Genomic DNA, 72,089 nt, shown 5'->3' with positions numbered 1-72,089 from the left:
ACATGTTTTATACCCATACTTGCCTGCGCTTTGAGTGTAATTTGCTACAAAATAGTCCCAAAATGCTTACAGATTGCGCTTGATTGTAGGTTTGAGCTATAAAGTGACAAATCGTCAAAGATCGGCTCAAATCGGAGTGAAACCTGCTCAAGTGTCAAAGATTATTAAAGTAAGGACATTCAAAACTTGGTGCGGACCGCACCATCATGTTATGCGGCCGCACAATAGGAGTTCAGAGACTGTGAAACTACAAGTCAAGCTCATGCGGCCATGTCCCACTTCATGTGGCCCGCGTCTCACTCATGCGTCCGCACAATCTTGCTATGCGGTCGCGTCCAAAAAGTTCAGAGAGTGTCATATTCCAGAAGCAAACCACGCAGTTGCGTCCCACTTCATGCGTCCTGTGTCCCTCTCCATGCGGCCGCACTCTATGGTCATACAGTCTGTGTCAAAGAAGTTCAGAGAAGCTGCCAAACTATTCATGCGGCCGCACAACAACTTTGTGCGGTCAGCGCCAGTCTTCATGCAGCCGCATTCCATCTTTGTGTGGTCCACATCACCATCTTCAGAGAGCAAGATTCAGAGTTCAAGCAACTCAGTGCGGCCGCGTGCCAACTTTGTGCGGTCCGTACTAACCTTGCAGGGGCATTTTTGTCCAGTTTTTCTAGCCCACTATAAATAGAATATTTTACCATTTTTAGGAAAAGTTGGGTAAATCTGATAGCTGTTGCACTCGTGAGACTTATGTTTTGGCCTATCTTGGGCATTTTTAAATTAGTTTCATCATAGATTATTGTAGTTGAACATTAGCAATTAATTAATATGGTTATTTCATCTTCCCTTTCTTCATTTTCTTTTTTAATTATGTCTAGCTAAACCCATTAGCTAGGGTTGTGGCTCAACCCTAGTGTGGGTAATTAATGGGTGTAGCTTCTTAATGATAGATTGATATTGGGTGTTTGTTATTTGGGTTAATTTTATGGTTTAATTAAGGATTGTTGGTTGCAAACATTGATTCTAGCTTAGTGGGTCTTGACTCTTCTTGAGAAAGAGAGTCTATGACCCCAAAATTGACCCAACAAGGAATTGGGGTGGACCCATGAGAAATGGTAGTCCCAATTAACGGGTTAAACCTCGAGAGAGTAATCACCCTACTTGAACCCTAGTTGCTTGGTCTAATTGGCCTACCCAATTGGTCTCGAGAGAGTCAATTGGGCAAAATCGCTCTCACTACCGAGAGGTGTGAAAGTGGGTATAATTGTGCAACGGTTATAACATTGATCCCAAATATGTCAATCTATTATTAGTAGTCTCTACCTGTTAGTTAACCACCTAGGTGATGCCACGACCCTAGTGCTTTTCTCTATATTAATCACAACTTAGAACATCTCCTTTTAGCATAAATTAGCTTAAACTGTAGTTGATACAATTAGGAATCAACCCAAAAAATAATAGAAGTACAAATAGGGGCAAACACGCATTCCTAGTCTGAACAAATACGCAACTCCATTCCAAGCTCCCTGTGGAAATTGACACTGATACCACTATTTGGGTAAAAGTCTTAGCGCCCGCTCTTCCTACCGTTGCGTAAGGTTGACTTTGTCGCGATCACTTTTTGGCGCCGTTGCTGGGGAGCTTATAGTGTTGACTATTTGTGTAGCTAGTTTTGTGTTTTGCTTCTCTTTCCTTCTTGTTTACTAATTTTGTTTGTGTCGATCAATCAGGTACAATGGCTCTTAATGCAAATGACCCTCTCGGCAATGTGATAGCGGGGGAGGAGGTAGAGGATCTAGAACAAGATGAGGTCTTACCTCAAGTTCCACGGAGGGGCTGACATGTTAATATAAATGCAAATGAGAACAACAATATTCCAGACCCTCCTCCGGCACCACCAAGAGTGGCTCCCAGAGTTTTACCAAGTCAAGGATACGCTAGTGCTATTGTTCCTCCCCGAATCCGGGCGGGGAACTTTCAAATTGCAAATGTTATGCTGACCATGATCGAGCAGAGAGGTTATTTCACGGGTGCCTCTGATCAAAATGCCTACAAGCACTTGAAGGTGTTCGTGGATACATGTTGGGGTAGCAAGCAGACAAACATGACCGAGGATGCGTTGAGATTGAGGCTTTTCCCGTTTTCTCTTCGGGGTAAAGCATTGGATTGGTTAGAAAGGCTCCCCAATCATTCTATTACAACATGGAATGAATTGGCGGACAAATTTATTGCCAAGTTCTTCTCTCCAAGTCATATGGCAGCTCTTCGGGATGAAATTCTAGCTTTCAAGCAAGAGCCGACGGAACCTTTGCATGAGATATGAAAGATATAAAACAATGGTGAAAAAGTGCCCTAATAACTATATGACCGAGGCTATGATTCAACAAACCTTTTATCGGGGCATCAACACCACAAATCAATGCATCGTGAACCAATTGGCCGGAGGGAACTTTATGAAACTTTCTTACCAAGAGGCATGTGATGTACTAGATGAAATGACCGACACCTCTTCGGCATGGCAAAGCCGAGAAAACATGTCCCAAGGTGACCCCACGGTCATCCATTTGCACAAGTAATTGAACGATCATGGCCAAGCTATCGCCGAGCTTACAATAACTATGAATCAATTGGCAAAGGCGCAATTGCAACAAGTCCAAAACGTGCGCCAAGTCAACGCAATGGAAGATGTTTCTATGTTGAAAAGGAGGAAAAGAGGACAACAACCTCAAGGTAATTGTGAACAATTTGACAACAACAATGATGGTGGTGGTTATTCAAATGATTGCTATGATGATCAAAATGAAGAAGTCCAATATGTCAACAACTATCAAGGGAATAGAGGTAACTCTTCAAATCAACAATGGCGTCTTCAAGGTAATTGGGGCAATCAACAACAAGGAGGTGGTAATTGGAATAACAACAACCAAAACAACAATTGGGGTAATCAAGGCAACCAAGGAAATTGGCATGGTAGTAACAATAATTGGGGCAACAACAACAATCAAGGAGGGAGGAACAATAGCGGGAACCAAGGCAACCGGGGCAAGGTTTTCAAAGGCCCCCCATGTACCAACAACCGAACAATCCACCCCCCTTTCCTTCTCAAGGTCTGAGTTCGTCCGGAAGCGAGATGGGGAGAATTGAAAGCATGTTCAAGCAAATGATGAAAAAGTACCAAGATTCCGAGGCCCAATTAGCTTCGTATAACACATCTATCCGGAACTTGGAAGTGCAATTAGGCCAAATCTCTCAGTCTTTAAATGCTCGCCCAAAGGGTGCTCTACCAAGTGATACGGTAGTAAACCCCAAGGGTGGACACAATAATCATGTGATGGTGGTGACAACGCAAATTGGAAGAGGCGGTGATGTGCATGCCTCAAGAGGAAACCAAGTTATGGTGGATGAAGATGAGTTACGAGATAATGAAATGCCTTTGGTGGTTGAAGATGCAGTTGAACCAAGTGTGAGAGATGATGTGCGGATTGATGTTCATGAGGTTAAGGAGGAAACACAAGAGGCTGTAAACCCGTCTAGGGAACATGTGATTGATATTCTCGAGCCGGTAGTGCCCAAAGCCAAAGCACCCTTACCTCAGCCTCCTCCACCCTATCCTCAACGGTTGGCCAAGCAAAAAGGTGACAACCAATTTAAGAAATTCATTGAGATGATGAAGAGTTTGACTATCAACGTGCCTTTGGTGGAGGCACTCGAGCAAATGCCGGGGTACGCAAAGTTCATAAAAGAGTTGGTTACAAAAAAGAGATCAATGGAGTGTGAGACAATCAAGATGACCCATCAAGTGAGCGCAATTGTGCATTCTACGGCTCCAAAACTTGAGGACCCCGGTGCATTCACTATCCCATGTACCATTGGAAGTGCCGACTTTGCAAAAGCCTTTTGTGACTTGGGGGCAAGTGTCAATTTAATGCCATATTCAATCTTCAAGACCTTGGGAATCGGACAACCTCGTCCAAATTCTATGAGGCTTCAAATGGCAGACCGGTCAATGAAGCGACCATTGGGGATTATTGATGATGTCCTTGTTCATGTTGATAAGTTCATATTGCCGGCCAATTTTGTTATTTTGGATTGTGAGGTGGATTTTTAGGTGCCAATTATCCTTGGAAGACCTTTCCTAGCTACTGGGAAGGATTTGGTAGATGTCGATGCAGGAGAGTTGACCTTCCGAGTTGGTGATGAAAAGGTGGTGTACCATGTGCGCAAATCTATGAGGCAACCAAATAGCACTGAGGTGTGCTCGTTTGTTGACATTATCATGGTGGTGATAGTAGATGACACAAGCGCAATGGTGAATGTTGAGGACTCACTTGAAGTCGTGCTCTTGAACATGGATGTTGATGATGATACCGGGAGAGTTGAATGTGTAAACGCTTTGCATGGTATGGGCTCGTATTTTTATGAGCCTATGAAGTTATCCTTGGATCTTGAGAATCGCAAAACTCCCCCAACCAAGCCATCTATTGAGGAGCTGTCGGTGTTGGAGTTGAAACCACTTCCTCCTCACCTCATGTATGAATACTTGGGCCCTAATTTCACTTTGCCTGTTATTCTTTCATCTTGCTTGACTAACGTGTAGATTGACGCCACTTTGGCAGTTCTACAAAAGCGCAAGAGGGCGATCGGATGGACATTGGCAGATATTCGGGGTATAAGCCCCGCCTTTTGCATGCATAAGATCATATTGGAGGAGGATGTGAGGCCCTCACTTGAACACCAAAGGAGACTCAACGAAGCTATGCAAGAAGTGGTTAAGAAGGAAGTTATCAAGTGGCTTGACGCTGGTGTGGTGTATCCTATTTCTGACAGCTCATGAATTTCTCCGGTGCAATACGTACCAAAGAAGGGCGAGATGACTGTGGTAACCAATGCTAACAATGAGTTGATTCCTACTCGGACGGTGACGAGATGGAGAGTTTGTATGTACTATAGAAAGCTTAGCAAGGTGACTCAAAAGGATCATTTCCCGTTGCTGTTCCTCGACCAAATGCTTGATCGTCTTGCGGGTCGGTTGTTCTATTGCTTTTTAGATGGGTATTCGGGGTACAATCAGATTCTCATCGCCTTGGAAGATCAGGTAAAGACGACCTTTACTTGTCCCTACGGCACATTCGCATTTTCGAGGATGCCGTTTGGATTGTGTAATGCCCCAACGACCTTTCAACAATGTATGATGGCAATTTTCACCGACATGGTGGAAGATATATTGGAGGTCTTTATGGATGATTTTAGCGTGGTGGGGGACTCCTTTGAAGAATGCTTGACAAATTTGGATCGTGTGTTGGCCCGATGTAAAGATACAAACCTAGTTCTCAATTGGGAAAATGTCATTTTATGGTAGAAGAGGGTATTGTATTGGGTCATAAGATTTCGAAGAGAGGTATTAAAGTTGACAAAGCCAAGATTGAAGTCATTTAAAGGTTACCTCCCCCTACTTCTGTCAAAGGGGTGAGGAGCTTTTTGGGGCACGCGGGTTTCTACCGATGGTTCATCAAAGATTTCTCTAAGGTAGTTAACCCGTTGTGCATGTTGTTAGAGAAGGAGGCCAAGTTTGGCTTTGATGAGAAATGCATGGAGGTGTTCGAGCTATAAAACACAAGTTGACAACTACCCCTATCATTACCGCACCCAATTGGAGCTTGCCATTTGAGCTCATGTGCGACGCTAGTGATATTGCGGTAGGGGTGGTCTTGGGCCAAAGGATCAACAAGATGTTCCATCTGGTGTACTACTCAAGCAAGACGATGAATGAAGCTCAAAGAAACTATACAGTCACCGAGAAGGAGTTGCTAGCTATTGTGTTTGCCATGGAAAAGTTCCGACCATACCTTATGGGGGCCAAAGTGATTATCCATACTGATCATGCCGCCCTTAGGTATTTGATGACCAAGAAAGATTCAAAAGCAAGGTTGATGAGATGGGTTCTACTTCTTCAATAGCTTGATCTAGAAATTTTGGACCGGAAAGGAAGTGAAAATCAAGTGGTGGACCACTTGTCCCGCTTGGAGGAAGAGGGGAGGCCTTTTGACGGCCTTGAGATCAATGATACGTTCCCGGATGAACAACTCCTTACGGTATCTATGCATGATATGTCGTGGTTTGCCGATGTGGCAAATTATCTTGTTACCGGTATAATCCTGTATTAGCTCCCTTCTAACCAAAGGAAGAAGCTTAAGCGGGATAGTTTGGATTATATTTGGGATGAGCCATATTTGTTCAAGATTTGCACCGATGGTGTGATTCGCTGATGTGTCCCGGAAAAAGAAAATTGAGTATTTTAGAGGCTTGTCATTCCTCTCCCTATGGTGGCCATCATGGCGGGATGAGAACGGTTTCTAAGGTGCTTAGTTGTGGTTTCTATTGGCCCTCCTTGTTTAAAGATGTTGGTGATTTTGTCAAGAGATGTGATGAATGCCAACGAGCCGGTGGGATTTCTAAAAAAGATGAGATGCCTCTCAACACAATTCTAGAGGTGGACATTTTTGATGTGTGGGGTATCGACTTTATGGGGTCGTTCATGAGTTCTTGTGGGAACACCTATATCTTGGTAGCGGTTGATTATGTGTTGAAATGGGTCGAAGACGTCGCTTTGCCCAACAATGAAGCTCGAAGTGTGGTGGCGTTCTTGAAAAAGAGTATCTTCACAAGGTTTGGCACTCCACGTGCTATCATTAGTGATTGTGGTTCTAATTTTTGCAACCGAGCTTTTGATTCGTTGCTTGCCAACTATGGTGTAAATCACAAGATGAGCACTCTTTATCATCCTCAAGCGAGTGGCCAAGTTGAGGTTTCCAACCGAGAGATCAAGAGTATTTTGTCCAAAACTGTCAATGCTAATAGGACCGATTGGTCGAAGAAACTAGATGATGCTCTTTGGGCCTATCGGACAGCTTACAAGACCACGATTGGTATGTCTCCGTATCGGTTGGTGTTTGGGAAAGCTTGTCATCTTCCGGTGGAATTGGAGCATAAGGCTATGTGGGCCTTGAGAAAATTAAAATTAGAATGGGATGTCGCTGCGAATCTCCGGGTTGAGCAACTCAATGAGCAAGACGAGTTTAGATTTCATGCCTACTCCAGTGCGTCCTTGTACAAGGACAAGATTAAGTACCTTCACGATAAGTATGCCCGTGGGAAGGAATTCAAAGTTGGTGACATGGTTCTTCTTTTCAACTCCCGGTTGAGGTTATTCCCGTTAAAGCTTAAGCCTAAGTGGAGTGGTCCATTTGAAGTTGTTGGTGTAACCCCATTTGGAGCTATTGACCTCAAAAACAAAAATGGTGAAGTTTTCCGGGTCAATAGGCATCGTGTTAAGCATTACTTGGGAAAGTTTGATGACACCCCCATGGTGGCACTCATTCATTTGAAGTGATTTTGATGGAAACATGCGTTGTGCCGCGACGTTAAATCAGGCGCTTCTTGGGAGGCAACCCATGTCTTTTTCTTTCTTTGTTCATTTCTGTTGTAGATTAGGATTTTTGAGCTAATGGTTTGTGAGATGTTGCAGGAATTGTGATTGAACTAGTGCAAAACAACTGTGCAAAAAGTGCAGTCTCTGAACAGTGACCGTGCGGCCGCAATCCCACTTTGTGTGATCCGCACCGGCCAAAGAAAATATTGCCAAGTTTCTGAAGATGGCTAGTGCGGCCACGTCCCTGCTTGTACGGTCCGCACCGGTGAAGGCCAATAATGATCAGACTCTGAACTGCGTTCATGCGGCCGTGTCCCACTATGAGCGGCCCGCATAGTTCTCATGCGGCCGCAGCCCGTCTCATGCGGTCCGCGTGCCTTCGTTTCCGCACCAGGTAAATGGTAAAGTCCCAGTGCAGCCCGCGATCGTGTTCACGCGGCCTCACTAGATGGTAAGTAATGGGCCCCACTGTGTTTCCTATAAATAGACCATTAGGATCTTCATTAGAACTTTTCGCCAAAATTAACCCCTGAGCCCTAAAAGTTACTGTTCACATTCAGAGACCCCTCTTAGTGTTAATATCCATAGCATTTCTTCGCTTTCTTGGTAACATATCTCTCACATTAGTCTTTACTTAGTATTAAATTAAACTTTATACATGTTTCCCTAGTCATAACTTCTTCGTTTTTGTTTTTTGTTTTTCGTCGTTTCAAGATTAGAATAGTTTTATATTGTTCTTGTTGTTCTTTGAAATGATGGGCATGTTATAAATGAGTAGGGACAAAGTAGGATGCTAAAACGTGAAAGACTTAAGTTTTTTGTAAAACCCTAATTGCCCCTGTGAGTAAAGCCCAGTGCGGCCACACCCCCTAATTATGTGGTTCGCGTGCCTTTTACGTGGCCGTATCATTCTGCTATGCGGTCCGCGTAAACCTTGAGCCTAAAGGTTGATTATCCCAGCGTGACCGCATGCCCAATTTGTGTGGTTCGCGCTATGCCCCACGCGGCCGCATCCCATGTTTGCGCGGTCCGCATGGGTGAGGTTCAGAGGGCACCAATTTTTAATAGTATGGCCAATGTGGCCACATGACCAGTTTGTACGGACCGCGTTGGCCCCCACGCGGCCGCACCCCCGATTCATATGGTCTGCATAGTTCCTAATCAGAGAGGGTTCATTTCCTAACTTGGTCAGTGCAGTCCGCATGCCTTGTTTGTGCGGTCCGCATGCCTTGTTTGTGTGATCCGAACTGCTATCATCTGTTCTCTATCTGTGTTTCTGTTCTGTACTGAAACTCTGCAATTGCCTGAACTAACAATGTTAGAATTATTTGTGTGCAGAAAATGGTTAAACAACGAGGGCGTAGAGCTAAACAACCCGGACGAGGAGCTGACCCCTCCCGGGGAGGTAAAGCAACATTGAAGAAACTCACTCCCCAACCAAAGCTAAAAACAAGAAAGCAGGTGATGAGTGATGAAGAGCAGTCAGGGAGTGAGTACCTCCCCTCCCAGGATGTCTCAACTGATTCGGGGAAAGCCCCCGCAGGCCCAGCTAAAGTTCCAACTGTTATACAACCTAAGTCGTCTGAGGGCTCAGAAACAGGCAGTGCCAAATACTCCACCTCCGCCACAACTTCAAAATCCGGGAAGGGTGCAGAAGATAAAAACAAGAGTGATGAGGAGGTCTCGGACAGTGGGGTACTTAGAGTTGGGGGAATTGAAAGAACTAGAAACCCAGTTGTATGGCAGGACAGATTTGTCAGCGAGGTGGCCTTTCATAAATTCCGGGAAGTGTGGCCTAAGAAGAAGGTGATTCCAGAAAGAAGAGTAGTCACCCGGGATTTGTTACCCTACCTTCCCCGAGTCCATGAACAATTTCTTACTAGAGTGGGGTGGGATTTCTTTAAAGATGAGCTGGTCGATGCAAATGAACATATAGTGAAGGAATTCTACAGTAATGTGGCCCACACAAAAGAAGGGTCAACTGCAACCAAAGTGCGGGATAAGAAGATAGTGTTCTCGGGAGAGGCGTTGAACGAATATTTGGGTTTCAATGAGGAGGATGACTCTTTGTACAGAGAGAAGTTAGCATTGAAAGAGGAAGCTCGTCATTGGGTTGCACAGTTCTTAGCGCAGCCGGGTACTGTTCCGAAGTGGATTCAGGTGGGGAAGAAGATACTGCGAAAGGACCTCAATTTTGAGGCGAGAGGATGGTTAACTTTTGTAAACAACAGGTTGGACCCTTCGTCCCATGACCAGACCATTCCAATCGCCCGAGAGGTTCTCCTTGCATCCATCATGGAAAGTTTCCCCATCAATGTGGGGAATGTTATGTACAGTGTGATCACATCCATTGGCATTGATACGGACAGAAACTACCCCTACCCGAACACCCTAACAATGTACTTTGAAGATGCAAAGGTGAAAAAATACCCCTTCGATGTTGGAGTCCGGCCGGTGTCCCCGTTCTCATGGTTTAATATTCAGGGTCCGGACAACCCAAAAGGGGATAAGAAGGGAAAATCATCCACCTCTGCCCCGACTGGCCAGTCTGAGGAGCCAGTTGCGGTAGAGGCCTCTATTGAGCCACCTACTCCTGCTGCCACTACTGTTCCGGACATCCCATCCTCCTCTGCAGGTCCCAGTTCTTCAACTGGCCCAGTGGTTCCCACATCCAAATCCAACCCCCTCACGGCCCAGCAGTTAGCAAAGACATTGGCCAGTTTTGAACAACTGGATGTCAGTCTCGACATCCAAGTTGTCCACTTTGGCTACCACAGTTGCGGCCCAATCTGTTCCAGCCACCGTTGAGATTCCTCAGTCCATTGAGGAGACATTGAAGACACTCCTGGCCAACCAGGAGAAGATTTTGGCTACTCAGGATGCCTTGACAAAGGCAGTTGATGCACAGGGCAAAGCTCTAAAGGAGCTTGCCAAAGAACACAAGAAGATGAGAAAATCTCGGGCATCTAAGGAAGAGGTGAAGGAGCTTTGAGCTGAGGTTGACAAGCTAAAGGAAGACCAGCTACCTATAGACTTGTTCTTTGATGAGTCAGCACCTCCACCAACAGTAGTTGTACCGGAGCCACAGCAGGAGGAGGAGTCTAGGCACCCAAGGAAGAAGAGGAAGCTTCCTAGTACTGAGGGTGTTATGATAGAGGTAGCACAGGTTCAGGAGGATACTTTCAGTGCTCCACCAGATGTTCAGCCGGTCCATGACTCGGCCCCTGTCCCAGCAGCAGAGCAGTAGCAGGCTGGGAACCAGTCTGAGATTCCCGCCAGTACAGAGGACCAGGGGACCACTGATCAACCCATGACGACGGATCAGGCTTGAGGAGCCACTCTATATCCTTTCTCTGTTTATATTCTTATTTTGGTAGTTGGCATTGGGGACAATACCAGCTTTTATTCATGGGGGTGCGCCCTACTATTTTGTATTTTGATGGTTGATACATTTGAGATGACTGTACATATTTATTTGACTCTTAGCTTATGTTGCTAGTTGATAGTTGGCATGTACATAACTTTTCATTCTAGTTACTTTTCTACTTTATGTACATATTCATTCCCCCCTGTTGTATATTCTACTCCCCTATTGTACATATTCATTCGGTTTTTCTATTTTCTTTAAAAAAATTTGTTTTTAGTTTCATAGCAGGCTCGTAACCTTTTTGTTTTGTGTTGGCGTTTGCAATAAGCCCTTGGTTTTCTTAATGCCACGGTTCTTTCCAAGGGTAGAGTGTTGTGCGAACCGGGTGGCTGTTCCCAATGAGAGATAGCGTGACAACCTTCTTAAGGGTTTGAGTCCATTTTTTATTTTTATTTTTTTTGATTTTCAAGTTTTGCAGTCAAAGGTACCTCAAGCAAAGCTTCACTTGGGCCTAACACATTTGCCTTTGATCCCATGGTCAAAGACATAATGTTGTGCTTAGGATAGTGAAAGTCGTGGCCTTGAGACTCTTGTGTTGACCAAACAGTCATCATGTGGTCGTATTGGACCACTGTGCGCTTGAATCATAACTAAGGTCGTTGTGGGCCCTCGACTCGATATCTTTAGCAATCCTTGACAGTGTGTGGTGAGAATTCGATTTGTGAGTCCAAGTCCCGAGCCGATGGTCTAGAACTTGCCCCGAATGTTTGTTGAGGCGAAATCTTAGGTGAAATTTGGCTTGAGAAGTGATTGTAGGCTCTTCTTGATCCAAAATTCTAAGATTGAACAATTCCATGACCTACCAATGAAATGATCCCTAGTTAACCCTTTTGAGCCTTGAACCTTCTTCTTTCAAGAACCAAAGCTACAAGCCTATACCCATTCTTAATGATACCCTCTCTTGGCACCCAAATCTTCCCTTGAGTAGATGGCAAATATCTAAGTTTGGGGGGAGACAAGAAAGGAAACAATGTGGTAAAAGGTACAAAAGCAAAAAGAAACGAAAGGTAAAAAAAACAAAAAGAAAGACCTAATTGAATAACGTCAAAAAGGGGATTCAAAGAAAACAAAAGTGAAAATGGGTGTGGAAAAAGTAGAAAAAGGATAAATGTGTTGAATTGCCTAAGAAAGAGTGACAATGTGTCTCTCTAACCCCTTGAAAAATAAGTGAATACTCAAATGAGTCAAGAAAGTGTGCCAAAATGAATCAAAAGAAGTGCTTAAGGGAAGATTGAACCCACTTGAACAAAAATATGTCCTACCCTTACCCAAAAGCCTTCACAATGACTCCACAAAAACCCTACATGATTTTGAGTTGAAGGGAATCTACATTAGTGGATACTTTCATAAGGGGCAAGCATATGGTACTTAGAGTCGGACTTGTGGCCTCTTCCTTGAGAGAGATGAGTGAAAATCCATCAACCTCGATTTGTGTGTCAATACTTTAAAAGGTGAGGTTCACTTAGTGAGAGTTGAGGATGTGTGAGTTTGGGTTCCACAATGGCCAAAGTAATTGAGAAAAGTTCTTTGATGAAATGTGTCAACTCTTGATGCTCTTGTGTCACACTTGATCCACAAGTTTTCAAAGTTTAAATGTGTTAATGATGCATTCGCATTGAGGGCAATTGTTAGTCCAAATTGATGCTTGTTGAGGTTACTTTAGGATAAGATGAAATTGCTTGGATGTTGCCTTTGAGGGGTGGGTCTTGTTTTGTTTTCTTGAGGACAAGCAAAGGTTTAAGTTTTGGGGAGATGATAAGTAGGATTTTAACATGTTTTATATCCATACTTGCCTGCGTGTTGATTGCGCTTGATTGCAGGTTGGCCCTCGACAAAATTGTCCCAAAATGCTTACAGATTGCGCTTGATTACAGGTTTGAGCTATAAAGTGACAAATCGTCAAAGATCGGCTCAAATCGGAGTGAAACCTGCTCAAGTGTCAAAGATCATTAAAGTAAGGACATTCAGAACTTGGTGCGGACCGCACCATCATGTCATGAGGCCGCACCATAGGAGTTCAGAGACTGTGAAACTACAAGTCAAGCTCATGAGGCCGCATCCCACTTCATGCGGCCCGCATCTCACTCATGCGTCCGCACAATCTTGCTATGCGATCGCGTCCAAAAAGTTCAGAGAGTGTCATATTCCAGAAGAAAACCACGCGGTCGCGTCCCACTTCATACGGCCCGCGTCCCTCTCCATGCGGCCACACACTATGGTCACGCGGTCCGCATCCAAGAAGTTCAGAGAAACTGCCAAACTATTCATGCGGCCACACAACAACTTTGTGCGGTCCGCGCCAGTCTTCATGCAGCCGCTTTCCATCTTTGTGTGGTCCGCATCACCATCTTCAGAGAGAAAGATTCAGAGGTCAAGCAACCCAGTGCGTCCGCATGCCAACTTTGTGCGGTCCGCACTAACCCCGCAGGGGCATTTTTGTCCAGTTTTTTCAGCCCACTATAAATAGAACATTTTACCATTTTTAGGAAAAGTTGGGTACATCTGATAGCTGCTGCACTCGTGAGACTTATGTTTTGGCCTATCTTGGGCATTTTTAGCTTAGTTTCATCATAGATTATTGTAGTTTAACATTAGCAATTAATTAATATGGTTGTTTCATCTTCCATTTCTTCATTTTCTTTTTTAATTATGTCTAGCTAAACCCATTAGTTAGGGTTGTGGCTCAACCCTAGTGTGGGTAATTAATGGGTGTAGCTTCTTAATGATAGATTGATATTGGGTGTTTGTTATTGGGGTTAATTTTATGGTTTAAGTAAGGATTGTTGGTTGCAAACATTGATTCTAGCTTAGTGGGTCTTGACTCTTCTTGAGAAAGAGAGTCTATGACCCCAAAATTGACCTAACAAGGAATTGGGGTGGACCCATGAGAAATGGTAGTCCCAATTAACGGGTTAAACCTCGAGAGAGTAATCACCCTACTTGAACCCAAGTTGCTTGGTCTAATTGGCCTACCCAATTGGTCTCGAGAGAGTCAATTGGGCAAATTCGCTCTCCCTACCGAGAGGTGTGAGAGTGGGTACAATTGTGCAACGGTTATAATATTGATCCCAAATATGTCAATCTATTATTAGTAGTCTCTACCCATTAGTTAACCACCTAGGTGATGCCACGACCCTAGTGCCTTTCTCTATATTAATCACAACTTAGAACATCTCCCTTTAGCATAAATTAGCTTAAATTGTAGTTTATACAATTAGGAATCAACCCAAAAAAAATGATAGAAGTACAATTAGGAGCAAACACGCATTCCTAGTCTGAACAAATACGCAACTCCATTCCAAGCTCCATGTGGAAATTGACCCCGATACCACTATTCGGGTAAAAGTCTTAGCGCCCGCTCTTCCTACCGTTGTGTAAGGTTGAGTTTGCCGCGATCACTGGCCCGGCCTCGTTCTATTTGGTAGAACTTGTACAGAAAAAGCGAGCCACACGAACGTGTGCACCATTTTCGGAGGGGTGGCGTAAGAAGACAGATATATACACTTCAAATAATATCAAAGCGGTAAATAGATATAAATTAATACAAAAGGTTCACAAAATACAACAATATTAACAATAAATAAAGCCAAATAAAATCATATTAAAATGCTCTAATTCTTGAACTCTGAACCAGAGATCCTGGATTTTTGTCCCTAGCAGAGTCGCCAGAGCTGTCACACCTCTTTTTTCCTACCCTCGGAAAGTGTATATAAGGGAATTTTTTCCAATTTAAGTGACAATCGAAATGGGATTATTTATTAAATTCAAAGTCTCCACTTGGGATAATTTATGGTGTCCCAAGTCACCGATTTAAAATCCCGAATCGAGAAAGCTGACTCTATTTACGGTCTGCGAACACAAAAATCCGGGTAAGAAATTATGTTAACCCGGGAGAAGGTGTTAGGCATTTCCGAGGTCCGTGGTTCTAGCACGGTCGCTTTGATCATACTTGGCTTATTGAATTGACTAATTACTTACTTTTGGAACCTATGTGCATTTGCCTTTTTTAATTAAGAAATTATCTTGAAAATAGGTCACGCTTACGTGTACCCATTTGATTGGCGCGTCAAAAATTATGTCACACAAACGTGTCCACAATTAGCAACCTTTATTATTATTAAGAAAGTTTAGTCGAAGTTGCGCGATACGCATACTCCGATTTTGTTTTCAGAATTATAATCATGTCACGTGAACGTGTCCACAATCACAATGATATATTAAATGTGCCTAAAGCAACTACGAGTGTCATTTTTAGTATCTAGGTTATAATACTTAATAAGATGGCCATAGGTGATTTAAACGTGGATGGCACACCTCCCACTAATTTCCTTTAAAGGAATTGTACCTATCTAAAACGGTCTAAAGATGTTCAGATTTTGGTTTAAGTTCAACCTAATCATACTCAATACAAGCATGCATGGGATAATGCTTAAACAATTAACTATTTGAGCAAGTTCCAGGCTTGTAATAAGCCCAGAAACGAAACATGAAACTAGGCTTGGGATGAGGCCAGAAATGAAAGTGAAGTAGCAAAAGGCACAGAGATTTAATTGGACCAATTACAAAGGCCTAGCTCTTTAGGACAAAGCTCCATTTTTTACAACTTGTTTTTATTATGCCTGCATCAAACTTCATTAAATTAACTTCTGAGATTAAATAATGTACTGAAACAAAACAAAACAGAAACGCAATAGATAAGCTAAGGCTGAAATTCCCCAGCTTGAAACATGATTGGGCTATTTCGGCTTGAGCCGATATTAAGCCTCGTTCGAATCTTAACAGTCCTCTTAACAAATTTCAGCCCAAATTACTAGCAAATTTTTAAAAAATTAAATGATTTACCCTAAGACCAATTCTCATCATGTTATCAATACAAAACTTTGAACTTCCCTTATTCAAATACTATAATAGCATGCACACAAATTCATTCTACCACTGTCCCACTATAATAAAATTCCTAACTCTAAACAAAAGCAAGCATGATTCAGAGTGCATGGCTTATTAAATGGACTTATTCATATATCCTCCCAACTCTAAACGTGCATTCATATCAATAACATTAATGGTAAACATGCTGAAGGTGTTCAATCACTTAAGCTCATATGATAGCTTACAAATAGTTGTTTTAATACAGTCCCATATACTACACTTGTAGGTATTGCTGAAGTTGCCTAGCAAAATATAAAGAACTACTAAAACTAACTCTAGCTTTCAACACTCAAATACCATGACTGACAGCAGTGAACATCAAATTTAAGGGTAAACTAACTCAAATAAGTGGGAGGAAACTTATATATAAAGGAAAAACAAGGAAACACATCAAACAAAATAGATCTGGAGCTTTTCATTTTCCAGCCACCATGTTATAACCACATTTTGCTTTTGTGAGAGTACATGGATACAACAAAAGGGAAGGTAATTTCTGATATCAGCTAGAGTGAATCGATAAGGAAGATCAGCAGCAGTGAACAGCAATGAGAATCGAAACCAAGCAGCTTCAATGACCAACTATTTTCAGCTTGGAAAACCAGCAATTTTTCATAAGAAAACCTTTAAGTTCTAAAAGAAAACTCAGAAGGCAATTCGAGCCAACTTGATAGATGTAGAAAAACTTTTTTGTATTTTCAGGGTATCAATCTCTTCCCTAAAAAATGGAGGAAAAGAATGTTTATATAGGTTCGTCTAGGGCAGCCCTAACCTGGTTTGTTAATTCCCCTTCTACCCCTTTAAATTTATTATTTCACCTCTTAGACCCTGAAAACAGTTGAGCTGTCCCTATTTCTTGGCATACAAGCCTTGTCTTATCCTTTAGAAACTTCTATGCTAACAGAAATTATTCCTTAAGCCTCAAAATACCCAAAATAACCCCTGACATCCCTATTTTTACCCTCCTAGCACTATACCAATACGGGCCATCTGACCCCCAAACTTGGGCCCAAATGGTGGGTTTCTACTGCCCAGGTCTGGCTCACCAGAATCCCAATAGGTGCCCCCAAACATGTAATAGTACGACAAGGAATGAACCTCAGAAATAAAGTCATATGGCTACAAACTAATGATTAAAGAAACCAAAAGAAACTCTAATTAACAGTAATCATCAAACATGAACTAACTGGTTAACCCCAAAAAAAATAATGAACCTAGAAACATTGATTGAAATTAATTAATGTTATGACTGGTTAATTAATCGAAAGAGAGAAAAGCAAGAAAAAAAAAACCTAAAAAATAGCAATATGGACAAATTTATAACACTTTTTTTCTTTTTCTTTTAAATTCTAAACATGAATCAAAATACCAAAATGAAACAGACAAGGATGAGGCTATACCTATTGAGAAATAAAAGGGCAAAATCTGATACAAGTCTCTACTCGGGCTTCGATATAGCTCAAAATTGACCCGAAATTATTGTTCTTGCCAAGAACAAACATTTGGGGTGAGCTTCGACCTATACGAACAGAAGAAATCGCGGAGAAACGAACATGCAAGAACAAGTGCTCCCTCTTTTACTTTCAGATTTGAAATTCGACTGGTTCGAGGAAGATTCAGGGGAAATGGTTCATAGATTTGGAAAAGAAGGGGAAAGGTGGTTGTAGGGTGAAGATTTGGGTGGGTTTGAGAGCCCGCCACCGTCGTGAAATGATTTCCTGTAGGCGGCGGCGAGGGTTTAGGTTGTTAAGTTTGAGAGGAGCTTAGGGCGGCTAGGGTTAGGAGGTTAGAGACGGGGTGAAGAAATGGGGGTTGGAGGGGTCGTTAGGACATATATATGGTGGAGGATTGGCCAGTTCTCGATCGTCAGATTATAGGGAATGAATGGCTGAGATTAAATGCCTAAAAACGGCATCGTTTTGGTTAATTGGGGTGCTAGACCGGGTTAACGGGGTTGGGTTGGGGTAGATTGGTGGGATTTTGGGTCAATTTTGAACCCTGGCCCAATTCCAAAACCAAATTAAACCCTCTTCCAATTCTTTTCTCTTTTTGTTTTCTTTTTCTTTCTTTAATTAATTAAAAAAACTAAATTAAATTCCTGAATTAATTTAAATTGTAAAATTGATCTAATTATCTAACTATAATATTTATAAAAATTAGTTGCTCCATAATTAAAAAACAAAAATTACTAATCTAAAATTAAAAAGCTAAAAATGTAAAAATGAACCATTTATTTATTTTCATTTTAGTAGAAAACTTAATTAACTAATTAATCCTAAAAACATGGGAACAAACTCTAAATGCAATGCATGCCATTTTGTTTTGTATTTTTTCATGATTTCAATGAAAATAAACATGCATAGAAAATGCAAACAATTAGCAAAAATTCATACAAAATCCCATAAAATTGCAAATAATTGGAAAAAAATTATTTCTTTAATTTGTAGGAGTATTTTACATAGGGAAAAAATCACGTACTCAAAGCTGCCCCTTTTTTCTCGAAAACACGAAGAGTTTTCGGGCAAAGATAAAGTGAGCGGATACGAGCAATTTTTGCCCGTTTAAATACTCCGTGGGAAGAATTTTTAAAAGATTTGACTGAACATTACTTTCAAGATTGCCTACATATCCTTGGCTATAAAGGAATCAGGTTAGTGTAGTTTGGGAAGTTTTGGTAGTAGGGACTACCTGGAAGCTGTGATTTCACTGTTGCTGCTATTGTTACTACTTGCTGAGCTCTTTATTACACCAAAGCAAAATAAAAAGAAGCTAGGCTAAACTATGATCTATGAATTACAAGAATCCTATCTACCATCTTCAAACTTGGTCTAGCTGTTTCTACCGTTCTGTTGTTCATCTTGAACTATTAACCTGTACTCTCGATGTGAATTTCTATTGTTGTTAACGCGAATTGAATTCTAAAATGGGTTCTCTTGTTCTCCAGGTGAGTATTTGATTGCCAAAACCTGACCTGTGTTCCCTTGTTCTCCAGGTGGGCGCCTGATTACTAACACTTAAATTGTATTCTCTTGTTCTCCAGGTGGGCGCCTGATTACCAAAACTTGAATTGTATTCCGTTACTCTCCAGGTGGGCGTGCCAAAACTTTAAATCTATTCCCTTGTTCTCCAAGTGGGTGCCTGATTGCCAAAAACGTTAATTGTATTCCCTTGTTCTCCAGGTGGGCGCCTGATTGCCAAAAACTTTAATTATATTCCCTTGTTCTCCAGGTGGGCGCCTGATTGCCAAAAACTTGAATTGTATTCCCTTGTTCTCCAGGTGGGCGCCGATTGCCCAAAACTCGAACTGTATTCCATTGTTCTCCAAGTGGGCGCCTGATTGCCAAAACCTTAAACTGTATTCCCTTGTTCTCTAGGTGGGCGCTTGATTACCAAAAACTCAAACTGTATTCCTTTGTTCCCCAAGTGGGCGCCTGATTACAACAAAACAGATAAAATAGAGAAACTTTTCTGCCCCAGTTTGGTATCTGGGCATATCTGTGAGTGTTAATCGAATCATGTTACCCAAAATTTCTAAAAAGTAAGGTCCTGAAAATTTCAAATTGAATCTCATCTTAAGAATGAAAGATTTAATGCCAACTTATATTTCCTACAGGTAGAGATTATGCTAAATCTTGTTATCTATGAAGGTCTTGGAATTCAACAAAGTCCCATTATCCAGGAGGGTCTTGAGAACTTTTAAAATTAAATCCCACTATCCAGGAGGGCCCTGAAAATTTTAAACTAAATCCCATTATCCAGGAAGGTCCTGAAAACTTATGGTTGAACCTGTCCGGTATATGCTTTCCTCACGGAGGGTTCCTCCGGAACAAACAAAATTTCTTGTCCCTATTTCAATCAAAGAAAATTTTATCAGTTTTGAAAATATGGTGGTTAGTTTGCGACATACTTGCAAAAGGTGGCCTTTTCACTGCCATGCTTTGTTCTGACTGGTTTCCTTGAAATGGCCAAGAATTATTTGCCTTTCTGACTAAATTTCAACCACAGGACCCTGAATGACCCAAGTGCTCTGCACTCAACCCGCTGTTTTACATTTCTGTCATTCCTACCTGAACCTCTGTATCTACCATAAAATTCCCAAACCACTCGACCAATGGAACTTTCACTAAAGCCTTATTTTCCATTTTGCATCATGTTATTTATGGTATGCTTTGGCCGTGCTTTGCTTTTTGCAATTTGGAAGTTGGTAGTAAGCTTTGAAATCCTTTATTGCTTACTTAAACAAGTCTAACATTGGAAAAGTCTTAGAAAAATAAACCCAAAAGAAATGAAATGTAATGACTTCGAGGGTAAAGAAATAAAGAAGAAAACTTGAAACAGGATGACTGTTTGAGGGAGAGAAAAGGAAAAGAGACTTATCTGAGCGAGGCCAGTTGGCGCCAATGATCCTGACATGCATTTCGGATTAATCAGCCTAACCTGTTCGACCAACCACCTCTCAGTTGTCATACTTTATGCCCCGAGATCTCCATAACCCAATCTCTTCGCCAAGTCACTGACCTTGTTCGGCTTGCGGTGCCCTGACGGATTTTCACCGACAAACCTCTCTCATTTGTTCATCTCTCAACTCACTGTCGCCTTACGGTGCCCGTGAAAGTTTTTACCAATAAAACTCTCTCATTTTGATTTCTCTCATCTTTTTGCCTCCCTAGGGTGACCGTGAGGGTTTTCACCAATAGGACTCTCTCATTTATTGATTTTCCCTTGTGTAGCATGGAGTGTTTCCCCTGATGCAAATCATACCTCTATCTCGCTTGACTTGGCACTCTAAAATATTGGTCGGAAGGTCTTTCTTTGGACCGTAATGTGGGCTTTTGGATGGGGTTAGAAAGAAAGGATAAAGTCTCAAAACAACTTGAATGGGTTCGCAATTACAACTTTTGGAATCAGATCTTTTACAGAACCACAACTTCTGCCCCAGTTTCTTTGCTTGGGGCTTTTGAATTTTTTTTTATAGGACCGAACCGTGAGGCTGCCTACGTATCCTTAAAAGGAATCAGGTCTAACATAGTTCATGTCATAAGAATTGCTTTGTTGTTGTTACTTTTCTCTTTTCTTTTTCTTTTTCTTTCTCTCTTTTTTCTTTTCTTTTCTTCTTTTTTTTCTTTTTCTTTTTTTTCTTTTCCATTCTTTTCTTTCTCTTTTTCTCTTCCCTTTTCCTCTTTTATTCTTTATTTACCTTTTGTGTCCGTGTTTTTGAACTTTTCTACTGATTTCAAAATAGGGGTATGAAAGAAAATAAATAAGGCTCAAAGGGGTAACAAAGGATAAAGTATTTAGATAGCAGAATAAAATGCCTTCGTCATTCCAATCTTCGAAACATGCCAAGTACAAACAACAATTAGACAAACCAGAGATATCATACATAATATCTTTTGACTGCATCAGAATTGATAGCCATATCTACATATTTGCCTTCTATATCTGTTAAATATAAAGCACCATTGGACAACACTCTTGTTACAATGAACGGCCCCTGCCAATTTAGGGCAAACTTGCCTTTCGCATCAGCCTGATGTGGAAGGATGCGTTTTAATACTTGCTGACCCACTTCAAATTTTGGGGACGCACCTTCTTATTGTATGCTTTTTTCCATTCTCTTTTGATACAACTGGCCATGATACATTGTTGCAAATCTTTTCTCGTCAATCAGACTCAATTGCTCCAAATGGGTTTTGACCCACTCATCATCATCAATTTCGGCTTCAGTAACGATCCGAAAGGATGGAATTTCAACTTTTGCGGGTATCACTGCTTCAGTGCCATATACCAACAAATAAGGAGTTGCACCTACTGAAGTGCGAACAGTAGTACGATAACCCAACAAAGCAAATGGCAACATTTCATGCCATTGCTGGAACCTTGCACCATTTTCCGAAGTATCTTCTTTACGTTCTTGTTGGCTGCCTCAACAACTCTATTTGCCTTGGGGCGATACGGAGTGGAATTTCAATGCATGATCTTAAACTGTTGACATACTTCTTTAATCAAATGACTGTTAAGATTAGCACCATTATCTGTGATAATCACCTTTGGGATTCCGAACCGACAAATGATATTTGAATGAACGGAATCGACCACTACCTTCTTGGTCACAGATTTAAAAGTCTTAGCTTCAACCCACTTAGTGAAATAATCGATGGCCACCAGAATGAACCTGTGCATGTTTGATGTCGCGGGCTCAATTGGTCTAATGACATCCATGCCCCAAGCAATAAAGGGCCATGATGCGGACATTGTATGCAACTCAGATGGCGAAGAATGAATCAAGTCTTCGTGTACCTGGCATTAATGACACTTGCGCACAAAGATAATACAATCTCGTTCCATGGTGAGCCAATAATACCCTACTCGAAGAATTTTCTTTGCCAGAACATACCCACTCATATGTGGCCCGCAAACCCCGGAATGCACTTCTGTCATGAGAGTCATGGCTTGTTTAGCATCTATGCACCTCAATAGCCCAAGATCAGGAGTTCTTTTGTACAAAATTCCCCCGCTCAAGAAAAATCCACTAGACAAACGCCGAATTGTTCTCCTTTGATGACCCGTGTCTTGTGCCGGATATACCCCCATCCTGATGTATTCCTTGATATCATGAAACCATGGTTCACCATTAAGTTCTTCCTCAACCACATTACAATAGGCATGTTGATCACGAACTTGAATGTGCAGAGAGTCAACATAAGCTTTGTCGGGATAGTGCAACATTGACGCCAAGGTAGCCAAAGCATCGAAAACCTCATTATGGATCCTTAGGATATTCCTGAATTCTATTGATCGAAAATATTGACAAAGATCATGCAAACATTGTCGATACGGTATGAGCTTCAAATACTGTGTCTCTCATTCTCCATAAATCTGGTGTACCAAAAGATCCGATCTCCCACGACCAAAACTTCATGAACTCCCATATTTACAGCTAACCTCAATCCCAAAATGCATGCCTCGTACTTAGCCATGTTGTTGGTACAATAGACACAAAGTTGAGTCGTGACAGGGTAGTGATGCCATGTTTCAGAAATAAGCACGACCCCTATTTCGACACATTTCATGTTAGGGCTCCATCAAAAAAAGTTTCCAACCTGGTTTTTCAACATGATCCACAACGTTAGTATGCATGACCTCTTCATCGGGAAAATACGTTCTTAACGATTCATACTCTTCATCTACCGGATTCTCGGCCAAATGATCGTCCAATGCTTGGGCTTTCATCGCAGCCCGAGTCACATAGATGATGTCAAGTATTCCTGTGGGCATAGGCTTCTGAAAGATATACTTTAGAGGATCCAAGCGAGAAATGAGGTAAGTAGTGTATGACGACAGATAATACTTCAACTTTTGTGCCACCCAAGTCAGGGCACAACATGTCCTTTCAAGGGGAGTATACTTAACCTCATATGATGTGAACTTCTTGTTGAGATAATAGATGGCTTTCTCCTTTCTGCCGGTGATATCATGTTGACCCAGTACGCAACCGAACGGATTGTCAAGGACAGTCAAATAAAGAATTAAAGGCCTCCCGAGTTCCGGCGGGACCAACACAGGTAGGTTTGACAAGTACCCCTTGATCTTATCAAATGCCTTCTGGAACGCATCAGTCCATTTGACCACAACATCCTTCTTCAGCAACTTAAAGATGGGCACACAAGTTGTCGTCAGTTGAGCAATAAACCTGCTGATGTAGTTCAATCGCCCGAGCAAACTCATCACCTTAGTCTTGTTCCTTGGAGGTGGCAATTCTTGGATATCTTTGATCTATGATGGGTCCAAATCAATTCCTCGATGACTAACTATGAATCCCAACAGTTTTCCAGATGGAACACCAAATGCACACTTGGCAGGGTTGAGCTTAAGATTGTACCTGCGGAGCCTTTGGAAAAACTTCCTCAAATCTCCGACATGGTCGTCCTGTTGCTTTGACTTTACAATCACATCATCCACATAAACCTCAATCTCCTTGTGTATCATGTCATGGAACACAGTAGTCATTGCCCTCATGTAAGTTGCCCCAGCATTTTTCAAACTAAATGGCATTACCCGGTAGCAATAAGTTCCCTGTGGTGTGATGAACGCTGTCTTTTCTGCATCCTCCTCATCCATCAAGATCTGGTGGTACCCCGCATAGCAATCCACAAAAGAACTGATCTCATGCTTGGCATAGTTGTCAATCAAAATGTGGATAATTGGAAATGGAAAATTACCCTTTGGACTTGCTTTGTTGAGATCGTGGTAATCAACGCACACCCTGGTCTTGCCATCCTTCTTTAGCACTGGCACAACATTAGCTAACCAGATGGGGTATCGTGTGACTCGAATGACCTTTGCGTTCAACCTCTTTGTGATTTCTTCCTTGATCTTCACACTCATGTCAGTTTTGAACTTCCTTAACTTCTGTTTGACGGGACGGAATGCCGGGTCAATGGGCAATTGGTGAACCACCAAGTCAGTACTCAGACCCGGCATGTCATCGTATGACCATGCAAAAATATTTTTAATATTCAAATAGTGCTTTGATTATTTCTTCCCTGCTTTGTGGTTCCAAGTGTACACTTATCTTGGTTTCCTTGATATTATCCGGATTCCCTAAATTGATTGCGTCAGTTTCATTCAAATTAGACTTGGGTTTCTTTTCAAAGTGACTTAGATCTTTACTAATTTCTTCAAATGCTTCATCTTTATCATATTCTATTTCATCATCACACTCTATTTCTTAGATTATTATATCAGAGTTTGATTGGCTTTTAAGACTTGGCTGAAGATTTCTCATGCATGTCATGTCATTGAAACCAGCATAAAAAGAACTGTACAAAGAAAGAAAAGAAAATGACACCATCAGGAGTAATGGAAAAGGGAAATTGCATTTCATTAAAAATAAAAGATAGAAGGGTTTGTACATCAAAATAGATGGAAAATAATATCTGAATTACAACCCTGGAATAATCCAAATAAACTGAAAGGAAAACAAAGTAAACTACTAAAACTTCTTTCGGGTAGGGAGAGGAGTGGCATCCTAATTGTTAATCTTCACTTTTGGCCCAACAAACTGCACATCCGCTTTACTAGAACCTTCCCCAGTTTCTACCATGTCCACTTCATCAAATAGACTCTGGAACCTTTTAACCAATCCCTCATCAAAATCAACCATATGCCTTGGAATTGTTGTCACTGGATGCTTCACAAATCCTATCATGATGAAAGACCTGGAGAGATGTAGGGTTGGCTTAGGGAGCGACCATGCCTTCTTTTTCAGCTTTCGAACCTTCTTCATATCATCCCTTGTAGGCTTGAACCCCAAACCAAATGTACCCAGATTTTCACGCAAGGACAGTGGCTGCACGATACCTTGCAGAGATGTACCCAGACCCTTGCCCGGCATAAAACCATTTTTCCACATCTCGATTGCTACCATGACTATTGCAGAAGATAAATTTGGACCCGGGATGTATTCCCCATCCGGAACCTTTTCAACTGACACCGCTTAGGATACTTGATAGACCCACGGCCCCTTATCCTCTTCAGCTTCAATAAACGAGATGGAGGTATCATTGAAAGCACATAAATTCTCATCGCCGTGTATTATGATTTCTTGTCTATCCCATTCGAACTTTACCATCTAATGTAAAGAAAATGGAACCGCCTTGGCAACATGTATCCAAGGCCCACCCAACAGCAAATTGTAAGAAACATCCACATCTAGTACCTAGAACTCCATGGTGAATTTGACTGGTCCTATTGTCAACTCGAGCATGATGTCGCCAACAGAGTCTCCCCCCCCTCCTCCGTCAAAACCTCAGACGCATATGCTCTTCTTGTGAATCCTCTCATCATCAACTTTTAACTTGTTCAGAGTAGAGAGAGGGCAGATGTTTGCACTGGAATCATTGTCAACTATCACCCTTGTGACCACAGACTCTTCACATTTCACCGTAAGATAGAGGGCACGGTTGTGTTCCGTACCATCCAAAGGCAAATCATCATCCCATAATCTCATGTTAGACTCAAATATCTTATTGGCAATCTTCTCCAAATGGTTCACCGTGATTTTATCGGGAACATGAGCTTCGTTCAGAATCTTTATCAGAGCCCAGCAGTGCTCATCTCAATGAATCAACAATGATAATAGGGAAATCTGAGTAGGAGTCTTTCTCGACTGTTCTACAATGGAGTAATCTTATACCATCTTTTTTCTCAAAAACTCCTCCGCCTCTTCTTCAGTGATCGGTTTTTTCACTAGAACTGGATTGTCCTTGAGTGTTTTAGCTTTCCTTAACTCTTCCGGGGCAAAGCATCTCCTTGTGAGTTATTCCCTGGGCCTCGTTAACTTCCTCTTTCACTTCCTTCTCCTTATAGGTCACTATCACTCGCTCATAGTTCCATGGGATAGTCTTGGTGTTAGCTACCGGCAGCTGGGTCACAGGTTTGATAATGATAGGGTCCGTGCGAGCACCGTCCACAATTATGACTGGTTTACTTGCGACCCCCAGCACAATCACAATTGGCTTTTCTTGCTTTGCTATAACATCACTTGGGGACCTCTGTTCAACTACCACAATTGGCTTATCATTTGGCATGCTCAACTTGTCTGTCGAACCCTCAGCTATCAAAGAGGTTGCTTTTGTGACAACCGGGTCCTTGACCGACTTACTTTCACTAGATTAGATCATCATGATAGATTGTGAAGTCTTTTTGGGCTTCCCATCTTTGTGCACTATCTCAATCATGTGTGTTTCAGCATGGGCTGGCAATGGGTTCTGATTGATGTTGTGTGCTTCTGGGCTCTGGACCACAATCTGGTTCGTATCAATGATCTCTTGGATGGCGTTCCTCAAATGCCAACACTTTTCTGTGTCGTTCCCTGGAGTATCACAACAGTACGCACATCTAAGAGAATAATCTAGGTTCTTTGGAGGGGGGTTTGGTAGTTTTGACTCAATTGACCTCAAAACATCCAACTGCCTCACCTTTGAAATAAGCTGGTATAAGATTCCCCGAGTGGGGTGAAAGTTTTCTTCTGTTGCAACCTTTCATTCCTGAATTCTGGCTTGGATCGAAAATTTGGACCAATGGGGTTTCGGTATGTTCGTGGTGGTAGGTAAGGGTTTTGTGGGGCTGGTGCGCGCCATTGCAGATGAGGAGGGGGTTGAGCATATGACTAAGCATGATGGACATGATATTAGGGTGGCCTGACTGGATATTAAGGCTCTGGTGGTGGGAAGTAGTGCTGGGGTGGACTATATGGAGTTGGGGTATAGGCTTGAAGCTGGGGTCGAGGTTGGGTGTAGTGGGTAGGAGAATCCCCTGATCCGAGCCATGATCCTGAAATGACCATAACAACATCCTCTTTCTTCTTTTTCCTAAGCAAGCCTCCGGTGCCATTCTGGATTGCCTGCGTAGTTGCTTTGATGGCGGAGTAACTCATGATCTTGCTTGATTTGAGCCCTTCCTCTACTATTCCTCCCATTTTTACTACATCATTGAAAGACTTACCTATGGCCGAGATGAGATGACCAAAGTAAGTAGGCTCCAAGGCCTGAAGAAAGTATTCTACCATTCCGTTCTCCTCCATTGGAGGGTTAACCCTTGCTGCATGTTCTCTCCAGCGAAATCTGTATTCCCTGAAACTTCTACTAGGCTTCTTCTCAATCTTAGTTAAAGACAAACGATATGGAACAATCTCTATGTTGTATTGGAAATGACGAGCAAATGCTTGGGCCAAATCATCCCAGGTATACTATCTGTTGTGATCCTGACAAGTGTACCACTCCAATGCCGCGCCACTTAGACTCTAGCTAAAGTATGCCATTAACAGCTCATCTTTCCCACTAGCTCCTCTCATTTTACTGCAAAAATCCCCTTAAGTGGGCCACGGGATCTCCGTGCTCGTCATACAAGTCAAACTTGGGCGTTTTGAACCTAACAGGTAGTTGTACATCAGGGAACAAACACAGATATTTGTAGGCTACACTTACTTGACCTCCCAACCTTTACATGTTTCTGAGCAATTTTTTCAGGCTTCTCACCTTCCTAAACATCCCCTCCTATTCCGGGTTTTTAGGTGGTTTCTCAGTCTCCACAGGGAGGTCGAAATGAGGAGTGTATGAGTAATGATCTTGGGCTTTGAAAGTAGGCTCTGGGGGATAGTATTGATTATCTTGGGCCTGGAATAATGGCTCACTAGAAGATCAATGGAGTGTAAATGGTGGAAGTGCTACGAAAATAGGGGTAGCTAGTGGAGGGGGGTATGGGGTTATTTTGGCTGGTGGAGCTTGTATGGTTTGGGAAGTGGTGCCATGATAGTGGTGGTAAGGGGTGAAGTTTGGTGCATGTTGCGGGGATAAATTTGTAGTGGGAGGTTCTTGGGATTCAGCTAGCGGTGGGATAAAAGTAGGGTTGACGGCGTATGATGTTGGGGGATGCCCTTTCATCCATGCTTGGTACATCTCTGCCATTTGGTGCTTCAACTTATGTAACTCCTATTTCAGACCAACCTCAGACTCCTCCACCTCTCTCGGTTGATCAATAATACTTGCGTCCAGTTCTTGGTCAGCCATGATCAACTTGTTTTTAGATCTGGTGTTGTACGGATGGGTTGGCAGAATGCCAAACAAACTAACCACCTTCCTGTTCTCAATAACAACAACAACTTGTTAGTGTTTAGGATTTAACAGATAGGCAACCTCATATTTGGGATGCAATGCACCTAAACAGTTAAAGCTTCTATCGTGTATTTGAGCGACTGCATGTTTCATCCCGGCTTTTAACTCTCTTTTTCTTTTCACTCCAACTTCTCTTTGATCACTATTTTCCTTTCCCACTTATTTTTTATTACTCCCCTTTTATTTTGCACTCGTTTTTCTCTCTTGATTTGCCATTAGTTCTTTCCCCTCAATTTCTTTTTATTTTCCCTCCTTTTTTCCCTTTTCATTTTATGGTTATGATTGAATCCTATGGGGATTGGTTACGTATCATGACGCCGCGTGAATCAGATCATTACATAGTTTAGAAGATAAATGCTAAATAAAAGAAAGACACATTTTGATTTTTTTCCAAATTTTTATAAAATAAATCATTGTAGGTTTTTCCTATTACAACGACTTCACCCTACAGAATTAAACATTTTCTAAAACTTAAAACAAGACTCGAAATGGACTAACAGACTCTAAAAGAAATTACAACATAGACTTGAAAGATAAAATCAAGAATACATAAGTGTTTCCACTGTTGCTCCAGTTGGCCTTGCTGCGCTCCTATGCGCCAAATCTTCTTGGAGACGAAATAGGTCATCCATGATCTGTCGGACAAATATCATAACTGAAGCGAAGAACATGGACTGGATCACGTCTTCGTACTCGTTGCACTTCATCACAATGTAGTCCGCAATCCTCCTAACCTCTCCCTGATGATACCCTTCTCTTGTAGCAACCGTCCAATCTGCTGAGATCTGGCATCCAAAACTTGTTCGGCTGTATGATTTTGCTCTTGAAGTTGCTGCATGTCTTTTTCTAATTGCAACATTAGGGCATAGCAGTGCTCCCTTTCTACTTTGAAGTCTCTTGGCTGCTTGGTCATTTCGTTTTCAAGGACATTGACCTTTTTCTTTAGACCCACCATCCCTTTGTCATACTTTTCCTTCTATTGCCGAACGAAACTTGCTTGTCCCTCCTCATTCTTAGATAACTTTGCTCGGGCCTTTGCTAATTCAGCTTCAGTCTTTTGCAAATCGTCCTCATAGTCACGTACTTTTTGCGTAAAACTGTAGATGAGCTTTTCATCTTTTCTGCTTCTGCCCGGGTTCTCAACTACTATTCTCATATTTTGAACTTGGGCTCAGAGAGCTTCATTTTCTTGGGCCAACCTTCTTCTTTCACCTTCAGCCTCTTGTTCCTGGAGATCATTATTAAATTCCATTTTTCTCAGCTTCTCTTCCAAGGTGTGAATAGCGGCTTGATATTTTTTCTCCTTTTCTCCCAGGCCAACCTTTCTTGGATTTTATCATCAAAATCTTGAACATGAGGTCTCTTGGTAGGCCTCTCGGGCTCAGGCTCGGGCTCAGGCTCGAGCTCATTGTTTGCACAAGACCTTTTCTCAAATCATGCAGCGTAATCTGGATCCACTTCCCCCTTCGCAACATCTGGTACCTGGGTGCCATTTTTCAGATACCAGCAACCATTCCAATCCTTCTGAACTAAGGTATCGGGCAATGCCGCTTATAGATGTAGCTAAATGACCTAGGTGTTTAGATATTCATCTTCGGGAACCACCTGATACCTTCTTAACTGCCTTAAGACCCTCTGCGGTGCATATTAGTGGACACTCCTTAAACCCATCAACATTAGGTAACCCTTGGTAGCCGTCATGTGTATGGCTTCTGTTATCAGGAGCCCTCCTATAGTCCATTTGACCTGACTTGGTTTTAGAGCTTTCAAGTGGGAGACCCAACCTTCAAACCCATCTGGAGCATTGTAGTCTTTCACCCTTTCCTCATAGCTCTTGATGATGTTATCTGTGCTCGAACCATAGCTCATGAATTTGGGGTTATGGCGGAGATGCTCGATCAACCACATTTGTAGAAGAATATTGCAACCTTCAAAAAATTAAGCCCCGGCCTTGCACAATGTCAATGCTCGATAAATGTCTACCAGCACTAACGGAGCAAGTGTATGATCTTTCTTAGTAGTGAGGATTTGTGCAATTCCGGCCATACGGATATCCACTGTCCCTTCCACATTTGGAAAGACCATAATCCCCAAAAACGCCACAATGAAAGCAAACCGACGATGAATTTGCCAGAGGCCCTTATCTTGTTTGTTGTTCAAACCCTTTTCATGTGTTTCGAACCCATCTGAATGCCCGAAACTGAAGTACAAGAAGTGGAAAGAACAACACCCTTTTGTTTACATGGGCCTTCTTCATTTGTTTACTGATATTCAGGAGGTCAAAGAACTTGTGCACAGAAGGAGCCCTTAGGAATATAAGTTGTTGTTTCCTCAAGTCCCGGCCAAACTCAATATACCCGGCCATTTCCTCCAGAGTAGGGGTGATCTCAAAATCCGAGAAACGAAAAACATTATGGACGGTGTCTCAAAAAGTTACCAAAGCCTTGATTAGATCTTCCCGTGGTTCAATTTCTAGAATGTTTATAAGGGCACCCAACTGCTCTTTGGTAAGCCTGTTCTATGACGCAGAATGTGTATATACGCAGCTGCAGCTGAGCCTGTTCTATGACCAACTCTGACAGATTCTGGATAATGTTTATTTGTACTTGTGGAAGGTTAAGGTTAGGTTTAACTCTGGTGGAATTTTTGTAACATAGGTTTTTCAATTTCTAAAAGAAAAATCAACGACCATGACCCCCTCCCCTCTATGCTACTTTTAGCAAAAGTGGTCGTTTTTGCAAACGTGGCCCCTTCACAATTCCAAATAAATTTGAGGCCGGGGACAAGTACTTTATGGAAAAATGACACTTTACCGATAGACTTATCCGTTCTTTACGAAAACAGCCCTTCGACAACTGAAGATACTCTAAGGCTATCCTGACAAGAACAGCTTAAGACATAACAGAAGCTGGATCGGCTTATTCTTTTGACCAAAACCCTAAACTACATTTATTTGACCATTTACTCTTTTTTCTCTTTTTTTTTTTGAAAAATAAGGCCGAACCTTACATAGGTTGCCTACGTATCCCACATCCGGTGAGAATCAGACCTGCGTAGTTCGGTTAGTTTTGACACATTTGAAAGGGACACAGTATTGACTTATTTTGAAATGACTTTTTTCCTTTTCCTCTTTTTTTTTTGAAAATTTTCAGCAGATTTTCAGGACATCTCCAAATACCGTGGATTTTTCAAAACCGGGCTTTATTTCTTCCCTACATCACTCTTGGAATTTCTCTTGATTTATTTTTTCTAGCAGGTCAACATGCAGGCCAAACAAATAAATGTTCACATAGCACATAGGATGCATCAGGATGGTCTGTTATTTTGGGTACATCTGTCCTAGACGGACCCAACCCCTGTGTTGAGTCTCCAAAGTCAAATGCACGTGATGAAAACAAACGTTCCTACTAGGGATCCGGCATGAGGTTGTGTTATTCTAAGTTTAAACCTGGGGTTGTGTTCTTTACCTGGCTTACCCGAGCGGATAACTCGAGCGGAAGAGGGGGCAACGTACCGGCAGCACGAAAGTCTACCCGGCCTTGTTGCTGGCCCAACCTCGTTTTATTTGGTATAACTTCTATAGAAAAAGCGGGCCACACAAACGTGTGCACCATTTTTAGAAGACTCAGAGGGGTGGCGTAAGAAGACAAATATATACAATTCAAATAATATCAAAGCGGTAAATAGACATCAATTAACACAAAAGGTTCACAAAATACAGCAATATTAACAATAAATAAATCCAAATAAAATCATATTAAAAAGCTCGAATTCTTGAACCCTGAACCAGAGATCCTAAGTTCTTGTCCCCAGCAGAGTCGTCAGAGCTGTCACACCTCCTTTTTCCTACCCCCAGAAGGGGTATATAAGGGAGTTTTTTCCAATTTAAGTGACAATCGAAACGGGATTATTTATTAAATTTAAAGTTGTCATTTGGGATAATTTATGGTGTCCCAAGTCACCGGTTTAAAATCCTGAATCGAGAAAGCTGACTCTATTTACGGCCTGTGAACACAAAAATCCGGGTAAGAAATTTTGTTAACCCGGAAGAAGGTGTTAGGCATTCCCAAGTTCCGTGTTTCTAGCACGGTTGCTTTGATCATACTTGGCTTATTGAATTGTCTAATTACTTACTTTCGGAACTTATGTGCATTTGTCTTTTTTAATTAAGAAATTATCTTGAAAATAGGTCACGTGTACGTGTACTCATTTGTTTGACGCATCAAAAATCATGTCACGCGAATGTGTCCATAATTAGAAATGCTTTATTATTATTAAGAAAGTTTAGTCGAAGTTGCGCGAATGCATACTCCGATTTTGTTTTCAGAATTGTAATCATGTCACGCGAACATGTCCACAATCACAATGATATATTAAACGTGCATAAAGCAACTACGAGTGTCATTTTTAGTATCTAGGTTATAATACTTAATAAGAGGGCCATAGGTGATTTAATCGTGGATGACACACCTACCACTAATTTTTTTTAAAGGAATTGTACCTATCTAAAATGGTCTAAAGATGTTCAGATTTTGGTTTACGTTCAACCTAATCCTACTCAATACAAGCATGTATGGGATAATGCTGAAACAATTAATTATTTGAGCAAGTTCCAGGCTTGTAATAAGCCCAGAAACGATACATGAAACAAGGCTTGGGATGAGGCCAGAAATGAGAGTGAAGTAGCAAAAGGCACAGAGATTTAATTGGGCCAATTACAAAGGCCCAGCTCTTTAGGACAAAGCTCCTTGTTTTCATTATGCCTGCAGCAAACTTCATTAAATTAACTCCTGAGATTAAACAATGTACTGAACCAAAACAAAACGGAAACGCAATAGCTAAGCTAAGGCTGAAATGCCCCAGCTTGAAACATGATTGGGCTATTTTGGCTTGAGCCCAGATCAAGCCTCGTTCGAATCTTAACATTTCTCTTAACAAATTTCAGCCCAAATCACTTGCAAATTTTTAACAAATTAAATGGTTTACCCTAAGACCAATTCTCATCATGTTATCAATACAAAACTTTGAACTTCCCTTATTCAAAAACTATAAAGGCATGCACACAAATTCATCCTACCACTATCCCACTATAATAAAATTCCTAACTCTAAACAAAAGCAAGCATGATTCAGAGCGTATGGCTTATTAAATGGACTTATTCATATATCCTCCCAACTCTAAATGTGTATTCATATCAATAATATTAATGGTAAACATGCTGAAGGTGTTCAATCACTTAAGCTCATATGACAGCTTACAAATAGCGGTTTTAATACAGTCCCACATACTACACTTGTAGGTATAGCTGAAGTTGCCTAGCAAAATGTAAAGAACTACTAAAACTAACTCTAGCTTTCAACACTCAAATACCATGACTGACAGTAGTGAACATCAAATTTAAGGGTAAACTAACTCAAATAAGTGGGAGGAAAATTACAAACAAAGGAAAAATAAGGAAACACATTAAACAAAATAGATCTGGAGCTTTTCATATTCCAGCCATCATGTTATAACAACATTTTGCTTTTGTGAGAGTACCTGGATACAACAAAAGGGAAAGGAAATTCCTGATATTAGCTAGAGTGAATCAATAAGGAAGATCAGCAGCAGTGAACAACAATGAGAATCAGAACCAAATAGCTTCAATGACCAACTATTTTCAGCTTAGAAAACCAGCAATTTTTAATCAGAAAACCTTTAAGTTCTAAAAGAAAACTCAGAAGGCAATTCGAGCCAACTTGATAGATGCAGAAAACCTTTTTTGTATTTTCAGGGTAACAATCTCTACCTAAAAAATGGAGAAAAAGGGTCTTTATACAGGTGCTTCTAGGCAGCCCTAACCTGGTTTGTTAATTCCCCTTTTACCCCTTTAAATTTGTTATTTCACCTCTTAGATCCTGAAAAACAGCTGAGATGTCCCTATTTTTTGGCATACAAGCCTTGTCTTATCCTTTAGAAACTTCTATGCTAACAGAAAATATTCCTTAAGCCTCAAAATGCCCAAAATTACCCCTAACACCCCTATATTTACCCTCCTAGACTAAACAAATATGGGTCATCTGACCCCCAGACTTGGGCCCAAAGGAGTGGGCTTTTACTGCCCAAGTCTGGCTCACCAGAAGCCCAATAGGCGCCCCCAAACATGTAATAGTACGACAAGGAATGAACCTCAGAAACAAAGTCATTATGGCTACAAACTAATGGTTAAACAAACCAAAAGAAACTCTAATTAACAGTAATCATCAAACATGAACTAACTGGTTAACCCCAAAAAAATAATGAACCTAGAAACATTGATTGAAATTAATTAATGCTATTACTGGTTAATTAATCGAAACAGAGAAAAGAAAGGAAAAAAAACCTAATAAAATAGCAATATGGACAAATTGATAACACTTTTTTCTTTTTCTTTTAAATTCTAAACATGAATCAAAATACCAAAATGAAACAGACAAGGATGAGGCTATGCCTATTTAGAAATCAAAGGGCAAAATCTGATACGGATCTCTGCTCGGGTTTTGATGTAGCTCAAATTTGACCCTAAATGATTGTTCTTGTCAAGAACAAACATTTGGGGTGAGTTTCGGACTATACGAACGGAAGAAATCGTGGAGGAACGAACATGCAAGAACAAGTGCTCCCTCTTTTACTTTCAGATTTGAAATTTGACTGGTTCGAGGAAGATTCAGGGGAAATAGTTCATAGATTTGGAAAAGAAGGAGAAGGTGGTTGTAGGGTGAAGATTTGGGTGGGTTTGAGAGCGGGCCGCCGCCGTGAAATGATTTCCGGTGGGCGTCGGCTAGGGTTTAGGCTGTTTAGTTTGAGAGGAGCTTAGGGCGGCTAGGGTTAGGAGGTTAGAGATGGGGTGAGGAAATTGGGGGTCTCTGGGGTTAGGGGGTCGTTAGGATATATATATGGTGGGGGATTGGCCAGTTCTCGACCGTTGGATCATAGGGAATGAACGGATGAGATTAAATGCCTCAAAATGGCATCGTTTTGGTTAATTGGGGTGCTGGACCGGATTAACGGGGTTGGGCTAGGGCGGATCGGTGGGATTTTGGGTCAATTTGAACCCTGGCCCAATTCCAAACCAAATTAAACCCTCTTCCAATTCTTTTCTCTTTTTGGTTTCTTTTTCTTTCTCTAATTAATTAAAAAATTAAATTAAATTCCTGAATTAATTTAAATTTTAAAATTGATCTAATTATCTAACTATAATATTTATAAAAATTAGTTGCTCCTAAATTAAAAAACAAAAATTAATAATATAAAATTAAAAAGCTAAAAATGTAAAAATGAAACATTTTTTTATTTTCATTTTGGTAGAAAACTTAATTAACTAATCTATATCCATATTAATATAAAAGTAGGAACCTCAAAAGTTAAAAGTTGAGTTACTGAACTATCCTTTTAAATAACCTAAATAATTAAAATTAATATTAAATACTAATATTTAAATAAAGAAAAGAAAATCTAATTTAAAGTGCCTCTTGTAAAAGTTGTGTCCTTTTATAGAGTAACTACAAGTATTGCACCCCTTCTGAATTAATAATACAGCAAATTTATTTAAAGGGATATAATCCTTCAAATAATTAGTCACTAATGTAACTACCATTTTCTATTTTCTTTTGGTTTGGTTTCAAGCGATAATGTTCAATTACCAAACCACCCTATTTTAAATACCCTATTTATTAAAAAAAAAAATTGAATAGATGTAATTTGATTTTGAACCATCTCTACTATTGGCTAAGTTTTTAAAGTAAAAAAAAAAACGAATTTTTACCAAATAATTACAACATCTTATTTAAATTATGATCAAAAGGAGACTTGAGAAGACAAGACTTTGACACTGAAGCTCCAAACAAAATGAATCATCAGCAAGGTTCTAGGTAATTACTCTTTCTTTTATTCTTGAAGAGAAATATATATAAATTTAAGATCATCTAACAAGATCTGTAAATGGTGCAAGACTCTAAGGTGTTATCCTCATGTTTACTTTTCATTAGTTTTAAAATTATACTGAGTGTAAGTACTTGCTTTTTTAATAAATATGTTTAGTATTACTGAACGATATACATGAATAATTATGAAAAGAAATAACCTAAATAAGATATTGTTGCACAAACGTTAATATATTATATGATAAAAATATGTAAAGATTTTTTTTCATGCTACAATTAATATTTTCTTTTACATTTTTTGATTGTCAAATGAAAAATTATCCATGTTAAAAAAACACTATAACAAAAGAATAAGATATTAAAAGAAGTAATATAATTATCAATTGAAACAGAGAAAGAAACACATATATTGATGATTAATTCTTATTAGAATTATTGGTTTATTCATCTTTATTATGTAATCAAAATAAACAGTGTCTATGAAAACGGCAAAGAGTCTTGCTATCGGGCTATGTTTTTTAAAGTAACAAACTAACTTTTAACCAATCAAATACAACATCGTATTTAAATTATGATTCAGAAGTGAATTTGAGAAGACAAAATTTTGGAAATATAAACTCCCTAAACAAATTGGATTACAAGCAAGGTCTAGGTAATTATTTTTTTATTCTTGAAAAATATATATGTGTATTTTAGATCGTCTAACAACATTTGTAAATGGTGAAAGACTCTAACGTATTTTCCTCGTGTTTACTCCGTGCAATAATTTTTAATTATATTGAGATATTTAAATATCTTTTTATAATTATAACAAGAGTCATGCCGTTACTTTTCAAGACTTTTAAAACATGAAGTGTAATAGATTTTGTAAAACTTTCATTACATAACGTATTAGTGAGTAACATTAATATATTAGTTTTTAATATTAGAATAAGTTTTAGACAATCTATTATTTCACTCCACGTTTATCTTGATATTGAATATTCATACTTAATTTTTATACACACTACAAAGTGTTTGAATACAAATACTTTGAGCTCTATTTTATAATATAAATAAATAAATTTAGAATAGATAAGATCACGTGCGAAGCACGTATAGAGATACTAGTTAATCCTAAAAATATAGGAACAAACTCTAAATGCAATGCGCATCTTTTTTTGTATTTTTCATGATTTCAATAAAAATAAACATGCACAGAAAATGTAAACAATTAGCAAAAATTCATACAAAATTTTGCAAATAATTGGAAAAAATTATTTCTTTAATTTGTAGGAGTATTTCACATAGGGCAAAAATCATGTGCTCACACTTGGTGCTCTTCAGTGACCAAGCATCGGAGATAGCTAGCCACCCCTACGGGGGCAGAGAAAACTTGAGCATCCTCCGGAATCGAGATGATGGGTGGCCTCTTACGCCCGGGTTCAATGTTGGGGGCTGGGGATTGGTTGGTTAGTTTAAAGTTTGAGGAAGCCTTGCTCAAGCTCTTCCTAGGTACGTCCAAGTCACCCATACCGGTGACATCCTCCACTTCGGCAAAATAGCCACCAAAAAGGTCTTCTGCTTCATGGACCTCTTCGCTATAGCGAGTCTCGATCACCTGAGCGTCCTTGATCATCGTATCAGAGAACGAAGGCAACAAGGAGACATCTCCAATCTCCATTGCCCAAGTGAATCTTTTAGGGCTCCGCCTTCGTCACGGGAAGCATCGATCATGGTTTCTACACCGGCCTCGACCGCCGGTAGCCTTCTCACCTCTAGGTGAAGCACCTTCCGCTTTTTCTGACTTGGGGGATTTTTCAAGACGAGACCAAGCGGTTTCAGCTCCCGCCGGCCCAATAGTCCTTTGATTTTCGGTGCCAGTTCGCGCACGGGTCACCAACCCGGAGTCTTCTTCTTCTTCGTCCTCTTCATACTCGTCCCTCGGTTGTTTGACTGACTCCATGGTTGGGCGGATGATGTTCCCTTGGGTTTACGAGGCTTCCTTGCCAGTTTTTTCTTTTCCGAGCCTAGAGAGCTCGGAGCCCCTTTTCTTTTCTTTTCATTGGTCTACTTCAGAGCATGTATAGGGAAAAAGTGCCTCTTCTTCGTTAGAGGGGGGTCTCATTGGTACATCTTTCCCTAGGCCTACAAAAGGGAAAAGGATGAGTAAATAAAATGCAAAGTGCGAATGAAACTGTTCTAAGAAGAGAAAATTACCATGGTTACGGGCCTCCCATTGGCCCTTCGATATTTCCATCCAAGCACGCTCGAAGTTTCACTTCTGTGACACCAGGCCCCTGACCCATTGTTCGAGATTGGGGATTACCTCCGGAACGACGGCCATAGCAACAACACAAAGGTTTAGATAGGGAAGGAAGATAAGAAGAAAAACGACAGAGTAAGATATTCAAGGCAAAGCAATACTTACGATTCATGTTCCATCTTTTAGGGAACGGCATGTTTGTAATACCCTATATTTTAATAAGGGTGTATTTTTCATTACAAAATAATAATAATAATAAATACAAGAAAAATTGGGGAAAAAAATAAAAAGAAGAAGAAGCCTATGTTTATACAATGAAGGGATGAAATTAATGGGTCGTAACCCATTTGGTCAAAAGTGACGTGAAATAGAAAAGAGGAACAAGGGATTTGGGAAAGAAAAAAAAAACCTTCAGTCATCGTAAGCATCAAAGCAGAAGGGTTTCTGGTGCTCCATCCAATACCACGTTCTACTTAGAAGAATTAAATATCTTGACCCTCAACAGTAGAATTCCAAGTAATTACATATATATTTCCTCCTATTTGAAGTAGTATTATTTTTAAAGTTTAAATAAATATGAGGTTGTAATTTGATTAAGAGTTGGGAAACAAATTGGGATTTAAGAAAACGAAAAAAAAGAAGAAGATAGAAACACATTTTTTTTATTTAAACTAGTCTCGTTAGTTTTTGGTCAGACTAAGTGAAATTGGGATTCTAAGATTTTGTTAGTGTCTAACTGTAATGGCGGCACTAAATAGGAATTTTCATAATAAAAATAATAGTTCATTAAAGAAGATACAAGTCAGGAATGGAGGATTTCAGAGAATTATTTTAAAGAAATAGGCAGCCTAACTGTTGCAATTTTAAGTGAAATCAAGACGTGGGTAATCAAAAATAGCGATTCGTTATCACCTTAATTATAAATTACAAAACTAGTGGATGGTAAAACTAAGCTATAAATTGATTTATAGATTCATACACGAGCTGAGCAATCCGGATGTGACTGGAAATTAACCTTTGGTTAGTTCACATCTAGTAATCTTATCGCAATTTGTGTTTTCATAACTTGCATGATTTACACATGATTTTTAATATGAATATGTTACCGATTATTTTAAGTTGCATGTGGGACAAGTCTTTTACTCGATATGATACTGAAATAATTATTAGAGAAGATTATCGTTGTTTTAAATATTTTCGTTGTCACTAAATCTCTTTAATCGTTACTTGAATTTACTGTTATCGAAAAGAAATTATATGATTTGATAAGAACCGAAATTCCCTATATTGTTTTAAAATATTTTTTATGAGTATATACGGATTACAGAGACAAGTATAAATGGGAGTAGACATTGAAGGATCTCATAGCTAACGGCGGGTTCGTTAGACCTGGTGCATCTTGTATTTACCGATTACAGAGTAAAGTTATAGCCCTCGCTAGTGGGAAGGTATAACTAGCATACCGTTACCGATTTCCCTCGAGTAGGGACTACCGTTATATTTGACTTCTTGCGAAGAAGTCCACAGTTATACTGATTACATGATCCGTTCATTGAAAACTCCCAAAATGTGAATACTGATGTTATACAGTGGTTACCGAGCTTATTACTGAATTGTATTTGTATTATACTACAAGAAAAGTATGATGAGACTGAAAATTATTTATTGTTTCTGAAAAGGCATTTTATGTTATTTTCTGTTTGATATATTAGCATGTTTTCTGACTTGTCCCCAAATTAAAAACGGTTGTGGTTAAGTGTTGTTACTCACTTAGCTAGCGACTCATTCCCCGCTAATTCTTTTTACAGAGACAGCAGTTGACGCAGGCGAGAATTTCATTAATTAGAGCGCACAGGTTGATAGTTCTTGGTGAGCCTCGCACTTGTTCGCGTGGGCAGAGATTTTATTTATTGTTATGGTCCTTTCTTTAAATTCTTAGAGTCGCTCCATAGTCATTCTTTTAGTGTCATGATTATTATTTATTTATTATAGTCTTATGTTGAGTATCGTTCTATATTATCAAAGTTGGAGATAAATTAATATTTCTGGTTGTTAGTGGGTTGATTAGTAATGGTGGAGACTCGTTTTGGTTGATTGATAAGTTGTCGATTATTTGGTGTGATATTAGGACGGTTGGTTGTTGATTTGAGACAGGAAAATTTTTGGGATTATCCAAAAACAGGAGAAACTCTGTCTGATTTTCTGTAAAATACCGATAAGGCTTACTTGGGAGCATTTGCTCCTAAGCGCCGGTCATGATCCTAAATTGGGTCGTGACAAAGTTGGTATCAGAGCATAGGTTTTAAGTCCTGAGTCATGGAGCAATATTTTTTGTAGAGTCTTGTTCATGGTTATGTAGGCACCTATACTTATGATCTCGAGGCTACTGAACATTTAGGAATGTTTTTCCTTCTTTCATTCTTTGATCATGCGTTGAGATAACTTGAGATTGACTTTGGAATATTTATTTCGCAGATGGCTAGGACACGCACACCCTCATCTATTGCACGTGGTGTTGGACGTGGTGCTACCCGTGGTGGCGGTCAAGTTGGGGTTCATCAAACTAGAAGACAGACTGCTCCTCAACTTCAACTTGGGAACATGGGTAAAACCCAAGCTGTTATGCTAGATCAAGTGCAAGAGCAGGGAGTTCAGAAAGCTCCACCACCAGTGCCAACTGTTGCCTTACTTGCAGATACAGTGACAAGGTTATTGAATGTGTTAGAGGCATTGGTGCCCACTCAGAGAGGAAGTTCAGCTCCTTAGGCTACTTTACAGACACAAGCACCTGCACAGACTCAGACTTTCGGAAATAAGAAAGTATCCCTATAAGAGTTTCTGAAATTGAAATCACCAAAATTCACAGGTTCCGATAATTCAGCAGATCCTCAAGGTTTATTGGATGGGACACTCAAGGCATTACGTGCTCTTGGATGTTCTAGTGAGAGAGCCGTGGAGCTCGCAGCATACAAACTAGAGGATATGGCCAACACATGGTATGAAACTGTATTGCTAGGAAGGCTAGCAGGAGCAGCACCACTGACATGGGACAAGTTCACTAAGTTGTTCAAGAATCATTTTCTTTTGGACAGTCTGATGCAACAATATGCTAGAGACTTTGAGAGATTGGTTCAGACTCCAGATATGGATGTGTCAACATATAACACTAAGTTCTGTAAGCTGGCTATATATGCTCCTCACTTAGTGCCTACCGAAGAAGCTCGAGTTCAGAGGTTTGTTGATGGATTGGTTAGCCATCTATACACTGCAGTAGCCCCACAGATGAAGACTTTATCCTACTCTGATATAGTCGACCTTGCTAGAAAGATTGAAAACAAGGGACGTGAGGAGCGTTCAGCTAGTGATTTATGTAAGAAGGCCAAGACAAGAGGGGCTTTCAGTGGTGGTTTTAGTGAAAATAGAAGAGCAGGAAATCAGGGACAACAACAACAACAACAACAGGGTTCTCAGACAGGGACACACATGTCTTCACAATCCACATACAGACCACATTACAGACAAGGTAATAGGGGACCATCATCTTCTGGACATCGTAATTCTTGGCAGATATATACCACTACTCCAGTCTGCCAGACTTGTGGTAGATCACATTTGGGCCAATGTCGTGTTCTAACTGGAGAGTGCTTTTGGTGTGGCCAGTTGGGACATCACTTGAGGGATTGCCCTCACCCTCCGAGAAATTTCAACCAGGCTTCTATTCAGTCAGTTGCACCGACTCAGACTACTCGTAATACTTCAGGTGCTACAGGTACAGGAAATAGAGGTCGAGGTGCTGGAGACCGTGCTACTGTGAATCAAGGTCAAGGCAATGCTGGTAGAGGTCAGGCGAGAGTTTTTGCATTTACTAGACAGGATGCTTAGGCCTCAAATGCAGTGGTTACAGGTATTCTTTCTGTCTGTTGATTTGATGCACTTGCGTTGATTGATCCGAGATCTACTCACTCTTATGTGTCCTCATACTTTGCTTTGAGATTTAGTAGACAGCCCGAGCTATTGAATGATCCTTTTTCTAGTTGCTACTCCTGTTGGAGAGTCTCTATTAGCTGAATACGTGTATCGTGCTTATCAGATTCAGGTTGAGGGTAGAGATACTCTAGCTTACCTTATTCTACTTGATATGATTGTCTTTGACATGCTAATGGGATTGGATTGGTTATCTTCTTGCTATGCTATAGTCGATTGTCATGCAAAGATAGTTAAGTTTGAGATACCAAATGAACCCAGTTTTATTCTAAGAGGGAGTCAAGTTCCAGAGACTTGCAAAATTATATCTTTTATGAAGGCTCAATGACTTTTGAAGAAAGGTTGCTTGGGTCTCTTAGCTATTGTAAATGACACAAGAAAGGAAACAGTTAGTATAGAAAATGTACCCGTAGTGAGAGAATTTTCTGATGTATTTCCTAAGAATTTACCAGGATTGTCTCCAGTACGAGAAATAGACTTTGGTATTGATTTGCTACCTGAAACACAGCCCATATCGATACCCCCATATCGAATGGCACCAGCAGAGTTGAGGGAGCTAAAGCAATAGTTACAAGATTTGTTAGATAAGGGTTTTATTAGACCTAGTGTATCACCATGGGGTGCACCAGTACTGTTCGTAAAGAATAAAGACGGATCCCTGAGATTGTGCATTGACTACAGGCAGTTGAACAAGATAACAATACGCAATAAATATCCTTTGCCCCGTATAGATGACATGTTTGATCAGTTACAAGGAGCTGCCCATTTTTCAAAGATTGACCTCCGTTCTGGTTATCATCAACTTAAAATCAAAGATGAAGATATTTCTAAGACTGCTTTCAGAACTCGATACGGGCATTATGAGTTCCTTGTGATGCCTTTCGGACTGACAAATGCTCCAGCTGCATTCATGGATTTAATGAATAGGGTGTTCAAGCCGTTTCAGGATAGATTTGTAATAGTATTTATTGATGATATCCTGATATATTCTCATAGCCAAGGAGAACACGATAATCATCTCAGGACTGTGTTGCAGACATTGTGAGAACATCAGTTTTATGCTAAGTTCTTGAAGTGTGAATTCTAGCTAGACTCGGTATCATTTCTGGGACATGTTGTATCCAAAGATGGAATTATGGTAGATCCTAAGAAGGCCGAAGCTGTGCAGAAATGGCCTAGACCTACTTCTCCTACAGAGATTCACAGCTTTTTAGGCTTAGCAGGCTATTACAGGTGCTTTGTGCAAGATTTCTCCAGAATAGCAGTGCCACTAACCAAGCTAACACAGAAAAATGCAAAGTTTCAGTGGAAGGAGGAATGTGAGCAAAGCTTTCAGAAACTCAAAACGTGTCTGACAACTGCACCAATATTAACCTTACCATCAGGTTCTGAAGGATTTACAGTATTCTTTGATGCCTCGAGGGTGGGATTAGGATGTGTTCTCATGCAAAATGGTCGTGTTATAGCTTATGATTCGAGACAATTGAAAAGGCACGAGCAAAACTATCCTACACATGATTTGGAGATGGCTGCAGTGGTATTTGCTCTAAAAATTTGGAGGCATTGTCTATATGGCGAAACTTGTGAGATTTATACCGACCATAAAAGTCTGAAGTATATCTTTCAGCAGAGAGATCTGAATCTTCGACAGCGTTGGTGGATGAACTAATCAAAGACTATGATTGTTTTATTTTATATCATCCTGGAAAAGCCAATGTGGTGGTTGATGCATTGAGCAAAAAATCTATGGGGAGTTTGGCACATATAGCCCCTGCAAAGAGACTTTTGGCCAAAGATATTCAGAGACTAGAAGATACAGGTATTAGATTTAGTGTCGGACATTCAGAGGCATTGTTAGCTTGTGCTCAGACTAAGTTTTCATTAGTTGAGCACATTAAGGCCACCCAATATGAGTATGAACGATTATGCAAATATAGAGATGAGGCCTTAGCTAGTAAAAGCAAGGATATGATTGTTGAAAGTGATGGTGTTCTTCGAATGGGTGAGAGGCTATGTGTAGCAGACGTAGATGGGTTGAGACATGCTATTCTTAAAGAAGCTCACAACACTAAATACACTATACATCCTGTATCAAAAAAAATGTACCATGACCTGAAGCAATTTTATTGGTGGGAAGGTATGAAGAAAGATGTTGCTAACTTTGTTTCTAGTTGTTTGACTTGTCAGCAGGTCAAGGTAGTTGTTTGACTTGTCAGCAGGTCAAGGCTAAGCATCAGCGACTCGCAGGACTACTACAACAAATTGAGATTCCAGAGTGGAATGGGAATGAATTACTATGGATTTTATCACCGGGCTACCACGAACCCTTAGAGGTTATGACTTGGTATGGGTGATTGTAGATCGACTGATAAAATCAGCACACTTTTTGCCAGTGAAGACTACATATGGTGGAGTCAGGTATGCACAGATATTTATCAACGAAATTGTCTGACTTTACGGAGTTCCAATATCCATCATCTCTGATAGAGGATCACAGTTCACTTCACGCTTTTGGAAATCTTTTCAAGAAGCATTAGGTACACGAGTAGATCTTAGTACTGCATTTCATCCACAGACAGACGGGCAGTCTGAACGTACTATTCAGATCTTGGAGGATATGTTGAGAGCTTGCATTCTTAAGTTTGGAGGTAGTTGGGACACTCATCTACCGTTAGCTGAATTTGCTTACAACAATAGCTTCCAGTCCAGTATTCAAATGGCACCGTACGAAGCATTGTATGGTAAAAGATGTCATTCTCCTATCGGATGGTTTGAAGCTAGTGAGACTAACTTATTGGGACCCGACCTAGTACAAGAAGCTATGGACAAGGTCCAGTTGATCAGGCAGAGACTGCTTGCAGCTCAAAGCAAACAAAAGTCTTATGCTGATAAGAGAAGAAGAGATTTAGTGTTCACAATTGGAGACAAAGTGTTCCTACAAGTCTCCCCTATGAAAGGTGTGATGCGGTTTGGGAAAAGAGGCAAGTTGAGCCCCAGGTTTATAGGACCATATGAGATATTAGACCGAGTGGGAGCGGTTGCTTACCGTTTGGTACTTCCTCCTGAGTTGTCCTTTATTCACCCAGTGTTTCATGTCTCAATACTAAGGAAATGTATATCAGACTCATCTCAGGTGATTAAAGCACTGACTATACCGCTCGATCAGAAGTTGTCCTACGAGGAGGAGCCGACGGCTATTGCTGATAGGCAAGTAAGAAAGCTACGGTCAAAAGAAATTGCGCTCGTTAAAGTCTTACGGAGAAATCATACTGTTGAACAAGCTACATGGGAAATAGAAGATGTTATGCGAGTCAAGTATCCTCATTTGTTTCAGTCTACAGGTACGAACTTGAGTTAAATTCGGGGACCGAATTTTATAAGGTGGGGAGGATGTAATACCCTATATTTTAATAAGGGTGTATTGGTCATTAGCAAAATAATAATAATTAATAATAATAATAATAATAATAATAATAATAATAATAATAATAATAATAATAATAATAATAATAATAATAATAATAATAATAATAAATAAATAAAAAAAAGGAAAAAAAAAAAGAAGAAGAAGAAGCCTATGTTTATACAATGAAGGGATGAAATTAATGGGCCGTAACCCATTTGGTCAAAACTGACGTGAAATAGAAAAGAGGAACAAGGGATTTGGGAAAGAAAAAAAAACCTTCAGTCATCGTAAGCATCAAAGCAAAAGGGTTTCTGGTGCTCCATCCAATACCACGTTCTACTTAGAAGAATTAAATATCTTGACCCTCAACAGTAGAATTCTAGGTAACTACATATATGTTTCCTCCTATTTGAAGTAGTATTATTTTTAAAGTTTAAATAAATATGAGGTTGTAATTTGATTAAGAGTTGGGAAACAAATTGGGATTTAAGAAAACAAAAAAAAAAGAGATAGCAACACATTTTTTTTATTTAAACTAGTCTCGTTAGTTTTTGGTCAGACTAAGTGAAATTGGGATTCTAAGATTTTGTCAATGTCTAACTGTAATGGCGGCACTAAATAGGAATTTTCATAATAAAATAGAATAGTTCATTAAAGAAGATATAAGTCAGGAATGGAGGATTTTAGAGAATTATTTTAATGAAATAGGCAGCCTAACTGTTGCAATTTTAAGTGAAATCAAGACATGGGTAATCAAAAATAGCGATTCGTTATCACCTTAATTATAAATTACAAAACTAGTGGATGGTAAAACTAAGCTATAAATTGATTTATAGATTCATACACGAGCTAAGCAATCCGGATGTGACTGGAAATTAACCTTTGGTTTAGTTGACATCAAGAGGTGAGTAGTAATCTTACCGCAATTTGTATTTTCATAACTTGCATGATTTACACTTGATTTTTAATATGAATATGTTACCGATTATTTTAAGTTGCATGTGGGACAAGTCTTTTACTCGATATGATATCGAAATAGTTATTGGAGAAGATTATCGTTGTTTCAAATATTTTCGTTGTCACTAGATCTCTTTTACCGTTACTTGAATTTACTGTTATCGAAAAGAAATTATATGATTTGATAAGAACCGAAATTCCCTATATTGTTTTAAGATATTTTCTATGAGTATATACGGATTACAGAGACAAGTATAAATGAGAGTAGACATTGAAGGATCCCGTAGCTAACGGCGAGTTCGTTAGACGTGGTGCACCTTGTATTTACCGATTACAGAGTACAGTTATAGCCCTCGCTAGTGGGAAGGTATAACTAGCATACCGTTACCGATTTTCCTCGAGTAAGAACAACCGTTATATTTGACTTCTTGCGAAGAAGTCCACAGTTATATCGATTACATGATCCGTTCATTGAAACCTCCCAAAATGTGAATACTGATATTATACAGTGGTTACCGAGCTTATTACTGAATTGTATTTGTATTATACTACAAGAAAAGTATGATGAGACTGAAAATTATTTATTGTTTCTGAAAGGGCATTTTTATGTTGTTTTCTGTTTGATATATTAGCATGTTTTCTGACTTGTCCTCAAATTAAAAACGGTTGTGGTTAAGTGTTATTACTCACTGAGCTAGCGACTCATTCCCTTCTAATTCTTTTTACAGAGACAGCAGTTGATGCAGGCAAGGATTTCGTTAATTAGAGCGCACATGTTGATAGTTCTTGGTGAGCCTCGCACTTGTTCGCATAGGCGGAGATTTTATTTATTGTTATGGTCCTTTATTTAAATTCTTAGAGTCGCTCCATAGTCATTCTTTTAGTGTCATGATTATTATTTATTTATTATAGTCTTATGTTGAGTATCGTTCTTTATTATCAAAGTTGGAGATAAATTAGTATTTCTGGTTGTTAGTGGGTTGATTAGTAATGGTGGAGACTCGTTTTGGTTGATTGATAAGTTATCGATTATTTGGTGTGATATTATGATGGTTGGTTGTTGATTTGAGACAGAATTTTTTTTGGGATAGTCCAAAAACAGGGAAAACTCTGTCTGATTTTCTGTAAAATACCGATAAGGCTTACTTGGGAGCATTTGCTCCTAAGTGCCGGTCATGATCCTAAATTGGGTCGTGACAATATCTTCGACAAGGATTAGGTCTGAAGTCTTTACTCGGACAAATCTGCCCATCCAACCTCGATCTCAAGCCTCGTCTATGCTCGAGAATGAGGGTTTGGTTGCTCGGCGGTAAAGCTTGATCATGCCTCCACGATAGAGTCAGGGGCTGTAGAGACGCATAAGGTGATCGAGGGTAAAAGGATGCCCCTCGATCTTGCTTGCAAAGAATCGGAGGAGGATCACGATCCTATAGAACGATGGATGGATGTGGCCAAGAGTGACATCGTACCTCTTGCAAACTGCGACGATGATTGGGTCTAAGGGATCTATCGTAAAGGGGTAAGTGTAAACACTCATATACCCCTCCACATGAGTTGTGATGGATTTCTCGAGGGTAGGAACTACTACATCTTTGCCTACCTAGTTGCACTCCTCTTTCATCTTCTCGAGGAGATCTTCTGTAATCGTACATATGTACCTCGACATCGGTTCGCATCGACCCAGTGTCGAGGGCGTATTCTCCACCTTGAAATCAGCGGCAGTAGCACACTTTGCCGGATTGAAGTCCTTAAGAGGATGCTCCGTCGTGTCCACAGCGCCGGCGGACTTTGACGAGGAAGCGCTTTCCTTGTATGAGATAGTTTTTGAGGTCTTAGCTATTTTGTAGATGGGGAAGAATTAAACGGAGGAAGAACGCTTGGTGTTTTGCGACGAAACAAGTAAGAAAATTCAGAGATTTGAAAATATAGAGCTCTGAAGAAGGCAACGATTTTGGAAATTAGAGGGAAGAAGATTTGTAAGTAAAGTTTGAAAGATGAACAAAGATGCATTTATAGGTTGAAGAGGACGGTTCAGTGTCGGTGTTGGCCGACCATCGACTGACAAGCATTAAATGCCTAGAGAACTGAACCAATGAGACGTTTCAATCACCTCTGCCGTTTATGTCACGATGCTTACGTCATGATAAACCGAGGGAATGTTCGAAGACTCAATTCGTTTCTTCTCATTGCACTCCAAAAAATAAGGGGACTATCTGTATACGGTCAAAATTGGGCTTGCCTAATTTTGTATGACTAACCGAAATTGGAGTGGTAGATCAAGGCTCAGCCTCGGTTATATCAGACCATAGTACGGAGATGGATTGTAAGCTTGTGGATCAATGGCCGATCGAGATCGAGACCAGCCGTTATTGAGACCGAAGTGAGAAAGATATCGAAGGAAACCTGCTAGGTCGAATAACAGAAAGCCGAGATATTCGTGATCGGGCAAGGATCATGGCGGAAATCTCGGCACGTATCTTGTCAAGACCGGTTATTTATCCTATCATGGGTTTTGCTTCTGTAAATTAGAATTATACCATAAATAGGATTCTTATACTATATAAAGAGGATCCTAATCGTTTTGTAATCATAAGATATTAACGCATAATCAAGCAATATACTATATTTTTCTCATAAAGCTCTCTTAAGCTCTACTGCTCAGTTCATACTTTTTTAGCATACATTGTTGTACGAGGTTAATCTAGCTCGAAGGCCATAATCGCTCAGCATATTTGTTTGTTTTATTTTTCAGTTAATTTCTAACATTAATTCTCATATTTCTCAGTTTGTGCCAAGTGAAATCACGTATCCTTAAAACCACTTATAAATTTAGTTGTTCTTCAATTTTAAGGGTAAACAAATAATAACCATGCAAAGGAGGCGAACCCCGAAGGCGAAATCGAATGTGGTGGTGCACCAACGCATTTAACGTCGACATGTCATTAAATACAGATACAAGTATAGATGTCATATGCATTAATTTGGTCTGTTCGGTCTGTTTTGGTTTAATTTTACAAAGTTATTTAGTTACTTGTTCGATTCATAAATAGACATTAATCTCATCCATATCTTGGATCTTGTATTCCTAATAATATGTTCCAGGAAGACGAAGAAGAAGAAAACAAAAATAATTCGTGTTGGTTTTAGCTAGAAGGATAATAACAAACTGACAAATATTACATTTACAGTTCATGACAAGCTCGCATGGAGCACCTATTCAATTCTTAAATAAAAGCATATAAAACTATAAATCTTGATCAATCGCTAAAGTATCGGGAAACGTTAGATATGAAAGACTGATATTACATTTTTTGTAAAAAAGGATATATTTTTTTTAAAAAAATAAGCACTTATTAATAACAACAACAGTATATAACAATAAGAATAGTCTTCCGAGCAAGTACCAAATGTATAGTCCAAACATATAATGAATTTTCAGCTAATATTGTCCCTATTAAAAATCATTAGGCCAATTGAATCTTCTATTTAAGGGCAATGATCGAAGCAATCAAAAGTTCAAAACACATCTCGTTAAAGGTTTGAAAACTCAAGCATGGCTATGACCTACTTTTTAAGTTCTTTGTTATTCCTTGCAATCATCAATGGAATCCATGCAGTGAACTACTCAGTCACCATTAAGACTGCATCCGGTGCTCGATTTGACCGAGACATTGGTGGCCAATACACCCTTCAAACTCTTGATTCTGCCACCAATTTCATCTGTAACGATATCCTCAAGATCAACTGCCCCATCAACCGCAAAGATGTCCAACACATCAGCATATTCGTCGCTGATGACATGGATGGAGACGACGTTGCATATCAAGACAACAATGAGATCCAAGTCAATTCCAGGTAGTGAACCAGAGGCGGATGCAGCCCATATATATTAAATCTCAACAAATATTAAATTCTGAATCAATTATTTGAAAATTACAACATATATAAAATTAGTTAGAGTTAACCCATGCATCATGTTTAAATTTTTAATCCACCGCTGCAGGTACATAGAAGGTTACTCTGGTGATGTGAAAAGAGAAATCACTGGAGTGTTGTATCATGAAATGACCCATGTTTGGCAGTGGAAAGGTAATGGACAAGCTACTCAAGGATTAGTTGAAGGAGTTGCTGATTATGTGAGGCTCAAAGCTGGGTTTGCACCTAGTCATTGGGTGATGTCTGGCCAAGGTAGCAGTTGGGACCAAGGCTACGACGTGACAGCTCGGTTTCTTGATTACTGCAATTCTCTTAAAGATGGGTTCGTGGTGGAACTCAACAAGAAGATGAGAGATGCTTATAGCGATAGCTATTTCTGTGACATGCTAGGAAAATCTGTGGATCAGCTCTGGGAGGATTACAAGGCTACATTTACGTATTAGCTTTGCCTAAAACAAGTCGTGCATGATGATTGATGAAACGGACACTGATGAAACGTGGACGTCCTCGAAGCATTTAGCTTGGTTTAATTTCATTTTCCAATGAAAAAGCATCAGTATCCGTATACTCTCACATTATGATGCAAGAGTGCTATTTTCTCAAATGCTTGCCGTCCAAAATTTACTTTTTCCGTCTCAATTTACGTGCACTGTTCAGATTTCAAGATTTAATTAAGTTTTACATTGGTTGTGACTTTTTCGTATGCCTTTTAAATATTTTAAATTTTTAAAAATAAACTTATAATTATTTTTGGTTTTTATATTTTTTTCAAAGATAAATTTTATTTTTTAAAAATTTAAAAATTATATGATTAAATTAAGATTAAAATTATGAAGTTTGACTCACGAAATTCGATCTGCACCACATAAATTAGGAAGAGGATAATTAAGTAAATAAAGATGTGTTCTCCCTAATAACTTTAAACTTTTAACAAAAAAATGGTCACCCACCTCAATAGTTACCATAGTTCTACACTTCTCATAATGTCTTTGCAACCTCCTCATTTATCCATATTTAGGGCTGACTAAGAAGATATGGTTATTTTTGGGTAAGGTTATTTAGCCATTATTCATGTGATCTTAGAAAATACTAGAAACCATAGATTCTGAAGTTTACCAGTAAATTGGGAACAAAGAAATAAGTGTTGTGATTGAAAATCTTATTTTAAACTATTACTACGGACGTAATTTAAGACAACAAAATTTTAGATTTGCAATGGATAGATCACATATGTTCAAACTATTAAATACCTTCTAAAAAGAGAAACCAATTCCTTCTTTAACAAGTTAAATAAAACTTTTGACGAAATGATTCTCATAATTTTATATGGTGCCACAGTAAATTGGATTTTTATTCTCACCTATTATCAATTTAATGTTATGTATTCCTGAAATAATCAGACCCTTAATGAAAGTGAGACGGCAGTGCGAAATATAGAGCTGTTAGGGATATCTGTGTACCAAAATGCAGTTTTACTTATGGGAACAAAGAAAATTAAGGCCAAATGTTTGATATTAATTTACTAAAACTTTTTGTATACGGTCAAAACCGGGCTTGCTTTTTGTGTGACTAATCGGGATTGGAACATGATAGGTCAAGGTTCGACCTCGTGTTATACCGAACCATGGTGCAAAGGTAGATCGTGGAGCTCATGACCTAGAGACCGATCAAGATCGAGATCGACCAGGATCGATACCGAGCACAATCGAGGGAAACTTACCGAGCCAAATAACGGAAAGCCGAAATATCCGCAATTGGACGAGGATCATGGCGGAAATCCCGGCACGTATCAAGAAGAGGCTGATTAATTAGCTAATCATGAGATTTGTTACCTCATATTGAACTGTATAAAGAGTAGGACTCCCTGCTATGTAAAGAGGGTCTGATCATATGTTAAAAATATCATATTCACGCAATACAAAGCAATATACTATCTTTTTCTAGCTTTCATTATCTTGTTACTCTATTCATAAGTCAATTGAAACATATTTTGATTCAATGGTGACTGAACTCGAGGGCCAAGACTATTCAATTTGTGTTGTTTGTATTTATTTTTTTATCGTCAATTTCAATACTAATCCATTCTTCCTAATTTGTACCAAGTGGGGTGTTGATAATAGGTGAATTTAACTATATTCAGGCCCTAAATAACCGCCTTCTTGCATAGTTTTGATAATAAAAGTGATAACAAAATGCTCTTATTAGTGCTTTTCATGACTTGCAGGTTATATATGACTAGGGAAGGCTAGGGAGTACTTTTGGAGTCAAAAATTGAAGAAAGAGAGGTCATCCGTGAAATATCCCAAGTGAACCACACAAAAACAGGCTGAAGAATCAGAGAAATGATTCTGCCGCGGTTCCACCGCGATCGCGGCAGAACCGCGGTGAAGACTGCTCGCGGACAGAAGGAGATTCAGAGGAGCTGTTTGGCCGCGGTTCTACCGCGACCACGGCAGAACCGCGGCAGGCGCGAGAAAGTTCAGGGACTAAAGTGCAAAACACAGGATTTTTAGCCCAAAACCCTATTTTAAACACTAGACTCCGCCCAAGAGAGGCATGTATTGAATTTTAGAGTATCTTGGCAAGAAAAACAATTGTGAGAGATCACCCAAAACATTTTTCTTCTTTTCTTTGATTTTTATTGCTAGTTTACGATGAATCTTATCTTAGTTTGTTTACCCATAGTTATGAGTAGCTAAATCCTTTGTCTAAGGTTTTGATGGAACCTATCGGGAGATGAACTTCTTGTTTATGTGAATACAAATTGCTAGTTTCAATCTTTATTTGTTCAACTATGTTCTTGTTGTAGTTAATTGACAGGATCCTCAATTAGTTGTGCCTATTTAGTGTGCATAACTCGGGAGAGAGTGCATATTTAGGTTATTGTTGAACAACACTACTCCCAAAGTATAAGAGGGATCTATCACTGCGGGTTTAAAGGCGGGATTAGGGATAACGAAGTCTTGAGTGCAATCTGAAGTGAACTGTGTTAATTAAAGCTATCTAGTGTATCTCGGGAGAGTGCATTGAGTATATTACTGTGATTACTCGGGAGAGATTTGTGGTAAGATGAGCGTTCATGATTGATAGAGGTGTGTTGGTCAATTTGTATGAAGCATAAACAGAAGGGATTCCATCAATAGGGGAAGTCATTAACCTTAGCATTTTCTCATTATTGTTTACAATCTTAGCATTTTAGTTTACATATTCTTATTTACTTGCAATCTTAGTTAGCAAAGAAACCATCAACGGTGATTCAATCGTCTGGGGAAGTTGGTTCTCAAGAGTTTAGTAGTTCTAAAGATTGAGATTGATAGGTTAATTCTCTGTGGATTCGACCCTGGGCGGAATACTCAGGTTATATTTGCAACGACCGCATTGTCCTTTTTATAAGGCATAGTTGGGCGTGATCAAATTTTGGCGCCATTGCCGGGGAATTAACGGAATTATCAATTACCATTGATAGAAATACAACAAATTCTTAGTATAGTCAGTCTTCTCTATACCAAGATTTGATTGAAAATTTTTGACGGTTGTTGACGTGGTTGCACAGGTGTATGCCTAGAAACTCTACGAGGACTAGAGAAGTACTTAAAGGACTCTCAGACCCAGAGAAAACATTCCGGATATTGATCCGTGCTAACAAAAGACTTCAACAACCTTATCAAACACACAACCTCGAAATTGACATGGGTGACGTAGACAACGTCAATGGAAATGTCAGAGATAGGTCACTTCCTGTGCCTGAGGCTGCACTATATGACTGGGCACAACCCACAGCTGACAATCTGGCCACTGCCATTGTTGTGCCCACGATACAAGCTGAATCGTTCTAGATCACGAACAACATGCTGCATTTGCTGCAAAACAAGGGATTATTTTCTGGGACACTAGCCGAAGATCCTCAACAGCACTTGAAGAACTTCCTATCGATTTGCAAAACTCAAAGGCAACCCAACGTAACTCCAGAAGCAATTAGACTGTTATTATTTCCATTCTCGGTGACAGGAGCTGCTCAGGTCTGGCTAAACTCACTCCCCATAAACTCTATAGAAACTTGGGATGAGTTAGTCAACCAATTTCACATCAAGTTCCACCCGCCCAACAAAACAGCTCAACAAATTGATGAGATCATGAGCTTTAAACAGAAACTAATGGAGACACTGCATGAGACATGGAGCTGGTTTAAAGGAATGTTGGTTATATGTCCACACCATGGTATTCCAGATTAGATGTTGGGACAATGGTTTTACATGGGACTGTCAGATAGCATGAAGAACATTGTAGATGCCTCAGCTGGTGGGGTATTTTTGAGCAAAATTTGGAGAGAAGGTCAGAGTCTGCTTTACAAAATGGCTCAAAATTCGGGGTGGACGACGAGGAATGCACCTATCACTCCAGTGGTACACTCAGTGCCTTTTGACCCATCAAATTCCATGGCTGAAAATGTGGCGACCCTTTTGACACAGATGAGCATACTCACCAAAAAGGTGGAGGAATCGGGGCAGAAACAGCAAGTGCACATTGTAGATACCACCAATGGGGGCTTGTGCACATCTTGCATTAGTTAGCCAATTGGTAATCCGTGGAATGCTGAACATGATCATCATCACCAACACCCTGAGGACATGAACTATGTGTCAAACTATGGATGCCAGAGACAGGGCAATCAGAACTGGGGTCAGCAAACTCAGCAGCCATACAGACCACCTCAGCCACAGTACAACGCTGGAAACATGGGAGGTATGAGACCCCCCAACAATATGGCACATTATCCAAGGTCACAGGGGTACAACAGTCAACAACAAGAGTATCTCCCTCCTCAGCAACAGCATGGTGGAAGGCAAGAAGATGGGTTCAGAAAACTTGAAGCAATGATGCAATAGGTGATTGGGTCCAATGCAAAAATAAATGAAAGAGTAGATGCACATGACACAGCAATCAAAAATATTGAAGTGCAATTGGGCCAAATTTCAATGTCTCTGAACAATCGTCCTCAGGGGACATTACTTGCAGATACCCAAATCAATCCTAAAGATCAGGGCCCGAAGCAGCTGATGGCGGTGAGTCTTCATAATGGTAGGGATCTTGATGTAGAGCAGGAGAGAGCTCCTAACAATATATAGGCTGAGACACTCATTCAGGTACCCATTGAGCTAGATGATTCCACAAGGCTGACAGATGTGACAATCCAGCCTGCTCAGGAAGAAAAGAATACTCAGCAGGAGACCGAGAAAGTTGCTGAAGCAGTTGAAGGGCCGGTAGTAGAGATAGTAGCTGAGAAAGAAAAGTCCCAAGAGATTGGGAAGAAAAGACCTCCTGCTCCATTTCCACAGAGGTTGGCCAAGCTTCAAAAGGAGGAGCAGTACAAAAAGTTCTTTGAGATGCTCAAGCAAATTCAGGTTAATATTTCGTTGATTGAAGCTTTAAAGGAGATGCCTGGATACGCAAAAATGATGAAAGATTTAATGTCCCGGAAATTTGAATTCCAAGACTTGGCCACAGTGACACTTACTCAGACGTGCAATGCAGTGGTAACTAGACCTGTTGCTGAAAAGCTCTCTGATCCAGGGAGTTTTACTATTCCATGCACTATTAAAAACTTTGCTTTTGCGAAAGCACTTTGTGATTTAGGGGCCAGCATTAATCTTATGCCCCTGGTCATTTACAAAAGGTTGGGCATTGTGAGAGCTAGACCCACCTCTATGTTGTTGCAGCTGGCTGATAGTACTGTGAAGCGTCCATTTGGGATCCTTGATGATGTACTTATTCAGGTGGGGAAATTCGTGTTCCCTGCAGATTTTGTGATATTGGATTGCAAAGTGAATGAAGAAATTCCTATAATCTTAGGAAGACCATTCTTGGCCACAGGGAGAGCTCTTATTGATTGTGAAACCGGGGAACTTAAGATGAGGCTCAATGACGAAGAGATTGTATTCAATGTGCAGAAATCTATGAGGCGACCAAGTGAGTTCGACAATTGCTCTCTTATTGATGTCGTGGATGTAATCGTACAGTCTGATGATAAAGTGTTGACGGTTGAGGATCCCCTAGCTGCATGTTTGACGAATTTGGAGGAAGTGAATAGTGAGAACTTGGCGGAATGGGTGTTGGCACTGGAAGGTAGAGGGTCTTGGGAAAGAAATCTAAAGTTTGAGCCCCTACACTTAGAAAAGAGGGAGACTCCTCCAGCTAAGCCATCCATTGAAGAACCACCGAAGCTGGAACTAAAGCCATTGCCAGGCCACCTCAGGTATGAATTTCTGGGACCTGACTCCACTCTACCTGTTATTATCTCATCTGGTTTGTTAGATGTGCAGGTCCAACAGCTTCTACAGGTATTGAAGGAGTACAAAACTGCCATTAGGTGGACCATGGCAGACATCAAGGGGATCAGCCCCGCTTACTGAATGCATAAGATTCTGCTGGAAGAGGGGCACAAACCTTCCAGGGAACATCAGAGGAGGCTGAACCCAAATATGAAGGAAGTGGTGAAGAAGGAGGTGATAAAGTGGTTAGATGCGGGAATTATTTTCCCAATCTCTGACAGCAGCTAGGTTAGCCCAGTTCAATGTGTGCCTAAGAAGAGTGGCATGACGGTTGTGAAGAATGACAACAATGAACTAATCTCAACGAGAACCGTCACAGGCTGGAGAATTTGTATGGATTATCGAAAGTTGAATCTAGCCACCCGGAAAGACCACTTCCCACTTCCCTTCATCAATCAGATGCTGGATAGATTGGCGGGGAGGTCACACTTTTGTTTTCTGGATGGGTACTCAGGGTACAATCAGATTTCCATTGCACCTGAGGACCGAGAGAAGACCTCCTTCACATGCCCTTATGGCATTTATGCCTTTAGGAGGATGCCCTTTGGCCTATGCAATGCACCCGCCACATTCCAACGGTGCATGATGGCCATATTCACTGACATGGTTGAGGATATAATGGAGGTGTTCATGGATGACTTCTCAGTGGTGGGAAGTTCATTTGATGAGTGCCTGGTGAATCTGATGTGTGTGCTGAAACAGTGCATCGAGACTAATTTGGTGCTGACCTGGGAGAAGTGTCATTTCATGGTACAAGAAGGCATAGTCTTGGGGCACCAGGTGTCAAGCAAGGGAATAGAAGTAGATCGAGCAAAGGTTGATGTAATAGCAAAGCTGCCTCCACCAACTTCGGTCAAAGAAATCAGAAGTTTTCTTGGACATGCCGGTTTCTACCGGCGGTTCATAAAAGACTTCTCCAAAATCACCAAACCTCTCTGTAAGTTATTAGAGAAAGATCACCCGTTTGTATTTTTTGATGATTGCAGGGTAGCGTTTGAGGAGTTGAAGCAGAGGCTGGTCACAACACCCATCATTGTTGCCCCCAACTGGGAGCAACCATTCGAACTAATGTGTGCGCTAGTGACTACGTAGTGGGGGAAGTGCTGGGCCAGCGGAAGGAAAAATTGATGCACCCAATCTACTATGCCAGCAGAACGCTGAGTGGAGCCCAGTTGAACTATACGGTGACTGAAAAGGAGATGCTAGCTGTGGTGTTCGCATTCGACAAGTTTTGATCCTACCTGATAGGATCAAAGGTAATCGTCTACACTGACCATGCCGCTCTCAGGTACTTAATAGAAAAGAAAGACTCTAAGCCACGCCTGATTCGTTGAGTGTTGCTGCTGCAAGAGTTTGATCTTGAAATACGTGACCGCAAGGGCACTGAGAATCAAGTCGTTGATCACCTATCACGACTTGAGGGAGCTGAAAATGCAATTGAAGTTGAGGAAATTCTGGAAACTTTTTCGGACGAGCAACTACTCGCCACTACTCATCAGGAAGCGCCATGGTATGCAGACTTGGCCAATTACCTAGCCAGTAGTATAGTTCCTCACGACCTTTCATCGGTCCAGAGGAAACGATTTTTTCGTGAAAGACGCTTGTACTATTGGGATGAGCCCTATCTCTTTTGAATATACCTGGATAACATGATCTAGAGATGCGTCTCCGAGATAGAACAATCTTCTATTTTGCAGGCTTGTCATGCATCGACTTATGGTGGACACTTTGGAGGGATCAGGACAGCAGCAAAGGTGCTAGAAGCCGGATTTTTCTGGCCGACTGTGTTTAAAGATGCTCACTCATGGGTGAAGGGTTGTAATGAATGTCAACGCACCGGGAACATTTTTCGGCGCCACAAGATGCCCATGAACCCAATTCAGGAGATAGAAGTGTTCGACGTCTGGGGGATTGATTTCATGGGTCCCTTCGTCAGCTCCTATGGCAATAAGTACATCCTTGTTGCTATAGACTATGTGTCCAAGTGGGTGGAAGCTGTAGCGTTGCCCACCAATGATGCGAAAGTGGTGGTGGGGTTTCTAAAGAAGAACATATTCACCCATTTTGGGACACCACGTGCGATTATCAGCGACGGAGGCACTCACTTCTGCAATAGAGCCTTCGAAAAGTTGCTTATAAAATACGATGTGCGCCACAAGGTGGCTACTCCATACCACCCGCAGACTAGTGGACAGGTTGAGGTATCCAACAGGGAAATCAAGAGTGTGTTAACGAAACTGTGAACGCCACAAGAACTGATTGGGCAAGGAAGCTAGATGATGCACTCTGGGCCTACAGAACGGCTTTCAAGACACTAATTAGTATGTCACCATACAAGTTAGTGTTTGGGAAGGCCTGTCACCTACCTGTAGAACTCGAGCATAAAGCGTGGTGGGCACTGAAACAACTAAACTTAGACATGGAAGCTGCGGGCACGTCAAGAGTCATAGAATTGCATGAGCTCAAGGAGTTCAGGTATCTTGATTTTGAGAGCACAAGGCTGTACAAAGAGAGAATGAAGAGGCTACACGATCAGAACATTGTTGAGCGCAATTTCAAACCTGGGGACATGGTATTGCTATACAACTCAAGACTGAGGTTGTTCCCGGGTAAGCTGAAGTCACGATGGTCTGGACCATTTCGAGTAGTTGAAGTTTTCCAGTCAAGAGCGGTTGACGTTGCCACTGAAAATGACTCTCGTACATTTAGAGTCAATGGTCAAAGATTGAAGTTGTATATGGGTATGAGCGAGCCCAAGGAAGGGTCTAAACTGCAGTTGACTGAACCACGGAGGTCGAGCGAGCCTTAACTGCACTCATCTGGATCGTGCCGCGACGTTAAATCAGGCGCTGCATGGGAGGCAACCCATGAAATTGTTGTAAGTGTAACTCTTCTTAAAATTAAAAAAAAAAGGGGCGTCAGAATCAGAGATGGGCTCAGGCTGCGGTTCTACCGCGACTACGGTCCTGACCCTTCTCTAAATCCTGGCCATCACGGTTGCACCGCGACCGCGGTTCATCTGAACTTGGCCTACCGCAACTGCGGCAGAACCGCGGCAGACGCAAACGGAGTCCAGGTAAGTTTTTTTTTCTGTTTTGTTTTAATTTTTTTCTTTTCCCCTTTAAACAAAATACCCTCCCACCTACCACTAAACCCTCTCCCACCCGCCCAGAACCACAAACAAAAAATAACCCCCCCCCCCCCACTCCTTTCTCTCTAATTTCTCTCTAACCTCTCTCTATCTTCTCTCTTCTCCTCTCATCTTCACAAAACTTCATTATCATCCTCCCCTACTTTCCACCTTCACCACCCACTTTCCCTCAACTAAACAAGTAAGTTTCTCTCTCTCTCTCTCTCTCTCTCTCTCTCTCTCTATTTCATCTTCTAACTTAGTGTAAATTTGATCTAAACTTATTTAGTTAAACCCTAGGTAGGAATATTGTAGATTTCCTTTCAATTTTTGCTTCTTCTCTTTGTTTTTATTGTTGTATTTGCTTCTTGTGGATTTATTTGGTGCTAAAATGGTTGGGTCTTTCTTCTACTTCGATTATGGAGGTTGTTTAGATGTTTTGGAGGCCTAGAAGTAATTTCTGCGGTGTAGCTTGGTGGTGGGACCTTTTTGGCCAGGAATTTGGGGCTTGTGGTGCTATTTTGAGGCATTTTGGGCCTACCCTAGGTTATGGTGATATTGTATTTGGTGAATGGTGGTGTCATTTTTAATGTGACTCACTTGAGGGAGTAAGTGTAGGGTGTTGTATGCTTGTGGAGCCATTGTGGAGATTGTAACTTTGAACACATCACGAGTTGAGGGTTTGGCATAGTGTCTAAATGGAATAAATGGGAGATATTATTTGGTGCCATCAGGTGGTGAAGTCTGAGTAACCATCTGGCTGACACATGTAGGATATATTTGATGGTTCTTCTGTATTCTTTGCAGGTTATATGGCTCGTAAGAAGCAAAAGAGATCGGCAGGCACGTCCCAACAGCCTACTTATGATGCTTCTAGGTTCGAATCTGAAGTGGCAGAGGACGACTTTCATGCCAAGGCCTCAAAGAGCTTCATCCCTGAAATACTGATTGACAGGGAAGCCCTCTGTGCAGAAAAGGATGAGATGTATGAGGAAATCCAGCGGAGGGAAATGGAGTTCTTATTTGATGAACCTGAAATGGTGAACATGATGCTTGTACGGGAGTTCTATGCGAACTGCCCAGCTCATATGCTACGGGAGGTGACTGTGCGAGGCACATGGGTAGATGCCTCAGTGGAAACTATTCGGCAGGTATTGCGGCTGCCCCGGTTTACTAGTGACGTCGACTATTACCAGGACGCCCCAGGTGTCACTTGGGATACTATGACTGATGTACTCTGCGCAGGGGGGCAACCAATCTGGATACGTGACCACATCACCTTGAACTCCAATTCGTTCACCCATTTGGCTAAGTGTTGGCTCACTGTCATTTGCAACCGGTTCTTGCCCTCAGGCAATATGACTGATGTGAACTTCCAAAGAGCCCTTTTGACGTGGTGCTTCGTCACAAAGAAGGATTTTGATGCGGCAAGGCTTATTGGTGACGAAATGATCATACGGTCCCCGCTGAGGTCAAAAGGATTCTACTTTCCCTCCCTGGTGACTACATTGTGCCTGCGGAAGAATGTCCCCACAAATTCTACTGATGGAGAGTTGCCCCCTAAAGTAGCCTTCAAAGCTTCGAGCATCAGAGTGGGCAGGGGTGCACGCACCACTATTGATATCGATGATGAGGATGATGACTCGGTTCTTATGGCACCATCCAGGAGATCCTATGATAGTGTCGGACCCTCTCGGCGCCCCCATGCTGGGGCTGGCTTATCCATATCACAGTCCACCCATCCTATGTTGCGTTCTATGGAGGAAGAGGTCGCCGATCTTTGCACCTCGGTGGAGGGCCTACACACACGTATGGATGCCATGTCTCAGAGGCAGGCCAGGTCTGAGAGCCGGTTCATGTCCTGGTTCCGTGCTTTGGGGAGAGCTTGCCATGTGGACCCCAGCACAGTCTTCGACTCTGATTGAGTCTCAGGGAAGTCTTCTTACCCTTCTGCTCTTTACCTTCTTGATATGACATGGGGACATGCCATGACTTTAAGTATGGGGTGGGAGACTTGCTTTAGTGATATGTGTACTATACATAGACATTGTGTGTGTTGTAGCATGAAATTGATGTTGTTGTATACAATTGACTGTACTTATATGAGGAGTCTGACTTGGCCCAACGATGGACACTTTTCGACGGGTCTCTTGAGGGTCCAAATTGGATAAAAAAAAAGGGTAGAAGACTCTTCCTGAGGACGGACCACTTGGACAAGTACTCGTGAGGGAAGTAGTCCATGAAGTTTTTTTTTTCTTTATTTATTTTTTTTCCTTTTTAGGTAGTGTAGTAAGTCCCCCTTGGTTTTTCTTTTGGCCACGATTCTTTTCTAAGGGTTTTTCTTGAACCGGGTTAGGTAGATTTTCCTTTTGTAGTTAGGACTAAGATGGGTAAAGGCTAGAATGCTACCCTGAATGTACACACCTGCAAACAACTAAATGAACTTGAGAGTGTGACGTCTAGGCTCAGTTGTGGACTTGTAAATCTATGCCTTAATTTTGCACATCTTGCTTTGCTTGAACGCTCGTATGAGTGTGTTGATAAACTTATTCAGAACGAGTTACATGCTAAGTGTGTGAGATTTTACTTGCATTCTGTTCTTGCATGCGATACCTAAAACTTGCCATGTGTGTTTGCAAAGCGAAATAGAAGCTGTTTGATTTTAGAGATGATTGAGGCATTTCTTTATGTAAGCCTATATATAATGGTGAATCCACCTGTCTATATTGCCATAGTTAACCTTTTGAGCTTGAAGCCTGTTCTTTGATAACCCTATAATGACCTATATCCTTGTGTTTGAATAGCTGATTGTTTGAACCTATACCTCCGAGAAGCACTTGAATCACTAAGGAACATACAAAAGTCAAAGTGTGGGGTGGTAGGGAGTTAGCGAAAAAAGGGGAATCAGGAATGAATCATTTGAATAGTGCACTGGCATTTAAAAAAAACAAGAAGCCAGTTGCACCTAAAGAAAAGTAGGGGTCACCTGTGAAACAAAAATGTGGAGGAATAATTAGGCTGAGCAGGGAAATTGAGATAAAAGGAAGTGTGTATTAAAAGTGCTTAAGGAGGTTAGTCACTAAATCTAAATGTATCCTACCCGGCCCTTAGCCTACATTACAACCAAATAAATACCTCTTGATCTTTGACTAAAACAACTCGATTAGTAGAGTACTACACTATGGGCAAGCTTATGGTGTATCTGTGTGGCATGTGAATGTTTTTTGCTGAGAGTGAGTGAATTCTTTCTATCTTCGGTTCCTTGTGTTTGAATTTTATGTGTGTGGAACATCTCTCAGATTTTTGATGTGAGGGAATGTGACTCGGGAAGGAAAATTAAGTCTTTACCTCTGTTAGAGTAACTAGAGTGAGCGCAAGTGTGTCATGGCAGTAGAGTCTGCGTCTGGGGTATGACCGGCACAGTGCTTAGGTGGTTCCGTCAAAATGGCGGGTGTGACATACTTGGGGTAATGCATAAAACGGTTAGGCTTAGAAGTGTGGTTTAGCTTGCTCGAGGACGAGCAAAGGTATAAGTGTGGGGTGTTGATAATAGGTGAATTTAACTATATTCAGGCCCTAAATAACCGCCTTCTTGCATAGTTTTGATAATAAAAGTGATAACAAAATGCTCTTATTAGTGCTTTTCATGACTTGCAGGTTATATATGACTAGGGAAGGCTAGGGAATACTTTTGGAGTCAAAAATTGAAGAAAGAGAGGCCATCCGTGAAATATCCCAAGTGAACGTCCAAATTCCAAACGGAACAGGATGAAAAACCGCGGTTTCACCGCGACCGCGGCAGAACCGCGGCAGAGTGCAGACGCAGACAATTGAAGAATCAGAGGCCATGTTTGGCCGCGGTTTGACCGCGACCGCGGTAGAACCGCGGCAGGAGGCGGAAATTTCAGGGACTAAAGTGCAAAACACGGGATTTTTAGCCCAAAACTCTATTTTAAACACTAGACTCCGCCCAAGAGAGGCATGTATTGAATTTTAGAGTATCTTGGCAAGAAAAACAATTGTGAGAGATCACCCAAAACATCTTTCTTCTTTTCTTTGATTTTTATTGCTAGTTTATGATGAATCTTATCTTAGTTTGTTTACCCATAGTTATGAGTAGCTAAATCATTTGTCTAAGGTTTTGATGGAACCTATTGGGGGATGAACTTCTTGTTTATGTGAATACAAATTGCTAGTTTCAATCTTTATTTGTTCAACTATGTTCTTGTTGTAGTTAGTTGACAGGATCCTCAATTAGCTGTGCCTATTTAGTGTGCATAACTCGGGAGAGAGTGCATATTTAGGTTATTGTTGAACAACACTACTCCCAAAGTATAAGAGGGATCTATAACTGCGGGTTTAAAGGCAGGATTAGGGATAACGAAGCCTTGAGTGCAATCTGAAGTGAACTGTGTTAATTAAAGCTAGCTAGTGTATCTCGGGAGAGTGCATTGAGTATATTACTGTGATTACTCGGGAGAGATTTGTGGTAAGATGAGCGTTCATGATTGATAGAGGTGTGTTGGTCAATTTGTATGAAGCATAAACAGAAGGGATTCCATCAATAGGGGAAGTCATTACCTTAGCATTTTCTCATTATTGTTTACAACCTTAGCATTTTAGTTTACAGCTTGTTATTTACTTGCAATCTTAGTTAGTAAAGAAACCATCAACGGTGATTCAAACGTCTGGGGAAGTTGGTTCTCAAGAGTTTAGTAGTTCTAAAGATTGAGATTGATAGGTTAATTCTCTGTGGATTCGACCCTGGGCGGAATACTCAGGTTATATTTGCAACGACCGCATTGTCCTTTTTATAAGGCATAGTTGGGTGTGATCAATCATGTATCCTTTTAACCGCGTATAAATTCAATTGTTATCCGATTTTACGGTAAACAGTTTAGCGCCCACTGTGAGGCTAAAGATAATAGTGATTACCTGGTATAAAATTTCGTGACACATACTATTTTACACTTGTTCTTTGAAGTATCTATGATTACAGGACTAAAAAATGTCAAACTCTCAGTCAGCACCTCTACACGTTGATAATGATTTCGGCCATCATGGCGAATACGGTAACATAGCACCAGGGAACGATGTACCCCCGATTGGCCTCGATGGAGTTTCGGATGTAGATCCAATCGACGTAAATTCACATGTACCATCAACAGAAATTTGGCCGCCGATCCGAAGGCACCCTCCGTAGGGATGCTCGATCAGCCTCTCAAAGCACACGTGGCGGTGAAGATGGCGGGATCATCCTGCTGGTGATCTTCGAAATGTTGCAGGCTAAACATATGGTAATAACCCAGCTCCAAAACAAGAATCACACACCGAGTAGGGTCGAGCTTGAGCCGTACTAGGAAGTTGTACGCAGGGCCGAATCGGTTTCAAGAAAATTGAGCGAGAAAGAGTCGGACACCAACCCTGCAATCATGAAGATTCTAGAAGAACTGACAAAGTGAATTGAGTCGGGGGAAAAGAAGATCGAGGTAAACGACAAGAAGGTGGAAGCTTATAACTCCAGGGTCGATCAAATCCCTGGGGCATAACCAACATTGAAAGGATTGGATTCCAAAAAGTTCGTACAAAAACCATCTCCCCGAGGGAGGCTCCAAAGCCAACCCCCAAGAAGTTCCGCATGCCCGAGATTCCTATGTATAATGGAACGACCGATCCGAACGAGCACGTCACTTCTTATACATGTGTTATCAAAAGGAATGATCTAGAGGATGACGAGATCGAATCAGTCTTGCTAAAGAAATACTGGGAGACCCTGTCAAAGGGAGCTATGATATGGTACATTAATTTACCACCTAATTCTATTAACTCATTTGTTATACTTGCAGATTCTTTCATAAAGGCACACGCTGGGGCCATTAAGGTCGAAACCAGAAAGTCGGACTTTTTCAAGGTAAGGCAAAAGGACAACGAAATGCTCAAAGAATTCGTCTTGATTCCAAATGGAATTGATGGACTTGACACTGGTCGCTGATGATTGGGTTGTTCAAGCTTTCACTCAAGGGCTCAACATTCGAAACTCAGTAGCTTCACAGCAATTGAAGTAGAATTTGATAGAATTCCCAGTTGTTACTTGGGTCGATGTACATAATCAGTATCAATCAAAGATCAGGGTTGAGGACGATCAACTTGGGGCTCCTCCAGGGTCCGTTTATGCTATATCAGACCCGTCGATAAAATCAAGAGGGATATTGACCGAGAAACATGGTCAAACAGAGATTGATATCAGCCGTATAATGGAGATCGTAGAGCAATAGATCTAGGCAAAATTTTGCATGAAATGAAAGGAGAAATGATCGAGGTCAAAGCTTTTGAAGGACTCATGAGCAAGAACGGCTTCAAAAGACCTATTGGACTCAAAAAGTCACCACGATTGTCAGAGTATAACTTTAATGTTGACGCGGCTGCCATCGTATCGGCTATCGGGCGCATCAAAGAAACAAAGTGGCCTCGACCTTTGAAAACTGATCCTACACAAAGGGATGCCAACCAAATATGCAAATATCATGGCACACATTGCCACATGATGGAGGATTGTCGACAACTGAGGGAAAAAATAGCCTGGTTGTTCAACAGCGGTCACCTTCGAGAATATTTGAGTGATTGAGCTAAGAATCATTTCAGAAACAGGTACTCCAATAAATAAAATAAACAAGACGAGCCCCAGCATGTCATCCATATGATCATCTAAGTGGTCTATGTTCCTCAAGGTCTGATGATAAAACGCACCAAAGTATCAATCACAAGAGAAAAACGGACTCGAGATTACCTACCAGAACGGACTCTATCTTTCAATGACGAGGATACAGAAGGAACAATGCAACGCTATAATGATGCACTGGTAATTTCTGTACTCATGAATAAAACTCGAGTTAAACGTTTGCTAATTGATTCAGGTAGCTTGACCAACATCATTCGATCGAGAGTCGTAGAACAACTCGGCCTACAGGACCAGATCGTACCTGCGGCCCGAGTGCTAAACGGATTCAACATGGCTTGTGAAACTATTGAGGGAGAAATAACGTTGCCGGTAAACATAGACGGTACCACCCAGGAGACCATGTTTTATGTAGTTGAGGGGGACATGAGATACAACGCCCTGTTTGAGAGACCGTTAATTCACAAAACGAGGGTCGTGCCCTCGACCTTTCACTAGGTATTAAAATTTCCAACACCAAAAGGGATAAAGACAGTTTACAGGGAGCAACCCGCTGCAAAGGAGATGTTTGTTGTCGATGAAGTAATTCTTATATCAACACTCTCATCGACAAAAGACTCAAGTTTGAAGGCGAAACAAGAAGCCTAATAACAATCATCGATGCAAGCTTCAACCCAATCAGACAAGCAAGGGATTGACCAAGACGACGATTACGGGATTCCCCGATCCTTTATAGCTCCCGATGATTTCGATGCCAACAAATCAACGGTCGAAGAGCATCGAACATATGCCCGATCGAAAGGTATACCTGCGCACGAGATTAACTCCCAAGCTTAGAAAAAACTCATTAAATTTCTTCTAGCTAATATGGATTGGTTTGCTTGGTCCCATCTCGATATGACAGGGATCCCACCGGAGATCACTACTCACAAGCTGAGTTTGGACCCAAAGTTCCATCCGCTAAAGCAAAAAAGGAGATCCCAGTCCGAGATAAAGCATGCCTTCATCAAGGACGAGGTAACTAAACTCCTTAAAATAGAGTCCATCCGGAAGGTCAAATACCCGGAATTGTTAGCAAATGTAGTGGTAGTTCCTAAAAAGGAGAACAAACTAAGAATAGATGTGGATTATAGAAATTTAAATAAGGCATACCCCAAAGATTCTTTCCCTTTATCTAACATCGATCGCATGATCGACGCCACGGTCGGCCACAAGATTCTTAGTTTTCTCGATGCCTACTTGGGTACAACCAAATACGGATGAATCTGGATGACCAAGAAAAAACCTCTTTCATCACTAAGTATGACACATACTACTATAATGTAATGCCGTTTGGATTAAAAAAATGTCGGTGCCACTTACCAATGACTAGTAAACCGAATGTTCGAAGAAAAAATATGAAAAACCATGGAAGTTTATATTGACGATATATTAGTTAAGTCCCTACGAGTAGAGGACGATTTAAAGCATTTGCAATAAACCTTCAGTATATTGAAGAAATACAACATGAAACTGAATCCAGAAAAGTGTGAGTTCGGGGTCAGATCCGGTAAATTTCTCGGATTCATGGTATCCAACCGAGGGATCGATATTAACCCCGAAAAGATCAAATCTATCAAGGATATCACGGTAGTGGATAACGTAAATCTATACAAAGGCTAACTGGGTGCATTGCAGCCCTGGGGCGATTCATCTCAAGATTGTCCGATAAAAGCCATCGATTTTTATCGTTACTGGAAAAAAACTTCACATGGACCCCAGAATGCCAACGGGCCTTAGAAGAACTTTAGCAATACTTATCGAGCCTAACATTGCTTCACACATCGAGGGTAGATGAACGACTATACTTGTATCTAGTAGTATCACAAATAACGGTAAGTGGTGTCCTAGTCCGGGAAGAACAAGGTACATAATTTCCTATTTATTTTCTTAGTAGGACCTTAGGTAAGGCAGAAACTAGATATCCTCACCTAGAAAAATTGGCACTCGCCTTGCTAAATGCTTCTAGAAAACAAAACCATATTTTCAATGCCATCCTATATGTGTTGTGACAACCTACCCTTTACGAAATATAATGATAAACCCGAACTTTCGGGGCGATTAGCCAAATGGGTCGTGGAAATCAGTGGATACGATATCAAATATCAACCTCGAACAGCCATCAAATCCCAGATTTTGGCAGATTTTGTGGCCGACTTTACGCCGACCCTAATACCCGAAGTCGAAAGAGAGTTGTTGGTAAACTCGGGAATGTCTTCGGGAATCTGGACCCTTTTTACGGATGGCGCCTCAAACATAAAGGGGTCTAGAATTGGTATCGTTCTGAAGCCACCCACAGGAAATATAGTTAGACAATCTATTATGACTGTAAAATTGACTAACAACAAGGCCGAATATGAGGCCATGATTGCAGGTCTCGAACTGGCCAAAGGCTTGGGGGTGGAGGTGATCGAAGCTAAGTGTGACTCCCTCCTTGTAGTAAACCAATTAATGGAGCATTCAAAGTTAGAGAAGAACGAATGCAAAGATACCTAGACAAGTTACATGTAACATTACATCGGTTCAAAGAGTGGACTTTGTAGCACGTGCCTCGAGATCAAAGTAGTGAGGCCGATGTCCTTGCGAACTTAGGATCATCAGTCGAAGACGACGAGCTCAACACAGAGGTAGTCGTATAGCTCATGAGATCAGTAGTAGAGGAAGGCCATATCAAAATAAACTACACAAGCTTAACTTCGGGTTGGAGAAATAAATACGTAGAGTATTTGAAGTCTAGGAAAATTCCCTCAGATCCAAAGGAATCGAGGGCCCTACGCACAAAGGTAGCCTGATTTAGTTTGACAAGGATGGAACCTTGCTCAGGAGAATGTTCGATGGCCCTCTAGAAATATGTGGGACCGGGAGATACCGAGTACATTCTAAGGGAAGTCCACGAAGGCACCTGCAGGAACTACTCAGGCGCCAAATCATTGGTTCAGAAGGTAATTAGAGCTGGCTATTATTGGATCAACATGGAAAAAGGTGCGAATGAGTTCGTACAAAAATGTGATAAATGTTGAAGACATGATTCGAAGATTCATCAACCCGAGGAGCTACTGCATTCAATTTTATCGTCGTGGCCATTCATGAAGTGGGGGATGGACATCGTCGGCCCTCTTCCTTCGGCACCAAGTAAGGCTCAATTTATCTTATTTATGGTTGACTATTTTTCTAAGTGGGTTGTAGTATAGGCATATGAGAAGGCCAGAGAAAAGGAAGTTATCGACTTCATATAGGACCACATCATACGTTGGTTCGGGATACAATTCAAAATTGTATGTGACAACGGAAAATAGTTTATTCACAGTAAAGTGACCAAATTTCTCAAAGGCCATAAGATCAAAAGGATCTTGTCAACACCTTATCACCCTAGTGGGAACCGACAAGCTGAATCGGCCAACAAAACCATAATCCAAAACCTTAAGAAACGTTAACTGACGCTAAGGGGAAATGGAAAGAGATCCTGCCCGAAGTTCTTTGGGCATATCGCACAACTTCGAAGTCCAGTATCGGGGCTACCCTATTCTCATTGGTTTATGACACCGAAGCTCTAATATCGATCGAAGTCGGGAAGCCGAGTATCAGATTCTGATATGCAATAAAAGGATCGAATGATGAGGCCATGAGTACAAGCCCAGAGCTGTTGGATGAAAGGCGTGGAGCTTCCCTTTATCAATTGGCCGCCCAAAAGTAATGGATCGAAAGATATTACAATCGAAGGGCCAACCTTCGATACTTCAGTGTCAGGGGCTTAGCACTAAGGAAGGTCACATTAAACACCTAGAATCCGAACGAAGGGAAATTGGGTCCGAACTGGAAAGGGCCATACCAGATTCTCGAGATCACAGAGAAAGGATCCTATAAACTCGTAATGATAAATGGAGAACAATTGCCAAATAATTGGAACGTAACTCACCTTAAATGATATTATTGCTAAGGTACGACCCCATTTTATTTCTTTCTATTTTCGGGCTAACACTTGCAGGTGGTCGACAAGGAGCCGCATGGAGTCTTTAGGTCTAAAAGCACGCGTTGCACATTTTTTCCCTTGAACCGTTTTTGTCCCAATTGGGTTTTTCGGAAAGGTTTTTAACGAGGCAACAACAGATCGTGCTAACTTATAATCAATGTCCAAGCACAAATCGATGTCGAAGAAAGCACTAACAGTATCTGAGGTTCCTTTACAATCAACCTCGAATACTGGAGGGCATTACCCTTGGATATCAACTTTTTGCGAGGAAATTACTTCGCAATAGAAGGGTCTCGATAGGTAAGATTTATTGTAAGGTCCAAACGGTCAAACGAACCGTGTTCACCTAGGTTGCTTGAGCCCTGTCATAAAATATGTATGCATGTATAACTATTTTTTCACAAGAATAAAGAGAAGTACGTTCCTTGTAATTATCTTATGTCTTAGAAAAATTTCAACTTTAAAATTTTGGCCCCTGAGCTCGTTTCCTTAAGAGATTAAATTCTCTTTTATGCTAAGGAATTTCGACCTTTGTGAATACAAGTAATAAAGCAAAGGAAAAATTTGAAAGCCGAAGAGGAAAAGAAAGCCTTGTTTATATTTACCTAATAGTCTTTTATAGAGGCCAAAATGGCTTAATTCAAAATTTTACAATGGTTGAAACAGCCTAAAAAAGATGCAAAAGAAAAGCAAAAAATATAAAGGCCTAAGTGGCCTGGTCTTCATCGGAGGCAACATCTCCGCCCTCGGGATCTTCCCCGCTTTCGAATTCACTTAAACTCTCTGAGTCTTCCTCGAAGGTTTGAATCCGAGTGTGATTTGGTGTTTGGGTGTTGTTTTGAGTGATTAGAAGGCTCGACTAAGTTTGAATGATGTTATGGGGATTTTTGGCATGTTTGGTTGAGGTCTCGAGGGCCTCGGTGTGTTTTAGATGCCCAAAAGGACATTTTTGGATTTGAAGAGTTAGCAGATTTTGTTGGTTTTCTGTTGCAGAAGATTTGTTCTTCGAGATCACGAAGGGGAGTTCGCGATCGCGTAGGCCTAATTGGGGCAGAGGTAGAAT

The 72,089-nt window shown here is 40.7% G+C and overlaps 2 protein-coding genes across 2 annotated transcripts; both read left to right on the top strand.

Annotated features, from left to right (window-relative positions):
• Positions 1 to 43,718: 43,718 nt before the first annotated feature.
• Positions 43,719 to 47,712, top strand: LOC142172543 (uncharacterized). The gene is made up of 5 exons (XM_075236188.1): positions 43,719 to 44,117; positions 44,192 to 44,720; positions 45,361 to 45,540; positions 45,670 to 45,924; positions 47,675 to 47,712. Exons 1-5 carry the CDS (start codon positions 43,719 to 43,721, stop codon positions 47,710 to 47,712), a joined length of 1,401 nt encoding a protein of 466 aa, XP_075092289.1.
• A 2,769-nt stretch (positions 47,713 to 50,481) lies between these two features.
• Positions 50,482 to 51,524, top strand: LOC107775319 (uncharacterized). The gene is made up of 2 exons (XM_016595043.2): positions 50,482 to 50,801; positions 50,950 to 51,524. Exons 1-2 carry the CDS (start codon positions 50,500 to 50,502, stop codon positions 51,323 to 51,325), a joined length of 678 nt encoding a protein of 225 aa, XP_016450529.2. The 5' UTR covers positions 50,482 to 50,499; the 3' UTR covers positions 51,326 to 51,524.
• Positions 51,525 to 72,089: the final 20,565 nt, after the last annotated feature.

This window comes from Nicotiana tabacum, chromosome 18 (genome assembly GCF_000715075.1).
Source record: "Nicotiana tabacum cultivar K326 chromosome 18, ASM71507v2, whole genome shotgun sequence".
NCBI classification, from domain to species: Eukaryota; Viridiplantae; Streptophyta; class Magnoliopsida; order Solanales; family Solanaceae; genus Nicotiana; species Nicotiana tabacum.
The sequence above is the reverse complement of the archived record's forward strand: the minus strand, read 5'-3'. Positions and strand labels throughout refer to the sequence as shown.

Bases quoted from the DNA above. Each gene is read 5' to 3' on its own strand.
- LOC142172543 (XM_075236188.1), top strand. From the start codon at position 43,719: ATGGTAGATCCTAAGAAGGCCGAAGCTGTGCAGAAATGGCCTAGACCT. The intron at 44,721-45,360 runs GTATGAAGAAAG...GATGGTTTGAAG, and splicing joins GCAATTTTATTGGTGGGAAG to CTAGTGAGACTAACTTATTG. The intron at 45,541-45,669 runs GTGTGATGCGGT...TTATTCACCCAG, and splicing joins ACAAGTCTCCCCTATGAAAG to TGTTTCATGTCTCAATACTA.
- LOC107775319 (XM_016595043.2), top strand. From the start codon at position 50,500: ATGGCTATGACCTACTTTTTAAGTTCTTTGTTATTCCTTGCAATCATC. The intron at 50,802-50,949 runs GTAGTGAACCAG...CCACCGCTGCAG, and splicing joins GAGATCCAAGTCAATTCCAG to GTACATAGAAGGTTACTCTG.